General features: G+C 44.9%; 2 protein-coding genes across 2 annotated transcripts; one reads left to right on the forward strand and one right to left on the reverse strand.

The window, feature by feature from the left end:
• Positions 1–684: 684 nt before the first annotated feature.
• LOC308365146 (cohesin subunit SA-2) lies at positions 685–22251 on the forward strand (the record flags this gene model as incomplete). The annotated part of the gene is made up of 31 exons (XM_080838490.1): positions 685–728; positions 1028–1115; positions 1405–1569; positions 1934–2030; positions 2461–2534; positions 2623–2694; positions 3106–3310; positions 3540–3679; positions 4061–4134; positions 4600–4723; positions 5940–6038; positions 7006–7085; positions 7201–7308; positions 7481–7595; positions 7866–8007; positions 8534–8637; positions 9170–9262; positions 9612–9698; positions 10107–10307; positions 10511–10587; positions 10700–10787; positions 11155–11235; positions 13150–13242; positions 13943–14123; positions 15727–15872; positions 18699–18800; positions 20008–20165; positions 20379–20507; positions 20813–21015; positions 21760–21835; positions 21929–22251. 31 exons carry the CDS (start codon positions 685–687, stop codon positions 22065–22067), a joined length of 3585 nt encoding a protein of 1194 aa, XP_080694616.1. The 3' UTR covers positions 22068–22251.
• A 1361-nt stretch (positions 22252–23612) lies between these two features.
• On the reverse strand, positions 23613–36918 carry ppp2r3b (protein phosphatase 2, regulatory subunit B'', beta). Its single transcript, XM_080838600.1, is given in 14 exon segments — positions 23613–24797; positions 25859–25965; positions 26229–26347; positions 26483–26658; positions 27000–27089; positions 27269–27317; positions 27974–28130; positions 28252–28338; positions 28567–28641; positions 30381–30483; positions 31026–31129; positions 32490–32675; positions 36280–36282; positions 36284–36918. Coding segments are annotated over 14 exon segments (1530 nt in total). The 5' UTR covers positions 36416–36918; the 3' UTR covers positions 23613–24655.
• Positions 36919–61772: the final 24854 nt, after the last annotated feature.

Here is a 61772-nt window from a genome sequence, read left to right on the forward strand (position 1 = left end):
AAAACGATGCAAGTCCGTCGTAGTAGGGCACGTATGTTATTTAGGCCATAGATTCATCCCAGCTAAAAAAAAATACAGCTTGAACAATACCAATGCCGGCATAAACAGTCAAATTCAGAATGTCTTGTACATTTATTGACATAAGTAGACTGGTCCGTATGAACACTCATAGCTTGGTCTTCACCAAACCTACTGCTAAGTAGACCTAACCAAGAGCAGAAAAACAAACCTTGCATGTTAATGTACTTTTAAACCAAATTGCCGTAGTTTTGTTGTTTAGGTGCACCCTAAAATGTGTTTTGAGCTGCGAACTAAATGATACGACTGAACTGTGATGAAACACATTAATTCTGCTGTTAATATTGACAAAATTCTAATGTTTATAAAAATGCCATTTTATGGGTTGAAAATGGCTCAACATCCACCAACTATTTAAAATCATCCAAAACCTATAAAGCTTCTTGCAAGGCTGATGGTGATGTATCTACGACCATTTCGAACATATCCAAGACCTGAAATTAGCAGGCCCACCATCACATGCCCCAGCCTCAGCCTGTAGGTGTGAGTCTCACTTTCATTTGGTGATCGATAGTCATCATTCACAAGGGTCTACTTTTACTTTTCCCCCAGATAATTTCTTACATTATCCACTCAACAGCCATATGGAAAATGATCTGAAAAGACATGATAGCGGAGCCAAGGTTAATTAACCAGCCATCAGTTCAAAAGTAAGCATGATACAGATGTACAGATGTTACAGATGTACAGATTTATGACTTATGTTAGATTTGAATAGGCTAACAGTGATGAAAGTAGTGTTGAATAGGCTGTTCAAACACTGTTCCAAACCAAAGTCTAAAGTTATTTGTTTTATAGTTTATACTTTGACATGATGTCTTATACGTACATAAGCATGTTGTTATAATGATATTGCCATAATGTTACTGTATTGTTATGTATTGTTACTATGTTGTTGTATGTGTATTGTTATTGTAACTATGCTATAATGCATTTTTAAAACTCTCAGCGAGAACGAAATTGTGGATATTAATTCTCCTGGGTCTGTCAATCGTGCCAGTGGCGGAGGGAGAAATGAAAACAGACACAAGACCGTGGTGGGTGGAGCAAGCACAAAATACATTGTTTCTTAAAAAAAACACCTGTTTGTCACCTGAGTTTATCTGGTGTACAAATGTCACAGTACTACAGATCACCTCCCTCTATAGTATTTATACTGTATATTTGCAAATGTTGCACCAGGCATTTGAGTGTTACACATTTCTTCCATTTCCAAGAAATTATGTTCTTGTGCTTAGAGTGCCAAATCTTAAGCCACATTCATCACTTTGCACATCTTACTCTATCTGAAGCACTCTTCAAGGCAGTGTGTTGATTTCTACACAGAGTGGGAAGAGGAAAGCACGAGAGGGGGTGGAGAATGCCAAACGCAAGCACCCCAGAACCAGCAATGGAGGCTTGGGCCGGGCGGAGAATGGGCGTCCCAAGAAGAGGGACACTGAATCGGTCACTCTGTTTGAGGTGGTCACCATGGGACGGGCTGCCATCCAGGTACGCAAGAGCAGCATCTAGCTGTTAAACAGCATCTTATTGGGGTTTAGTAGTGGTATTGGGACAGCAATGACGAGACTGTTGCAGGTCCAGTTCTTATGTGATAAATGTAAGCATTTGTTCTGTGTTCTCAGCATTGATTTCAAAATAAAATGTTTGTTGAATACATAACTAGAAACAATTCTGTTTTTAGTTCTCCAAGTCATCAAAGTTTTTTTTTTTTTTCTCAAGGGAGCCATGAATGGCATAAATGTTACTATTCACTGTTTTGCACTGACTGTCAGTGTGCTTATCATAGATGGTATCAACAGTTTGCCATTAGAACGATCCCTCACCTTTCAGCCCTTGTGTGTTCTTTGCAAAGGCCGTGGTGGATGACTGGATCGAGGCCTATGTGATGGACAGAGACACCGCCCTCCTGGACCTCATCAGCTTCTTCATCCAGTGCTCAGGCTGCAAGGGTAAGCCATATTCCTTATTTTCCTCCTTCATTCATTCATTGCATTGTTTGTTTGTTTGTTTGTTAATAGGGACACTACAATAAACTTATAGCATGGCATATATAACATATTATAGCATGGTTATGTGGCTAATGCGTGGCATATGGAGATGATAGCTCAGAGCTCTCCCCACAGCTCTGCCACCTCCTTTTGAATATTAACAGGGGACTTCCTCTAGAGTGGCAGTGCAATGGTGTCATACGTTTGGGGATTTGAATGTCCTTGTGGGTTCTCATGTGTAAGTGAAGAATCAGTCTCATGGGTGGGTCATTTTGATATCATCCCACATGTTGTTTGAACTATGAGTTATCATGAAAATCTTGTGGTCAATACTCATTCTACTATAACCAGTAATGACAATAGTAATAACTTGGCGTATTCTCTTCTGTAGGGTTGGTCACAGCAGAGATGTTTCAGAGCAAAGACATTGATGTCATGAGTAAAATGGTGGAGGATCTTGATGAAGTAAGAGTCCCCCCCCCCCCGCTTTTAATTTCAGTGCTCATTCTAAATGGTCGACTGAAACTGTGTCCTGGTTTGTGTGTTTGTTTAGGGCTCTGGGTTGCAGTACAAGAGGTTCATGGCCTTCCCGTGGATCCTCACTGTCACTTGGCCCATGGACGTGGTGAGTGCTGATTTGTGTCATTTTCTGGCAGTCGGTCCTCTGGCTGATGTCCCTGCATGTCATAGTTCAGTGGCTCAGACATGCTGGGGGACAGGCCGTTTAGCAAGTCCCTACTAGTCATGGCCAGCTTGGTACTCGTCAACAGCTGACACTGTCACTCTGGTTTATCCACTCGATGAACTGTTTACCACTCAGACAAGTGGAAATCCATAAACTATACACCTGAACATCGAGATGAGCAGAGACACAATAGATGTTTGTTTTTCTTTATTGCTATCCTTTCTTTCTTTCTTTATTTCGATCTGTCTCTCTCTGTTCCTTCTTACTTTTTCCTCCTTCCTCTCTTCTCTTTTTTGTCTCTCTTTCTCTTCTCTTTCTCTATCTTTCTCTCTCTCTCTCTCTCTTTCCCAGGACTCTGGAGAGTACCCTCTCATCATCACCACACAATACTGGAAGCGCTTCCGCTCGCAGTTCTGTGAGTTTGTGTCGGTGCTGGTGGCGCGGTGTCAGAACTGCATCATCTTCGACGGCTACCTGATGAGCACCCTCATCTCTCTGCTGACCGAGCTCTCCGACTCGCGGCTGCGCGCCTTCAGGCACACCTGCACGCTGGCAGGTAACGTCTGCCCATATGTCCAGTCCTTCTCTTCCAAAGCACCGTGTTCAACCCTTAAAATCTGACAGGTTTGTCAGGCAAGTGGTTCACTTTTAGACAGCGGCAGACAGGAAGTGATAATATGCCAGCCATGTCTCCTGGTTCCTTGTTTGTTGAGGAGTTTTGTTTGTTTGTTTGTTTGTTTGTTCATTCTCCTCCACTCCTCTATGGTGGTCTGTTTCCCCTGCAGCGGTGAACCTGCTCAGTGCTCTGGTGAGTCTGAGTGTGAACGTGGACAACAGCCAGAAGCTGCTGGAGGTGGAGAGGCGCAAGTACCCCGGCAGACACGCATCGCCTCGGCTGGAGAGGATCCAGAGGAAGGTACTGGAGGTGAGCTCACATGACTCCTCCTCGTGGAGCGTTTCTGTCCAACTTGTCTGAATGGCAAATCACATGTACAGTTATGTTGATGTTTAAGTTCTACTGAAAGAGTAGAGAGTGAGAGTGTGAAAATGTGTTCTCTACACAAGCTGGGTAAAAGAGTTCTGACCTAACTGCTGGTCTCTCCTAGGAAACCTTTGCTTGTGAATTAGCACACTTTACATGGGGTTGGTTTAGTTTTGTTTATTACCACATATACATCAGGTTTGCACCATCTGAACTTGATGGATAAGGGATCTCTCCCAGGGATCTGTCTCTGCAGTCCGTCACATCAGGCTGCAGAACAGAAAGGGCTGAGTTTAATGTTTAATCTCCTCGTCACACTCGCAGCTGCAGGAGAGGAGGCTGGAGCTGGAGAACATGATGGATGCCATCTTCAAGGGCGTCTTCCTGAAGCGCTACAGGTGAGCTGCCTCCCCTCACTCTGCTAGTAACTAATAGAGCCTCGCTTCTGGTTGCCATAGGCACATCCTACCCTAATGGAAAGATGTAGAATTCACCTCATATGACCTCATATGAAAAGAGTTACACAAAAGACATACAGTTTTTCTATTCCCTTAATGAGAGAATTATTTGACAGAGTGTGGTATGACCAGTACCATATTCACATTGATTAAGAAGGTAGCCTGAATGGTGATTTTTAAGTACCTTAAACTCTTACAAAGGCACAGACACCATTTTTTATGCACACATTCTTTACACAAGGTGTGAACAAAAAAATGGCATCCAAAATTCATCAGTGTGGTTCTTTCCTAGTGCATGGCTGCATTATAAATGTCCCTTGAAACTGATACAGCCCATTCGCTTTTTCAATTTTGAATGTGCTGCCTCGGAGTTGCCTCCCTGACATGCTGTCAACCTTTTCACAGGGATGTGGTGGCGGAGATCCGAGCCATCTGTATGGAGGAGCTGACGGTGTGGATGCGCCTGTACAGCAGCGTGTTCCTGAATGACAGCTACCTGAAATACGTCGGGTGGATGCTGCACGACAAGGTGTGTGGGGGACGACTTTATCTACAGACACGACTTTCACTCTGCTGTTTTACTTCGAGCCTTTCCTTGCTCTCTATTGTTTGTAAGAAGTTCTTTATTTATTTAGAGGGGTTGGGGGAGTTATTTAGCCTCTGGGCCCCATTAAACTATATGTGTGTGTGTGTGTGTGTGTGTGTGTGTGTGTGTCTCTCTCTGTGTGTGTTTGTGTGTGTGTGTGTGTCTCTGTGTGTGTGTGTGTGTGTGTGTGTGTGTGTGTGTGTGTGTGTGTGTGTGTGTCTCTGTGTGTGTTTGTGTGTGTGTGTGTGTCTCTGTGTGTGTGTGTCTCTGTGTGTGTGTGTGTGTGTGTGGGTGTGTGGGTGTGTGTGTGTGTTTCTGTGTGTGTGTGTGTGTGTGTGTATATGTGTGTGTGTTTAAGTATGTGCATAGTGTTTGTGTGTGTGCAAAATGTTTTGTATGTGTTAGGGTGTGTGTGTGTGTGTGTGTGTAGGTGTATGGTGTGTGTGTGTGTGTGTGTGTGTGTGTGTGTGTGTGTGTGTGTGTGTGTGTGTGTGTGTGTGTGTGTGTGTGTGTGTGTGTGTGTTGTCCAGGTCATGTCCAACTCTGTCTGACTGACAGTATGCCCTGCAGCAGTAGAGTTTAGTGTGCCGTGTGGGCTCTCACCTCAGGGCACTGTTCACAATGGACAGCTGCTCTTAAGCCGGAACATCATTATAAGATGTCAGTGAATAGGAATATTACACACACACACACACACACACACACACACACACACACACACACACACACACACACACACACACACACACACACACACACACACACACACACAGTTACAGATACACACTTTGTGGCCCTGATGTGTGTCAGATTGTTTTCCAGTAATGGTCGTAGTGGCCCTAATATATGCCAAAGACTTGCTTAAAATTACTAGGCTATACCTGCATGTTTCTAGAAGATGTTTGCTTAGTCAATATGTAAATATTCGCTGCGTAATGCATGTAAAGATGTTTGTCAGGACTCACTGTTATAGGTAAATCTCTGCTTAAAAGTATTTCTACACTTTGCTTAACAAAAGTTAACTTTTTGTAACCAGATTGATTGTGCAAAAACAGAGATCATCAGCACCATGTTTGAAGTGGGCTTTGTCTTTTCAACTCACAAACAACACAACAGTTGTCCCTCCTCCGCATTCATGAGTAAAGTGTGTGTGTTACAGCAACCTGACGTGCGGCTGAAGTGTGTAGTGGGTCTACAGGGACTGTACCTGGAAGAAAACCTCAGCCTTAAAATGGACCTCTTCACCATTCGCTTCAAGGTACACACTGAAGACTCCCCTCTGCCATGGCATATGAAGACTTTTGAGTCTGTGTGTGTGTTTATGGCATCAAACAATTGACTACTTATAAATTAAAGTCAGATATGTACCGATGATAGCCCAACCTAGATTAGCACACATGCACAGTGTGAAAGGAAGCTGATTCCTCTGATTTACAGTGTGTGTTTAAAGTACATCCAGTTTGGCCGTTTCAGCCATGCTCTTGGAGACTGTGTGAGCTGAAGCACTGAAACCAAAGGCTCTGCTGTAGTGATACTGATATAATTGCTAATCCATATCTCAGCAGTGTAGATGGCAGCCAGCCGCGCACCATTGGCTGTGCCGTGTGGAGTGCAGCAGGTCAGTGAACCATGACCTATTAGTGCGGCCTCGGTGAGGGCCCCTGGGCTGCCCCAGGCTGTGGGGGGCCCCTCTTGGGCCCCTCGGCCCGCCCAGGCTCTCATTACGAGCAGCGCGTGACTCCCTTCAGGTAGTGGGCTAGCGTCCACGGGCTAGGCTCCGGTTAATGAGAGTATGGCGCCTGTGCGAGAGCGGGGAACGGATGAGCCAAACGTCAGGAGGAGTGAGATAGATGGCAGGTGATGAATGGGCTCAGCAGGAGACTCACTGAGGAGGAGACGCACTGAGCAGGAGACTCACTGAGGGGGAGACTCACTGAGCAGGAGACGCACTGAGGAGGAGACGCACTGAGCAGGAGACTCACTGAGGGGGAGACTCACTGAGCAGGAGACGCACTGAGGAGGAGACTCACTGAGCAGGAGACGCACTGAGGAGGAGACTCACTGAGCAGGAGACTCACTGAGCAGGAGATTCACTGAGCAGCTGGCGTGTTTGGATGTAGTTTGCTCAGTAGATTGTGTGGAGATGTTGGTTAAGGAGCGTGTTGACTGTGTTAGAGTGATAAGTTGATGTTTGTGTGTTAATCCTGTTTTTGTTTGTGCTGTAGGAGAGAATGCTCTCCATGGTGCTGGACAAGGACCACGAGGTGGCCGTGCAGGCTATGAAGCTACTGATGTCTGTCTCTAAGTGAGTCTCTCTTTGTTTGTCTGACAGTCAGTCGGTGTCTCTCTCTCTGTCTCTCTCTCTCTCACTTTAATACATTGTGAACACTATCTGATCCAGACTATGTTATGTGGGTCAGGTACTGTGACGAGGTGTTCTCTCAGGATGACTTCAAGCACATGTTCCAGTTTGTCTACTCCTCCAACCGGCCTCTGGCGGCAGCTGCGGGAGAAATCCTCTACACCAGGTCAGTGTGAGTGCCTCTACTGCGAGTCTATTAGGAAGACCACAGCTATGGAGCCCAGCACTGGCTCTGCTGAAGCAGGAAACAGCAGATTATACTTACCTGACCGTGTCTCAGTCCTGTCCCTTGTCTGTTCCTCCTCTCTCCTTCCCTCTATGCCCCCCTGTGTTCTCAGGCTGCTGGGCGAACCCGATGTCCCAGGTAGGAAAGGGGCCACTGAGGCGGAGAGGCACAAGGACCTGATGAGGGCCAGAGTCCGAGCCCTGATGCACTTCTCAGAGGAGAGCGAGGTGAGGAAGGGCCGTCAGGAGATAACAGTGTTCAAGAGCAAATACAAAGGACACAGTAAAGGCCGCCATGTGTTGGCCAAAGTAGTAGACCAAATGATGAAAAAGATAGATGAATATGACTTGTTTGTTACTAGTGAACATCACATCAAGCACTTTACGAAAGACCCCCTTCTAACACAGTCCATGTTGGTGTGTGTGTGTGTGTGTGTGTGTGTGTGTGTGTGTGTGTGTGTGTTTGTCGTGTCCTGATTGCTGTGTGCTCCTCTTCAGCTCCATGAACACGTGGTGTACCTGGTGGACAGTCTGTGGGAGTGTGGAGGAGTCCTGCTGAGGGACTGGGCCTCCCTCACCTCACTGCTCCTGCAGCCCTCCTCCTCTTCCTCGTCCTCCTCACCGTCAGCCCAGGAGCAAGGCCAGTGAACATCCTACACAGATACACACACACACACACACACACAGACACACACACACACACACACACACTCACACGTACACACACACACAGGCTCGTAATCATACAGACTCACATCGACAAACACATATCCGGATAGACACACACACACAGATACACACATTCCCAGACTCATACTCAACCCAGATACATATGCTTACATACAGCCACACTCTCTTTTCCATCTTGCTCTCTCCGTCTCTCTCTTTCTCCCCCCCCCCTTCTCTCTGTCTCCATCTTTGTCTCTCTGTTTGTCTCTATCTCAGCTCTTTACCTCATCTCTCAACACTTACTCTCATCAAATATGTAAAATATGTTTCAGTGTGAATTACTTTGTAATTAAACCAAAAGCTCCATATTGAATTCTATGCATGTTTCTTTATGTGGGTGTGTGTGTGTGTGTGTGTGTGTGTGTGTGTGTGTGGGTGTGTGTGTGTGTGTGTGTGGGTGTGTGTGGGTGTGGGTGTGTGTGTGTGTGTGTGTGCAGTTGTGAACACTGCTGAGCTGCGCTTCGTGCTGGAGATCCTGTTGGCATCCGTCAGACAGGCTGCAGAGGGACCTCCGCAGGCAGGGAGAGCCGCGGGCAAAAAGGTGCCACCTTTACAGCTCGCATGAACACCCACAGCTATGTAGCTCTGCCTGTGTCACCGTGCCAAGAGTAGGGAGGAGGGCCAAGGAGTGGAAATGAACCATAGTGGTGATGCTAGCACTATGACTATGTGATTTAGGAGTTCATGCAATATTGGGGTAAATCATTTCAGCACTTAGGATTGCATATTGTAAAGTAGAACATAGAAGGCAGATGGCACTACACATCAAACACTATGTATATGCTTATGCTAGAGTTAAGTTCTGACATGACAGGAATCGCATGGGAGAAGGATGGAGGACAGCACATAGGGTAAAAGCAGTATAGTGCATGCAGTGAAGGAGAAGTAGTAGAGGTTCCTAATCAGTTTGTTCTGTATCTGTGTGTGTGTGTGTGTGTGTGTGTGTGTGTGTGTGTGTGTGTGTGTGTGTGTGTGTGTGTGTGTGTGTGTGTGTGTGTGTGTGTGTGTGTGTGTGTGTGTGTGTGTGTGTGTGTGTGTGTGTGTGTGTGTGTGTGTGTGTGTTCTGTCCACAGGTGGTCGGTTCTAAAGACAAGAGAACCCAGCAGGATGTGTGTGTTGGCTTCACGTCTCACCTGCTGGTACTGCTGCCTCAGCTGCTGTGTAAAGTAGGTCACTGGGAGAGCACTTTGATAAATCACCTTACAGCAAACCTCTGTTACCTTTCAATGGACCACAGAAACTACTTGTTTACTTACTGCAAATTAGGGATATGTTGTTGCCCTGATAAAGGCTCAGCCTTACTGTGAAATATATTTTGTTTTCTGGCATGTCAGGTGGGGCTGGCAGGTGTGTGTGTGTGTGTGTGTGTGTGTGTGTGTGTGTGTGTGTGTGTGTGTGTGTGTGTGTGTGTGTGTGTGTGTGTGTGTGTGTGTGTGTGTGTGTGTGTGCGCCAGTTGGATGTTTGATAATGAAGTGAATACTCTGATACTTAAAGTTCTGCTGCTATCTTCTCAGTACTCAGAGGATGTGGAGATGATGACGTCGCTGCTCAAAATACCTCAGCACTTTCAGATGGACACCTGCAGTGAGGAACACACTGAGGCAAGTCAGCAGCTCCATGTTTTCTTCTCCCAGCTGGAACTCTGAAGGGTTTTTAGCTGTTTCCACAGAGGAACCCTTTACTGATGTCTGCGTAGAACCTCTGATGTGTCTTTTGTGGCTGTTTTTTTTGTGGCATTTTTGCCCAAAATAGTTTTTTTCGGTAAAATAAGTTGTATGTAGACTCCTAAGTTTTCAGCAGCATCAATGAAGAGGCTTTTTGTCGTTTGTTGAATTCCATTTTTATACACAGACAAAAGCAGCACACTGCTCTGCGCAATGCTTAATGTTCACATACAGCCCCTCAAATTGCACTGAATGAATTTAATTTTACCTGAGTGTAGCGTCTCCTCTATATCTCCCCCTGGTGGCGGGAGTCTGACAGTGCACACACCCCTGTCCCCACTGTAGGCGCTGCAGGCGCTGCTGGTTCAGATGGAGGCTGCTGTGAACGGGCACACAGACCAGGCCCTGCTGGAGGCCGCTGCCCGCTCCTACCTGGCACTCGGCTCCGATGAGTCTGCCTGGCACGGCCAGGTCACCCCCGCCATGGACCAACTCATCCAGCAGTGGACCAGTCACCTAGGAATGCTTTTAGAGGAGGTTCTAAAGGTGAGGGCTGTTACCTGAGCTGTCCTCAGCTTGGAATATGATCAGTTTGAAAATGAGAGAGTGTTGTTTCTCTTTCTTTGTTGGTTGTACTGTCTTTGTTCTGTTGGAACCAGCTTCATGCTGAAGTGTGTCTGGGGATAGGGGCTATTGGACTCCAATTGTGAGGAGAATGTTTGGACATAACCCTTCTGTCTCTGTTTCAGGAGGGCACCTTCACTGAAGATGAAGAAAAAGCTAAAGAAATTCTGTCCACACTGAAAAAACTTACTGCTTTCCACAAGTATGTATAGCTTCCTATGTTAATGATTTTAGTGCTTACTCTTGGTTCATTGTGTGTGAAGCATGTGTGAAGCGTGTGTGAAGTGAAGTTACCGTGTGATCTCTCTCCTTAGTGGTCAAGACATGTCCAAGTGGGGACTGTATGACCAGGTGTCTAAACTGCTCATAGCAGAGACGACGCATGGAAGACTGTCTGCTGAGGTACAGTCTCTATGTATTGTACTATAAAAACACCATAGCTATTAGTTGTACTGTTATCATTGTAAGTTCATAGAGTAACTTTTGAACTTTAAACTCATACTGTCTCATACTGTGGATTCAAATATTACCAAATATATATTGTTTGCAGAACGTAGACTTAATGTGTCCTGAATGCTGGGAAAAACTGATGGGTTTGCCTAATGCTTAACAAGGACAACTTTTGTCCAAGAAGGCATTTGCAAGTGACCTCCTTCCGTTACTAGACTAGACTTCCATACACTATATTAATCTCTAATCCCCTCGTCTCCCTGTGTCTGTCCCTGTGTCTGTGTCTGTGTCTGTCCACATGTCCCTCTCCGTGTCTCAGGTGGTGGTGGAGGCCCTGCGATGTGTGTGTCTGTCTATCTTCTGGAGGCTCCACAGCTTCGGCGAGGTGGCCGCCTCAAGGGTAAGTCACTGGCAGAGAGTCAGGATGTTGAGAGAGGACTAGCAAACCAGTCCGCATGTACAAATACCAGAGATTTTTTGAGTGTAAACACTGAACAAATAGCTAGAGGACCACGAGGTGCAATAAGCTGAATTTGACAAAAAGTTCTAGTGCTCTAGTGAGCGGCGATAAAAGCAGAGAACGCGATTCTAATCCAATACACTTTTTGTCAAATTCATCTTATTGCACCTCGTGGTCCTCTAGCTATTTGTTCAGTGTGTACACTCAAAAAATCTCTGGTGTTTGTACATAGTCCTGCCGCTGTAAATGGGAGTGGTGTAAAAATATATTAGCTCGGACCGAGCCATGAACAATTCCAGTAGAAGTAGCTTCAGGAGAACGGAAGGGAGTGGTGTAATTTGATTGGCAGTTGAGCTCAAATAACAACAATCTTTGCCAGAGTCGCAGACTCTACCTTTAAGTTTCTATGCACACGTACCCCATGTCCATACCAGCTTCAAAGTGATGAATTAGGGGTCAGATTTCCAGCGACGATTTAGCCGTCTGACAGCGGTGGAATATGATCAATCAAAAACAAAAGGGAGCCCCCAGAGGTAGCCTTTGATGTCTGGAGAAGCGGTGGCACACTCACGGAGTCCGAGCTGGAGCGATGCAGGAGCCCCCGGAGGTTACGTCCGGCTCATTCTTTAATAAGATGCACAAATGCCAGCAATGTGATGAGCAGTCATTAGGGGTAGTGGGCCCAGGTGATGGATTAGAGTGGTTGTGTGTAAATGGCTACCTGCCTGTGTGGTGTTGGGCTGTGTGACGTGATGTGATCTCTAATGTCCGCCTGGTTATTAAGACCCCCCCCCCCCACCACCACCACCACCAGCACCTCCCAGTGTTTCTGTACAGCGCTCGGCGTAATCATATTTCCTGCCTCCGCATTGACCTCCGACCCACGAGGCAGTGAAATATTGATGGACTTTAGGACTGCTGGAGGTAAGATGAGGGGTGGCGGTGGTGTGGTGTATCAGGGCGAGGCGCAAGGATTGGCCACTCTCTCCTGGAAATCCTCTCCATCAATAACTGACAGGGCCCGGCTGGTATTCCACTACTTTGGACCCCATCTGCAATTCTAATGTCAGTGCCACTGCGACTCTAAAAGGGGGGTGGAGGGGGGCCGGGTCGGGTGTGGGTGAACCACATTTACAGGGGGAAAGGGAGGATTATTATTATCATTGGATGAAAACAATCTCTCCTGGGTCCTCAGAATGAGATTGTGTCGTCTTAGCGACGTGGCTGCGCCACACTAACTGAAATGGGACAGGCACTTTCTAAGCCCCCTCCTCCCCTCCCCTCCCTCTCTCCTCCTCTCCTCCTCTCCTCCTCTCCTCCTCTCCTCCTCCGCCTTGTCTTGGCTCCCTGGAGCAGCGCGGCGCTGTAATTATGAAAGAGGAGTTTTTACACGAGGGAGTGGCGCCGCTGCGGCTGCCGCTGAGCTTTCATCCCAAAGCCCTCCTGTGCTCCGCCATCACATCGCATTATTTAGCCTAATTACGCCAGCGCAGTCTCTGTCTGACGCCGCCTCTGAAGCTAGGGCCTGCTACCCCACTTACACACTTCCCACACATACAGATCTTTGTGTGTGTGTGTGTTTGTGTGTGTGTCTCTCTGTTTGTGTGCTTTTTAGATGACAGAGGGTTGATAATATTTTTTCCCTACCTTCCATGGTATTGATCTGTTTTTGCACTGGATTGTGGTGCGTCGTTTTATTGAAGTTAAAAATAAAATGTCTCTTCACGTCATGCTGTTAATGTTCTGCCTGATTTTTTCTCTGTGTACATTTTTTTTGTGTACATGTGTGTATGTGCCGTTAAAAGACCCTGTTCCTGTTTGTGTGTGTGTGTGTGTGTGTGTGTGTGGTTTCAGGAGGCAGTCATCTGCCAAAGGACCCAGCTGCGAGCCTACTGTGAGAAATGCCATCGCTGTCTCACCCACATGGAGCAGCAGGTCCGGGAACAGGTACTGTCAGCCACATCTGCTCATCTGCATCTTATGATAATAATAAATATTATATATTCATGTATGAAATATGTAGTCTACTTTATCAATCAACATAAAGGCAATCCAAATTCCTGGGATTTTCAGAAATCCAGAATCCTCACCCCTGCCAGGAGTTCTTTGGAGATCTTTGCCTATTTGCCTGTGACTCCATTGATGCTGAAATAACTCCAGTCCCCCCATCAGGACTGTGTAGTTTGCAGAAAGTGGTTGTCTGGCAACCAAACCATTTTCCTGTTGAAGTCCAACGTCAACTGAGGCCTTGGGTTCAGAGAGGCTGTTTAGAACTGGAATGCCTCAAATAGCCTGTCCAAGTTGTTGTGCTCTCAGTATCTCCCCATCAAGCCCTTTTCATAATTGCTTGTAGTTTGGGGGGAAATGCAGACATGGAAACCACATTGAGAATGGCCAAACTCCTCAGGGATATTTCATCTGTGTTCCCCTCTTTCCAAGATCCTGCTGTTTAGAGTAATGGAGATGACTCTTAAACTGTCCTGGCCAGAGACACAAAAGATTCACATTGTGGTTTTATTGGAGTGGAGCTCCATCACATTTGTCTCTGATAAAAACATCCTTAGCCCTCAAGGAAACAGCGTCCTTCCAGCTGACTATATTCTATAAATATTTGAGTTATTGATGGTGTCCTCTCTGTCCCCTCCAGGCGTTTGTCTCCCTGTGCGACGTGCTGGTGGCCCACAACTACCAGCTGCAGGTGTGGGAGCCCACGGCGGGGACCCCTCTGCTCCTGTACGCCCCGGACCCCAAACTGCTCAAGGCTTTGGTCACCTTCATCCTGGACCACGTCTTCACCGGCGCTGAGACGGATGGACACAGCACCAGGGGTGAGAGGAAATATATATATATACACAAACGCACACTCACACACACACACACACACACACACACACACACACACACACACACATATGTACATTATTTTCTTCTCCTTCTCTCTGCATGTGCAGAAAAGGACAGGCATAGTAACTTCGCTTTTTACTCACTGTATCTAAAAGTGTTTTATGAAAAGAGTCATCATGGCATTTTCACTGGCATGGCATTTTTTCCAAAGAACAAATCAGGTTTTTCTCCACATATGTGCCAAGCAGCTGGCGTTACCAATTTTTTGAATTCAGTGACCCGCCTGATTCCACAAGGTGGCAGTCTTTCTCTTTGTTAGACATGATGACCTGCAAGATTAGACCAGCTCTGACAGAGAAATACTCATGCTTCACCCTGTTTCCTTATTAATGATAAAATATTCTCATATGAAATGCGTGGTCGCTGTTTGATATATTGACTCTCTACTTTGCAGCGCACATTGGGTCCAAAAGGATTGAATAGCTTTCATATCCATCCATTGAAACCTGACCCTTTCGTTTAACCTTAGAATCTGCGAGGAAATCAAGAAATGCAAATTCATTTTTATACATCTCTATTAGACGGCAAGTCCAAGAGGTCATTAGTATTTTTTATCCAGACGTTTTCCCGGCAATCATTAACTGGGTAATTTCACGGAGCGCCGTTAGTGCGCATAAACACAGGCCGTGAGAGATGCAGGTCACTGGTTATTTCCAACAGATCAGCCGATCGGAAAAGAAATTGCTCTGTTAAAGAGGAACATTATTTACAAAAGTACTTAGAGTTCTGAGGCACAAAAAACCAGCAGGCATGGAAATGGATTACACAATAACATCTCCGATCAATACAGATAACGGCAGGCTTTTATTTGGAATACAATATTTTCCACACGCAATAACCGCACTTTGTTGTATCAGGTTAAATAATGAATTTAATGATCAATGGATTGCCACAGATCTAATAGATATTCAATCGTCAGCAGGAAATTGAGCACATTTAATCGTATTGTCTCTTGAAAGACGCACACCAGGGAGGCCTTCCTTTGACTCTCCCGTACAGCATTTTTCATCTTTTTGAGGCAAATGTAATATGGGTGTATTGGCTTGTAACAAGTAATAAAAAGAAGCCTTATGATTAGATTTAGCTCATGTCTCCGATGGCGTAATCCAGACTTGTTCTATTAGGTGGTTGCTCCAGGAGTCAGTCATTGGACAGAGACTGACATTGAGTTATGGAGTGATGGTGTGGACTGCTCACTTCAGGAGGATATTTTATTTGTTGGAAACACACTTGGCTCCGTATTCCTTAAGTGTATTATCATTTTTTTACCTGACGTTTGCCAAAACATCTGCACATCTCACTCTCTTCATAGCTCTCTCTCTATAGCTGTCTCCCTCTCTATCTCTCTCTGTTTGACAGGGTCCTATTTGGTCACAGCTAATACACACAATAATGCATACCTAATCTGTCAAATACATGGCATTACACTAAAATCATAGGGAGGTTATTTAGTGGCACAAAAGTAATTTCTCTCCGTCTCTCTCCATCTGTCTGTCTGTCTGTCTGTCTGTCTGTCTGTCTGTGTAGTCAGTGGTCTGGACGCTGAGTGTGGGGGGACTCGGCTTGAAGACCTGCACAGACGCAGGAACCTGCTGGCCGCCTACTGTAAGCTGATCGTCACCAGCGTCCTGGAGATGAGCATGGCTGCGGAGATCTTCAAGCAGTACATGAAGGTGCGCTTCACTCCCTTGCAGCACGGATGAATTCCAATACAGCCGTAACTGTGAAATGATTTTGAAATCATTTAAGTTTTATTTAAAAATACAACCTAAAAGTAGATGCATCACTGACAGAACCTACCAACTGTGGAGCAAATTCGAATATCTATTAATATCGACGTTGCGGGGGCAGACGCCTGCCTATCAACAGTGAAGAGCACAACGTTCTGTTTATCTGCATGTGTGCATCTGCAGCCTTCCTGCCACAGAGCAGAGAAAAACAGGATGTTGTGTTGTGCTGATCGATCCGAAATCAATAGCGTACGCTCACATGCTCCGAGAGGAAGCCCTCACATGTCGGCACCCAGGGAATCTGCCCTCCATTCCAGCCTGTCCAATCAGGGCAGAGTGGGGTGTCTGGTTAGACTAGAGGTCAGGCGCACACTACACACTATGGACTGATTAGGACTCTGACATCTGTTTATCACGTTTCTCCTCGTGGCTTTCTCTTGTAGTAACTGTGTTGGTTCACATGAAACCTCAGACAGCACATTTTTGAGAATGTACAACCACAGCTAGTTTAAAAAGACAAAAAAAGACCAGGCAAATGTACAGCACAGTTGTGTGATCTTGTATACGTGTGTGAGTGTGTGTTTTTGTATTTTTTTATATCTCTATGTGAGTGAGAGTGTGTGTGTGTGTGTGTGTATGTGTGTGTGTGTGTGTGAGTGTGTGTGTTTGTATTTGTTTTTATCTCTATGTGAGTGTATGTGTATGTGTGTGTGTGAGTGTGTGTGTTTGTATTTGTTTTTATCTCTATGAGAGTGTACGTGTGTATGTGTTTGTGTTTGTGTGTGTGTGTGTGTGTGTGTGTGTGTGTGTGTGTGAGAGTGTGAGTGTGTGTGTATTTGTGTGTGTGTGTGTGTGTGTGTGTGTGTGTAAGTGTGTGTGTTTGTATTTGTTTTTATATCTATGTGAGTGTATGTGTGTGTGTGTGTGTGTGTGTGTGTGTGTGTGTGTGTTTATATTTGTTTTTATCTTTTATATGTGTGTGAGTGTGAGTGTTTGCACATACATGTGTTTGTGATGGTCTGACATGCCTGGTATGCTGGTCCAGCTCTGGTGTTGGGCATGAGCAGCTATGCCTTCACCAACATTCCTCCTGATCAGGCAGGCTGCAGCACAACACGTCGGCCTCCTAACCCCCCCCCCCCCCCCCCCCCCCCCCCAGTCATCATCATGAACGATGCCTTTCAAAGTAGAAGGAAGGATGACAGAAATTTGGCGTCCGTCAGAAAATCCCCAGCGCGAGTGTTTGCCCCGACTTCCTGCATGCACCAACCGCTGCGACCAACACAAGCTGCTGCTTGTTTCAGGACCGCCCCACACTGCCAATGTGGCAACCAATTAAGCCGTCTTGTATGCATATTTATTAAGGGTAAACAGGGTGGGAAATGTGAGAAGATAAGTCATGTGTCAGGTGAGGTCTGAGACAGGAGGATGTAGGGCTGCTCCATTAGACTCCTGTTTGAAGGGGAGCATAAATATGACCCATATAGTCACAGTTTGGCTTGAACGAAGTGTGTTAGCCTGCCCATCTCCACATCGAGTCGGTTTCTGTTTCTTCCCTTTTCTCTGTTATCCTCTCTCTCACTCTCTCTCTCTCTCTCTTTCTCTCTACTTTGTGTCTTGCTCACTGTCTTTCCATATCCATTTCTCTCCTTTCTCTCTGAACCTTTAGACATTTCCTTCTGTCTCTCTCGCTCCCCTCCCCTCCCCTCCCCCAGCGGGTATGCCACCAGGTCACAGGGTCCATGTTGGAGAGGATTTGTCTGATCCGGCTCGGTCTCCAATCTCTGCTGGGGGGGCTGGGAGGGCAGAAGGGGGTGTCCAGGGACGATTATCTCCCTGCTGGAGAGGGTCGGCACGTAGGGCCGGGCCACTCACAAACACCGATAGGCTAGTTTCCAGAACAACCCCATACCACCCCCAACCCAACCCCCTCCCCCACCCCTGCACACCGCTGAGCCCAGGGCCGGGTCTCGGTGAGGGGCTGTCCGGGCTGGGTGCAGAGCCAGTGTGACACCACGGGGACACCATATGGTTCTCCATTCGGGGGCGGACGCACCACTGGTCCCAGTTCAGTTGGAGTGGGGTGGTGAAGTGTGGAGCACATGGCATGTTCCTGTACGCCAGCAGCAGCAGGGGGTTGGATCTCCGCGTTAACCTTCTCATTCAGCAGCGGATTAGGGGCTTGGAAAAGGAAACGAGGGGGCCAATTAATTGGAGCAATTAATCTTGAGCTGGTTAGAGTGCGCAGTTAAACCAAGGAATTATGAGCTCAGGTGTGATAAACAGGAGCTCACACACACACACACACACACACACACACACACACACACACACACACACACACACACACACACATATGCACGCATGCATACACACATACGGACACATTCACACACTCCAGCCCTTCTGGAGCAGATTTGCTCTTTCGTGCAATCAGGCACGACAAAGAGTCTTTCTCGTTAACGTGCACTCTTTGGCCGGCCACAAACGCAGAGGCCAGAAAGGCTCCTTAAGAAGGAAGAGAGACTCACGGCCAGAAAAGCGATTTCTCAGCAGGCGACCAATGGCCCCCTGCTTCTCCCACGGCAACAGCATGTGCTCTGGGACCCTGTGGGGGCAGTGTGTGAGTGATGCTAAATTCTTTAAAAAGCTGAATGTTCTGTGGGTTCTCTAAGTGTGTGTGTGTGTGTTTGTGTGTGTCTTTGTGTGTGTGTGTGTGTGTGTGTGTGTGTGTGTGTGTGTGTGTGTGTGTGTTCTTTTGTGTTGCAGTACTACTATGACTTTGGGGACATCATCAAGGAGACGCTGAACCGGACGCGGCAGATGGACAAGATCGAGAGCGCACGCACGCTGGTGCTGTGTCTGCAGCAGGTATGTGGAGCACAGCGTCTTTTCAAAAACATAATTTCTTCTCTTTCTTTCTCTCTTCATCCATCTTTTTTCCATCCTCCTGTCAAAGATGGCAGTGGGGTGTCAGATAGAGAGTCAGAAAATGTTTCTTCTGTCTGATGCTCCCTCTTTCCATCCATCTATCTCTCACATTCTTTCCGTCTCTGTCTTGTTTTCTGTCTTCTTCCATGTCTCTGTCTCTCTCTCTGTCTCTCTCCTTCTCACTCCTAATCGGACACCTCTACGCAGGACACATCTGCTTGGCCTCATGACAACCCCCCCCTCCCCTCTCCCCCCATGTTGGTCCTGGATAGGCCCCTGCAGCTGTCAGCACCTCCCTGACCCACACACAAAAATCTCCCCCAGCCAAACCACCAACTGTGAACCCATCGGAATGTTCTAGAAGATCACCTCGATTCTTTGTTTGGCTCCTGCTAGATCCCCAGCGAGGGCAGGGGATTGGCAACAGGGAGGGGGACTGATGGCCCACTGTCACTGGTTCTTGTTTTATGTTTTGACTCCTTTGACTGGTGTAACCTAGAAGAGGACAATCTCAGGTTGATTAAAGACCTTGTTAAGACTTTACCCATGTTCTCAGTGAACAAGATCTGTGTGCAGGTGTGAAGGTGTGTCCTTGTAGGTCTCTTGTGACTCTTGTATGTCTCTGACTCTGATTGTGCTGTGAAGCCCATAGAGTGTCTGCTGATTAATCAGCGCTCTCATCAGCATTCATCACAGGCCTGAAGTTAACTGTACTTCTGTAACCTTGTCACTCCACAAGATTAGTCTTTGATGTAGCTCTGTATGTCCTCGCATGGGTTATGTCTAATCCATTTATCACCATAGAGAAAGCCCAAAGTCACTGGACCTTATCAAGAAGTATCCATCTTTGCTGATTGGGGGAAAGTGTGTGGATGACTGAATGTAAGCTGTGGTTGACCTGCCTGTCTGTGTAGATGTGTCTGCTGTCTGTCAGTTGTCAGACAGGTAGAGTAGCTGTTGCTGAATAAATGACCTATGATGACCTGTATCTCATGTTTGTTAATTCTCCCTCTCTTGCTTTAATCACTCCTGTCCTCTCTCCCCCCTCTCTTCCCGATCTCATTCTTTCCTCTCCTCTTCTCTGTCGTCCTTCCCCACCTCCTTTCCGTTCTCTTTCCCTCCCTGTCTTCTCACCTCTCTGTCTCAGCTGTATCTGCGTCTGAAACAGGAGCAGGAGGGCGGGGGCGTTGGGCGGCGCTCGGACGTGCAGACCTACAGCAGCATTAAGGAGCTGGCCCGCCGCTTCTCCCTCACCTTCGGCTGGGACCAGATCAAGTCCCGCGAGTCTCTGGCCATGATCCACAGGTACACGCCACAGCCAGGAGCACCCATCTTTCATTTTGAAAAAGAGCAAATACCCTACTGCTCACGCACCAGTGTTGCTCCACCAGAATATCTATCATCTTTGTATGATCATTCTGGATGAAAGTGTAAGATAACTGCCTTGATATTTGTATTGAAATGTTTTTTTTTTTTTTTTTAAGTTACTTATGTGTTTTATGTTCATGTATTCTGTAGGGACGGCATCGATTTTGTCTTCCAGGGATTTGTTCAGCAGGCAGAGAAGCACGCCCCTCCCAACATCACATACCTCACCATCCTCAGCGAGTTCTCCAGCAAACTCCTCAAACCGGACAAAAAGACAGTGTAAGTGTCTACACAGTGGTCACACGGTCATGCCAGACCGACCGAAACACTAGCTGAAGAAGCACAAAGTCAGTAATGTAAAGATCGCTTGGATAAATCCTGAAAAATGAAACCCAAAGATGTATAAATAACTAAGGAGCTCTGTCCGTGTGATCCGTGTGTGTTTGTGATACCATAACACAACGACCTTGATCTACCAGACAAAGAAACGCAGGAGTCAAGAGTTTTGATCATCCAGTCAGCATGCTTTTACATCAGCCTCCAGATGACCAAGGTAACAGATTATCGTTCTCTTTCGTGTGTAGGTACAGCTACCTGCAGAGGTACGCTGGCGAGCACACGGTCAACAACAGGGAAGAGTGCTGGAAGCCTCTCATCTATTACCGCGCCTCCCTGCAGGCCACGGCCGAGGGCGACGACGTGGTCTCCTTCATCAGCTCCGACAGCAACCGGCCCTCGCTCTCCAGCCACTCACGCTGCCCCTCCGTCAGGCAGCCCGGGTCAGAGGGTACCTCACATTTATGCTCATTCAAAATGGCTGTATTCATTCAGATAGATAGATAGATAGATGGATATTTTATAAATCCCGAGGGAAATGAAGCTCACCCAGTAGCTTATACACTTACAAACATACATACATAAATCAAATACATTCAGTCATACACTGTATTCAACATTTACATACATTCAAACATTTACATTTGATCATCAAAAGCCATTTATATGATATACAATTTCATTGGTGTGAGTGCTCCCTAGATAACAAACCGACCGGCCTTGGTTTTGTAGGCTCTGTCTTTAAGCAGTACAAGGTACATTCCAGAAAGAGTTTTGTGGGAGCCAGGGTGCTAGGATTGCTGTCTCTTGTGTGTGTGGAGAGATTAGGGAGAGATTAGGGAGACAGAGGGACAGATCTCGCACACACCCACGCACCCCTCTGTTAGGAAGTTGATCTGACTATGGCAGTCAGTAGACTTAAGTGCTGTTGGAACAGAGAAGGATTCAAAAGTTTAATTGTAGTCTTATGGGATGCCATTTTAAACACTTTTTAATGCACGTTTTTATTCCGGCATATGATTAACAAATGCACTGATATTATTACGGAATGACAAACATTACATTCAAATTCTCTGAGCTCAATTTTTGGTATTTAACTTTTTGACTTCAAATGAAGAGTTCATTGACCGCATATTGTGCCTAAATTCAATAACTGTGATATATTGAGGGTCTAGCTGTTCTTTCTGTGTGACAGGTGAACTGAAGACCTCAACCCCACTCCCCTGCATAGAGACCAAAGGCAGCAGGCTGATTCCGAAGCCCCTCAGCAGGTGAGACAATGTTGAACAAATGAACCAATAAGAAACCGAATTTCAGTGATTGACAGAAATTTTGACCTGATATGAGCGTCCCTTATTCCACAGCCCAATCGAGAGGAAGGAGGCAGAACAGCGCCCTGTAATCAGTGAAGAGCCAGTTGACAGCTTTTCACAAGCTTCGGAGGAACCAACAGTGTCCAGATACAACAACGAAGAGGTGGACGTGGACATAGGGGTAGAATGACCTTTGACCCTGATACGTTCACTGGGTTTAGTGCGGCTGCACATCATAGGTTTAATGAGGCTTTGGTGCAATTTTTAGGGTTAGGATATCTAAAAACTCTATTATAAATTATATTCTGAATACAGGGACCTTTATACCATCCTGTCACAAAGACAGCAGTTGGTTTCTCTAAGCTGATTACTGTCTTCAGTGATTTGTGTCAAAGAGTTCCTCCACAGAGGGACGCCTACATATTCTATCTAAAATGGTTCATTCTAGAACTCTGAGCTATTGACTTTAATGAATAGAATACAATAGAATAGATATAAACTCTTTGCCAGGAAACGGTTCCCAGTAGAACTTAAAAATGTTCAGTGGTCATTTTTGAACCCCTTGCTGCCAAGGTTGGGGTTGTAAGGAGAAACTACTTTTTCTTCTGTGAGGACTTTTTTATAAGTCTAGTGTGCCACACTTTTGTCTTTTTTATTTTGGGAATATAGCATGTCAAATTCTAATTTTGTATCTCTCTCTCTATATATCTTTGATATGGCATTTGCTGTAAAACAAAATGGTTCAACTTCAGACCACGTCATAGGTCTACATGGGTTTACATTATCTCTTCCATATGGTTCTTCTGTAAGACTGTAGGCTGAAGATTGATATTGACCGCAAATTCATTTGTTGCCCTGTCACGCAGTAAATGTCCCCAGAAATAGCTGGCTTTATTTCATACTATTTTAAGCTTTAAGTAGCTGCTGTTGATTCCCCCAGCCACGATTAGGCAATTGTGCAATGTAATGTAAATAATTTTCACATCTTCTGCATAACGCACTTAACTTTGTTATTATTTTAAGTCCTGCTGTGTACATGTCAGGGTAATTCACGTGGTGCACAAACACACCACATCATCTTCGGGTAAACGAAGAACTGAATGCACTCTTTAGGAGAGAAGGAGAATTGTTTTTTTTATGTAGCAGACAAGAGAACCGTGGACTTTGAGACTGTCCGTTTTTCTCAACGCTACAGCCTTATGGGGATATTAATTAGTGTTCTTGCTCACATGCAGTAGGCTGAAGTCTGACCTTCTAGAAAAACAATATGCAAACCAAACGGTTCCACCAGCCCTAGTGTAAGGGAACGTGAAAAAAGAATAAGCTCTTGAATCGAGTCAATTTGCATTAAAAGCAGTAAGGGAGAGTGCAGAACCCCTCGGTTCCATTCCGGGCTCGGCCTCTGGTTGGTCAGGTAAATGTCCAAGTAGGAGTAGTTTGGAGTAGGAGAGATGTTTTCGCCTCGTGCTCACCACTGTTCCTCTGGATTTGGCAGCTCTTTTCGTACATCTGTGACCAATGGATTCATGTCATCTCTGTTCAACTTCACTTGTTTTTTTAAAAAGCTGTCCACTCTGTTTGTCTGTAAGAAAATAACTTACAAAGAATCTTTCCAATGCTCCAGTCCTGAAGTACTGGACTAAAATAAAGCTATGAAGCTATACAAATGTTGCACATTCAATGTTTTACTGAAAGATCACCACATGTATTTTATCATCTTCTTTTTTTATTTTTTGGAACAGACAGACATTTAAAAAAAGTTCATTTTTCCCTCATTGAAAGTACATATTTTTAGAGTACTTATACAGGTAGAAAAAACATGAACATTATTGTTTTAAAAACATTCAGCTAAATCATTTTTGCAACACCGCAAACACAAATGAAATATGTACAGCTATTTATAAATACCTCTAATAATTTATACCTAGCCTGCACACACAGGGCTATGATACAGTAATGGCTGATCACCTTGGCTGATAAATACATAATTTTATTTTACACATTTTCTCTATAAAAAGGACCTTTGACGAACAGAATCATTTTAGGCACCCTAGTGTCACGGCTCCATCTGAAAGAGGCCGACTGAGTAAAACTTGCATGTTTGGTTCTAAATTATTTTGGTTAATATATCTGGAATGTTACATTAGCCAATTCGTAGAAATGGAGAGAGACTGATAGAGGAGAGGAGAGGAGACCGAACCGGAGGACAGAACATGTGTCCATTTCCTTGCTTTAGTGCACATTCGGTAACTCAAGTGTCTAGCTCTCTGTGGCTGGGAGCTGGGCTCCAGTGTCGGGACTCCAGACCTGTGTGCTGGGGGCTCTACAGGCTCCGTGACTGCAGATGCCCAGCCTTGGTGTGCCGGCTGCTGGGGGGAGCAGCACACCCTCTGAGACAGCTCTGGTTTGGGGAACCTCCTGTGTTTGGGAGCTATTTGTTGAAGGGGGCAGGGGGGCAGAGAGAGGAGTCTGTTGATTTACGTGTTCTACCTGATGGTTTGCATTGCGGCACAAAGTGTGTGTGTGTGTGTGTGTGTGTGTGTGTGTTGAAGATGCTGTGACGTTCACCCATATGCGTTTCAGGCTCCTCTTTGTCCCCCTTGGTCTGTCAACTTCCTGCTTCCATAGTTTCAGAACGTGTGGTTGACTCATTGTTGCTCTGCTGCATGGGTGTTTCTTTACTTGTTTGTTTGTTTGTTTGTTTGTTTCCCTTTGGCTTGGACTGGTTGCCCCTGCTTGGATGGAGGATGCCTCCACTGTTGTGGCGTGGGCCGGTGCTCACTCAAAGTCGTCCTCGTACTCGTACTCCTCCAGGTCCAGGTTGCAGGGGTTGGGGATGTCGAAGAAGTGGCGCTTCTCCCCCTGTAGACCCAGACCAGTTGGACCATGCTGCTCCATGGGCTCCAGAATATCCTCGTAACTATGACAACAGGGAAGAATGCATGTTCGTTAGTCTACATGCATTTAACTTGTAGAGTTACATCTTAACATTAGTTGAATAACTGATGTTTTTTTTGTTAACGCGTGGAACACTCCACTGGGTAAGGTAGTAAAAGGGAATGAACAGAAAGTGAGAACAGGGAAACTGGTTTGAGACCAACCGGTGATGGTGCAAGGTGCAAGATGGATACAACAGCAGCAGCAGGTTACAGAAGGAGGAAGAAAAGTGCTTGATTGTCTTTAAAGCAACTTTAAAAAGACACAGCGATGCAAGCTCAAGACACGGGCCACATCGATGCAAGCTCAAGACACGGGCCACATCGATGCAAGCTCAAGCGAGGGCCACATTGATGCAAGCTCAAGCGAGGGCCACATCGATGCAAGCTCTCAAGACACGGGCCACATCTCAACACAGAGAGAACAGCGAGCATCGGAACCAGAGCCAGAGGAAAGAGAACCGGAGGAACATGAACACAGGCAGTAGCCATGGAGTGGTGGGGAGGAGGGGGCCGGAGAGAAATACAACGTGTGAACTCTGCAGATCCTTCCAGGTGTCTTACCTGAGAGCTTCTCCTGACTCTACCTCAGCCTGCCTCCTTTCACAAGTCAGGAGAGTTCCTGGAAATCGCCACACAACAAGCCTGTCAAGATGCCTGACCCTCAGCACCTCCCCACCCTAAGCACCTCCCCACCCTCAGCACCTCCCCACCCCCACCACCTCCCCATCCACCTGCACGCCCTCTCCCACCACTATGGGATCTAGTCAGCATGCTATGAAGAATGGGGAATCATCTTCACCTCCCCCAGTGTGGATTAACAGCGCATTGAAGAATATTACAGTTTCTTGCGATTGGGTATTAATAGTCGTTGTGCTTTTGGAAAAATTAGTAACCACAAAACAAAAACACCAGCGCTGTGCTGATGGAGCCAGTGGAATAAGTCAACAACCACTCAGCCAGTAAAGTTGTCATGTGTATCCATCATTAGGTGCCCTAAATATGAGCAAGCATGTCATGGTTGCCATGGTGAAGGTGGCCCTACCGATCGTGGTACTGATCGTTGGCAGTCTCCTCCGCCACCAGGAGGTCGTACTCCTCCGCTGCGTACCTCTCCCAGTCGGGAATATCTTGGCCCTCAGTCTCTCCGTCCTGACACACACACACACACACACACACACACACACACACACACACACACACACACACACACACACACACACACACACACACACACACACACACACACACACACACACACACACACACACACACACACACACACACACACACACACACACACACACACACACACACACACACACACACACACAAGGGAGAAAACACACAGGCAATTATTCCCTGAACCCCAACCAACAATAACAATCCACAGGTGACTCAGTTCAGGACCTCACCCTCACGACGGAGAAAGGGTCCCTCTGCTCGTGGTCCAGGTACTTGTCTATGTTGAAGAAGGTGTCGAAGAATATGTGGGTCAGCTTGCACCTCTTCAGGTCCCGGAGGGTTATTTTCCCTGCACATGGAAAAGGGAAAGCAAAAGCATACAAACATGAGTCCTCTGACCTTTCACCTCTCAAAGCTTTACCAACTTTGAAACTGGAAGCCCTGACGAAGACGGCCATTTTCATTAGGAATGTTTCCACGTTACCTTCGACTTCAGGCCTGACCAGGTCCAGCATTTGGCAGAGGCAGTCCTGGAAGGGCAGGGGCTCGATGGCCATGGTCTCCAGCTTCTGGCACTGCTCTTCGTAGAAGTGCTGCAGCTCGTACATGGACAGCACCCCGTCCCCATCCACATCCATGCAGCGGAACCAGTACTCTATGCTACACAGGCAGGAGGGAGAGGAGAGGAGAGGAGAGGGGACTCCGCTATATCAGGTTAGAGCCAATTCAGGCCGTGGCCTTCTAAGCATGCAACCGTTACGAGGATATCCTACCACAGTCCGTCATAAAGGCCAGTGTGTGTGTGTATATATATATATATCTATATATCTCATTTTGTTGGCAACCCCTGTATTAAACATGCTGCTCTTCATTAAACCGTCCAAAGTGTTGGTATTGTTAACACCATCTTGATAACTTATGTTATCTTATGACAAGGGGCCTTGAATATCTCCATCATATCAGACAAGGCTGATAGTCAGGCTGTCAGCATCTCTGCCCACCTGGTCTCTGTCCTCTTGTCCTCCTCCGAGATGAGGAACCACACAAAGTCAGCGTAGCTCAGACGTGTCTCCTTCTGGCCTTTCCGACCCCTGTGAAGCACACACACACACACACACACACACACACACACACAATTAAACATTAACCTTCTGAGGTCTGAGCTACAGGTAGAGAAACATGAGCTCTATTCAGCCATTCGAGCGACAATGCAGGAGCGTTTAATAAAGAACACAGAGGTATGAAACAGCATGTCGTATCGCTATATTACCTCGTCACTGCTCCAGAGAATATCCTCTCAATCATGCGGTTGGAAACGGCTGGTGGGGAGACAGAAAAGAAAAGGAGAGAAATAGCGGGATGAAAAACCCACAGCCATAAAAGTTTCACCCCTCATGGCTTACATCTGACTTTGAGACTGGCTGTGCTGCACTGCTTCAGGTTATAAATCCCCCAGAAGGCAATATAGAGGGGTGTGCTCCACAACACTCCTTTATTCTCTTATTATTCTCTGCCCGTCTCCTTTATCGTTTCCATACCAGGAATACACTGGCCAGGCTCTCAGGGGCTCATAGAGGGGACGCAGGCAGACACCGCATCATTCTTCCCTCAGGAAAGAATGACACACACACACGTTTCTGTCCCTATTGATCTTAATGCCCTCTTCTGCCCCACACAGCCCATGGGGCAGGAACATGAGCTTTGATGTAAGGGCAGGAGGCAGACAGGAGACTTTACCATCAGCCACACTGAGGGGAAGTGAACGGCCATCAGCAAAACCACTTCTCTGTTGTGGAACAGCATGCCACGATGTTAATGTTTGGAAGGTAAAAAGTTTGGCCATAAAACACACGATGTAACAAAAAACAATAGGAAAAGAGGGACGACTGGGAGTAGAACGAAAATGTGGAGAAGAGGGGGAAAAGAAAAAAAAGGTGAATAAGTGCGTGTTTGAGACAGTCTGTGAGTTTATTACCGTTGTCATTGTGCCGTGCCAGGTCTTTCTGGTCGATGTAGAGGTCGTGGTCGGAGTCCAGCTCCCAGAACTTGCAGTAGATTACGTAGAAATGCTCGTAGGAGAAGTACTCCGTCAGCTGGTTCACATCCTCTTCCTCCTCTAGCAAAGCCACGTTCTGTCACCCAGGTAACAAACAAACAAACAAAAACACAAAACACAGATTCCTGTAAACATCCAAAAGGAGGATAGGTACATTTGGGCTGACAGAAGTGGTTAGATGAGGCTTCCTGCCTTACCTGAAGAAAGCTGCTCTTTCGGAGCTCTGAACGGGTGATCTTGCCTGTCCATGACCTGTTGACGTCGTAAAATATTCTCTGGACTACCTGAGGACGGAGGAAACAAGGCACATTCAAAAAAACTAGTCAAATGGTTCGACAGAGCTATATTACTCAGCAAACAAGTATGGCTGTCCATGAAGAGGCTGTTTTCATTGACCAAAAGCAAAGTAGGAAAAGCAAAGAAGGTAAAAAGACAAAATGAAAAATTAAAGCGTGAAACCCAAAAGAGAGGGAAGTTGGATAGCGTGTCATGATTGTGCAGTTCACACTTACGGTGGTGATGTAGCGGGAGTGAAAGTCCGCCGCCTCCTTCAGAAAGGCCAGGCCAGCGTGTGAGTTCACCACATCCTGTGTGTGTGTGTGTGTGAGGGGAGAAAAAGACATTTCACAATATTTAACTTTGTCTGTCTCACTCGGCCTCTCTCCAAGACAGACACACATCAAAACTGAACTTCAAACTAAGCTTGAACAAAGCTAAATGTTCAAAATGTTAGATCAGTGTGTGCATGTTTTTAACGGTCTTTGGAGACATACAGACGACCTCCCTTTCTCAAGACCAACCCCCCCCCCCCCCTTCTCTCACTCACACACACACACACACACACACACACACACACAGGCTCTTAATGAGGCAGCTGTGGCCTACATGTATGTTTAGATGTGCGCCATGCTAAAGACATCGAGGGCCCTCGGAACAAAGGGAGGTTTTGAGAGAGGGCAGGGAGACTCGGAGGGCTCATTTCCCATAGCGGCCAGGCTTTTCATGTGGTCCGCTGAATAGTAAATCTACTACAGTTCCCCCCCAGAAACGGAGAAGCGAAACCTTTCTATTATTACTCCAGATCATGTTTTTCTTCCCTTTCCCCATATTCCCTCCTCCTCCTGCGCTGGCCATGAAAGTCAGATTCTGACATGTGCAAGCATGCAGAGAGGTGGCAATAAAATTAATACGGCTTATTTTTTATTTTAGAGAGAGGGCGTGTGTTTGTGTGTGTGTGTGTGTGTGTGTGTGTGTGTGTGCGTGCATGAAGGTCTCAGTGACCCTATTCCCCCCCTCGTGTGACGAAATTAAATCATAGCAAAACACATAAATCAGAGGCGGAGCGGGCCGGCTGGGGATAGTCCCGTCCACTCCGCCGCAATACTTCCTTCATTCATCACAGCAGTCAGGACTGCTTTGGCTGGGGCCGTGTGCTGCTAATGAAAAGGGAGGAGGCCGGCGCGGGCTGCCCACCGAGGGCTCACCACGACCAGGCCGCCCAGGACGCCCACGCCAGCCTGAATATGGATGACGCGTCCATCACCGCCACGCCGCCAGGCATGATGGGAGAGAGGGGCCAGCGCAGCAAATAAGGGTTGCCCTCTTCCTTCCTTCCTTCCTTTCTTTCTTTCGCTCTCTCTACCTCCCCATCTCATAAGCAAGACGTGTGAAATGTAAAAAAGCCTCTTAAAAGACCAAGCAATAGATCACTGGTGAAACACACCCTGAATGGCATAGTTTGCTTTTCTTTGCTTTTGCCACCCTCATTTCAATAATATTGTTTCATTATTTCAACACTAGCAAAAAAAAAAAGGGCAAAAAAACCTAAACAAATACAAACAAAAAAACAAAAGCAACTGATGGGCTTAGACTCGATATCATGAATAAATGAGTACCAAAGGTATGCATTTTCAGTGGTCAGCCCCGTGATGAAGACTCTTGTACCCTGCTGTTGTTTTCGTATGCATTTACATCAGAGCGTGTGAGCTGCATCCGGACCTCTACTAAAAATATATCTGCCCTCCTGCAGCATCCGGTGCATGGGACTGCATGGGGTTTGTGTTTTCCAGATCTGCCAAATTCCACTGCAGTATTCAGTGTTTCTGCGTGTGTGCGTGCATGGACAAATGCATATGGAAGCAAGTCTCTTGGTGTGTTTTGTATGCATGTATGAATGTGTTAGAGAGGAGGAGAGAGAGTGAGAGAGAGAGAGTATATGTGTGTGTGTGTATGTGTGTGTGTGTGTGTGTGTGTGTGTGTGTGTGTGTGTGTTGGGGGCCAGACTGTGAGCTCAGCAGTAGGCCTATGTGACCTGGCGGCCCCTTACCTGCAGGAATGGAATAAAGTCCTCTTGTTCCAAGTAATTACAGCCTGGCTTGGCCAAAAGGTGCAGAAATTTGGATGCGTCATCGTGACAGGTCTGCAGTGTTCTGCAGAGGAGAAAACAGATGGCAGGGTTAGGGCTTTGGAGGGAGGGAGGTAGAGAGAGAAAGAGAGGATAGGAAGAGAGGGAAAAGAGAAGAGAGCAAGAGAAGATAGAAAAAGAAAGAAAGAAAGAAAGAAAGAGGATCATAAGGGAAAAAAAAGAACAACAAGGAAAGCCTTCCCAATGCTATGTCTGGTGGAAATTAGCTTTCAAAATTAATTCCCAGTCATGTTTTTGGGACCTACACCAACGCTGAGATTAAGACATAATGAACCGTTACAAACAAGTCCGTAAGCTGCCCCTCTAATGTCTGTCTTGAGTTTGTGGGGGAGTTTGGTCATGAATGAAACAAACATGCTTGCTTCACAACAATCAATCAATCAATCAGCAACATGGTCAGTCAGCCCAGCCCTCCCACTGCTCTGCATATCCGGGTCAGCCTCACACATTCATAACTGGACATGCAAGCATTCCCACATGGGGCCCATTGTTGTGGGTGGCTAGAGCCTTGAAAGACGTGGGCACAAAAGCCCCCCATTGTCTTACTTTCTCCACATGGCGACGAACTTGTGAACGGACACGAATCCCGTCCTGTCCCCTCCAGCCGCACAGAACAATGGGGCCTTCCAGTAGAAAGGGCACTCACAGGCCTGCAGAGAGAGAGAAAGAAAGAGAGAGAGAGACAGAGAGAGACAGAGAGAGAGAGAGAGAGAGAGAGAGAGAGAGAGAGAGAGAGACAGGGAGACAGGGCGGTGGGGGGGACAATGTCATAAATAAAAGAATTGGTGCAAAACCCTCCAGGGAGCTGTTATAATAAATGACAATAAAACACCCATATACCAGGCCACTTTATTGGGTCATGGCACAATTACAGCACAGTACACACTGGCTAAGGGACTGGGTTAATAAACACACACAACAACATGCTCAGACTTCTCAAACACCCAAAAATGAGCATAACTCAGCAGGAAATGTTGTGGAGAGAGAGTGGAAGGAGAAAGAGAGAGGAAGACAGCAAGGAAGAGAGAGACTGATATAGCATAAACTAAAAGAAACGGTGAGTAATCCCTTTCCAAGTCCATTTGCAGAGATGAGAGGGCACCTGCAGGAGAGCAAAGCAGGCTCAGAATACAGGGGTTGGAGGGTTGTGTGTGTGTGTGTGTGTGTGTGTGCGTTTGGTGGTTCACTTGTGTGTTTTTGCAGCTGTCAGCCTGTCCTCGGTGATCAGAGCTGGAGTGTTAGCATGGCAGGCAGGGAAGGTTCCTGTGCCGAGTCGCGGGCCTCTACCAGTAGGCTGCCGCTCTGACATGCACAAACAATGGGCCGAGGAGGGGAGCTCCCGACTGTGTTTGTTCATCTCTGTTTGCACTGATAATGGGCTTTTTCCAACACACACACAAAGTCCCTCAGGACAACCAATCAGCCAGTTAAAGGTCTCTTCAGGTCACAGGTGACATACTGTGGGAGCTGACATAATATTGTTCTATTGGTTAGAAGTGAGAAGGTGCATGAATGTTAGACGGAGTGTGTGAGGATGAGTGTATATAAGTTTAAGTGTGTGAGTGAGTATGTATGGGAGAAACTGTGAACTGTGAGAAGGATGGAGAGTGAGAAAAAGAAAGAAAGAGAGAGCTAGTACAAGAGAGAGTCAGAAAGACAGAGAAAGAGAGTATGTGAAAGCGAGAGAAAGATGGAGAGAGAAAGAAAGAGAGACAGAGAGAGCTAGTGTGACAGTGAGATCGACAGTGTGAGATAGAGGGGGACAGATATTTTTTTGTATTACATTTTGTTGTATTGCATGTCCATATCATTGCTTTGGCAATACTGTTACAGTCATGCCAATAAAGCTTATTCGAATTTGAGAGAGAGAGGGAAAGAGAGAGAGAGACTGAATGAAACGGCCTCCAACTTGTAAACAGTTATGAGCTTGAGCTAATTACGCTAATGAAAACAGTTCACTGGGTGGCAGGGGAAAGCGAGAGGCTACCACGTTACAAATCAGCCCCTTACCTTGGCAACGTTCCCCATGTCCTCAATGGTGGCCCTTTCATTGGGGAATTGGGAAAATATTTTCTCGATCTTGGAAATGAGATGGTCGATGTTGAGGTTGGCTTTGGGCCGTCCCCGAGGGAAGTAGAACTTTGGAACGCTTTCACTTAGCGCCGGCGTAATGGGCTCCTCTTTCTTGACCTGGGCCTGCCAAAACAGACAGAAATAAACACCGTTAGCCACGGGGCTCACCCCTCCCACTCACATTACCAACCTCACCCTCAACCCCCCCCACCACACCCACTCGCAAGAGTTATGGTTGCTCAGCAAATTGCACCTCTACGAACCCTTTTCCTTCCCCTCCTCCCTTCCCTCCCAACTCCAGCTCTGACGGAGCTCAATTAAGACGTGTCAAGTGACATTGGCATGTGTAAAATAGGCCATTAGGAGCCATTTTGCCAGGCGCCAGAGCCCGAGATGGACGCTGGGCAGGTTGGACAGCAGTGTTTGGCCTCCCAAACCCAAATAACCCACCAGAAGGGATGGCTCCAGAGGTGGTGATGGCTCAGACACTTCACAAATACTAAACTGTGAGCATGACGCTCAGGAGGTATGGAGGATTTTTATTATAGGCCACATATATATTCTTTAAACAAACTTGCATAAGTTGGAGACTAAAGTGGAAGTTAAAGTTGGTTTCTGTGATGATGGAGAATCAAACTGGTGGTATATTATTAGTGCTACATGAGACCAGCGAGGCATTTAAAATTACGATGGCCCAAACCTTACAACTTCCTAACCAACGTAAGCGCACAGTAGAACACAGGTTTCTCAGTGAAAATGATTGGTAAAACCCAACATCCTGAATGACCCAACGCTGTTGCGTCCGCCACTAACCTGAAGACAGAAACCCTCATCCGAGCACACAAATACACAGGTTTAATGGTGATCCTACCTGAAGATACGCATGCAAGTGGCCATTCAGCAGAGGGATGTCATCCATGTCGTCTTTATGTTTAAAAAAATGTGCCAGAGACCACAAGGGTAAAAAATAACAAGCCATCCTAGTCCCCACCCCACCCCCCACTAAAACACCCCGGACTTGTTTTTTAGGTAAGCATTCTGAAAGGAAGCCGCCACCAGATACGCAGCAGTAGAGCAGCAGGATGGGGTAAGAGTATCAGAGCAAATAGGGCTGTGTGTGTGTGTGTATGTGTGTGTATGTGTGTGTGTGTGTGTGCGTGTGTGTGCGTGTGTCTAAGAGAGCTTCTGTTTGGGATGGGAGGGGCCGAGGGAGCTCGGAGAGGAACGAGATAACCAGTGACACTGTGTCTCTTTGAGCACACCACAAACACAGCTCACACACACACACACCCACAGACACAGACAGTATCTCTTTGACCATGAAGCAACAGGCACGACTTCTCACTCACACACGGGCAGTTCTTCTGTGCCAACTAAATGAACTTTAATAACTTGCTGAGAATGTGCTCTTTGAATGTGCGCTTCAAAATACCCCATGACACCAATTACGCCACTTACCGAGGACACCCTCGGCTGGCCTAAACTTTTAGCACCGCTCTTAGTGGCAAAGCGCTGCTGAGCGCATGTAACACAAAGATTTGGAAAGCAGATATGGTTCACTAAAAGCGCTAGTAACGCTTTTAACATTTACATACCGACACAGCTTTCAAAGCCCACCTGCCCCATCCCCTCTGCCCCGCCCAGGTGAATGTGGGCAATTGAGTTTGAGCGTACCCTTAATGTTTAAAAAAGCTTGCGCTGGTGTGCTTTAGTCATTTGATAAGGCCAAAATGGCTGAATGTGAAACTGCACACTGGCGCATCTGCTCCGGCCATGGGGTCTTTGAGGCGTCCGGTGCTTAAATCTGTGGAATCTAATTCAGAGGCTCAGCTCGCGGCCGTAACACAACACCAGAAGTATGCGGCGTGGCCCGGAGAGCGGCGGCAGCTGCGAGGTGCGTGGAGGCCAACGTGCAGGAGAGGCCCCGCGCCGTTTTCCACACGCAGGGGGGGGGGGCATGGCAGCGGAAGAAGAAGAATGGGACCTCCGGGACGCACGCAGGAGTGACAGATTCTGCGTGGATGGCACACAATCTTGGGGTACGGTGTGGCCTCCGTAGGATTAAGAAAAGTCTCTTCAGAGTCCTTTGGGGGGCAAGTCCCACACTTGGCCAAAGAGCCAAAGTACTTTAACACATTGGAAGATTCTGAAAAATGTAGGAATGCTTCACTAGCAACTATACTGTGATGGCGTAGCTAGATATAGACAGCCATGGTGGCGGTAGTGGTGGTGGTGGTATGGACTAAATGCGGGTGGGAACAATAACAGCATAAATGGCTAATCTTATCCAAAACGCCTCGACAGGTGGGCTCAAAGGAATATTGAAAATCTTTGGCTTGAAGTGCAGAGATTTGCAGAAATTAGATACAAGTCTTGGAGTAAAAGCCTGTGTGTGTAGGCTTGTTTGCATTTGTTTTTTTTAAAAGGCTTCTTATCCACAATTTCAATAAGTTGGCTTCAGATAATAAACTCTTATAAACTCTGGCCCCATGAGACTAATGCCTACTTCTATAAAGAAAGGAAACCAGGGTACTACAAACAACTGCAGACAGCCCCACTGCCAAACTCGCAGTGTAATTGGCAAGAAGGTAGCATCTCTGTTCTCCTGGCTATTATGATGGAATGAGAAATCCATCTGTAGTCTCACAAGCATCCAGCCTGTGTATGCACTAAAAACAGCGCTGTGTGATGAAACATGGCCGCCCTGCATGCCAGGTAGTCAGCCACTGTTTACACAACTAGGGAATCTCACAACTCAATCTGTCTGGCTGATATTTAGTAATCAGCCACCATGCTGTTCTCAGTTACATCACATCCTCGCATACATAAACACACAAGCGCCTTCCCTGTGGAGAAGCTGCGACTGCTGATAAAGATGGCATGTGTGAGTGAGTGGTCGCTATGCTACGATGCGAGAGCCAGTCATCAACTTGTCCCCCTTAATCGCAACTTTGTTAACTGTCCGTAAACCAGTCAGATAGGAGCCTGATTCACATAGGTGAACGAAAAACTAAAAAGGCAGGAATGCGCACAAAGTAAAGGACCCGGCCATGGTGTTTTCTGAAAAACACAGACTCGGGGTCCTTATAAGGCTTCTGGGCCTCTCAACTGGTGTTTGGGCAGTTCTTTGATGTGCCTCTGTGTAGCGTTAGCGCTCGCGGGGAGCTTGGATGCTGTTAATCTCTGCCCGGGACTTTCGGCATCAGTCATGTCTATAAAAGGGAATGCGCACCTCCTGCCTGGGAGAGAGCATGGGGATCCGAAGTTCCCCTCCTCTCTCCTCTAGCTCGCTCACTCGCTCCCGGTCGCCCTCTCCCTCTCTTTCTCGCATGCTCCTTCTCTTCATGCTAAACATTAGTAGGCTCCTGAGCCTCGCCGCTAATCCCTATGACATCCCAGAACACTCACAAGAATGCCACAGTGACGGTCAGAGTGGCAAGGGCAGCCTGCCCTACCCTTCTTACAACTCCACAAGGCCAACACTGCCAAGCCCCACCAGTAGCACAAATAGGTAAACAAACAAATAAATAAATAAATAAATATATATATACACAGAGCAACCCCAAAACAGAGGATTAATCCATCCCATCAGATCACTGGTCAGACTTGCTTTGTAGAGAGTAGAAGGGGTGGTTAAGTGAACGTTAGCTGCGAAACCCCCCAAAACACTCCCCCAAACACAAACAAACAAACAGGCACATAATGGCTAGCCAAGTTAGAAGACCACCTGCCTGTCCCTGCTGGAAGGCACGGAGCCTCTTCTTGAAGCGTGAGGGCAGCACAAAGTCACAGCCGCGGGCCAGCAGGGCCAGCTCCTTCCTCAGGTCCGGATCCTGCCGTAAGGACAACTCCTTCATCCTCATCTTTCTCCTCCTCTTCAGCAGCTACTGCTCCGGGGCGACAATGGCGGATGAAGAGTGTCCGGACCACACACACACGCACGCACAGGAGGAATGGACGTGTCTACTCAACTGACCAAGTGACTATCCGGGTGCACAGCTAACTAAAAGCCCTAACAGACGGCGAGGGTGCAGGAGGAGGAGGAGGAGGAGGGGGCTGCGAGAAGAGCTTACTGTAAACAGTCCCTCCGTCCGGCCCGGGATAATCTTCCTCTGCAAACTGTGGTACTGTCCCAACACATGCAGCATAAACACATATGCGCGCGCACACACACTGAGCTACTCAACGTACTGCTTTCCTTTATCGGGAGTGCAGCAGGCAAGAGGCTTCTTAGCGGGGTAAGGGAGCGGCTGAAAGGGACGAGCAGCTGCTGTCCTGAGCCCCCTGCAATGCTCCGACAGACTGCTCTGCCTGTCCTTCCATGCATCCCACCCTGCCTGCCGAAGGTCACACACACACACACACACACACACACCCTGAAAAGTCACAGAGGAGATAGGGTGAGGGTGTGTAACTTGGAAAGAGAGGGTGGGAGTGGATCTGCCTTTTCCAGTTGGGATTCCATTGCACTGACAGAAAGTTAAGTAAAGAGACAAACCTGTTGTTTAGGAACCCTCATATTTGACGGCTGGGTGGTTCTGATTGCGTCCACCATATCATCATAATCATCATACCCCCCTTTCTCTACTCATTTTCCAGAATCAACTCCTGCCTAAAGTATACAGCACTTCTTTGTGCTGTTACAATGCGATTTTAAAGAGTCTGTCGAGTCCAACCAACTTGAAACCCGTTCATATTTGTGTCCCAAATAATGTCTGTTGTGGAGAGCTCTCATCACTCTTTACTGTTCTTCGTGAAGGCATTGATTTCAGCCTTTTCTATAAACAGATAATTTTTTTGGTCAGACACACTGTAACTAAATGATACGCCTGAATAGAGCTTTCTGGAAACAGCAGTGCCTTTCTTACTGTATTAAAAAAAGGCAAAAATAATAGCGATTAAGAAACAACTGAGTGGCCGCCTGTGGACTTTGTTTATTTTGCCTCCCAAGGCTGCGGCTTCCAGCCATTCCATATCTTATTATAGTTGACAAGACTTAGTCGGTAAGTGTTGGTGGAGGTGGGGGAGGTGTTGAATTCAAAGAATGATGGCTGAACCAGTCTCGGACTATTAAAAGCCCCAACGTGCACTGTTTGGGCATCACTACGTAACAGGAGCTGCAGAAAAGAGAGGTATCTTTAGTGTTGGCAAACATCCGCTCCCCAACTGACAGCAATTACATCAATTCCCCCGTAAACATGCTGATCCAAAGAAACAAAAGCAACCACTGCTTTGTTTTCCTCCCCACATATCCCTGCAAACAACCGTTATTGTTTGCAAAACAAGCTTAATTAGCAGAAATGGATTTGGACAGCCGCCAAACTGGTGCTCACGTTTAAAAACATATATAATATATATATTGCAGCACGAGCCACAGCTCTAAAAACAATAAAGAATACATTGAGTTTTGAATTTTCTGTATCTTTTACAGCGCATCACAAGATCCATGTTATTCTTTTGAACTCAGCAGTATCCACTCCTCACCTCTGGTGGCAGGAAGGAATGTGCTTTCCATACGCTGTCCTGTGTTTGATTTCTGGGCAGCTTATGGGCCTTTATCATCCAACATACTGGTCAACATGCAGAGTATAAATGGAACGTGCGTATGAGCACAAATGACAGCGAGGGCCAAAATAAACGTACTGCTGCAAGTTTGATGGTTCTGTTTTTCGGTTGCTGCTGAGCTTTGTGGGAGCTTTTTGTTTCCATAAACAACAGAGGGGGTGTGGGGGGGCACATGACGACAATCTCCGTAGTGTTGCTCACACAGACAGGAGCCTCCCTACCATGACTGTTGGCCTAGTGTACATCTTGCGTGGTGATGACAGTGGGCTGGTACTGACTGCACGGGTAGGCCATGGGTTTTTCTGTGTGGGAAGATGGAGGTCTGCCAGTGAGCCAGCTGTCTGTGCCAACGCTGCCACTCCGCACAGAGCAGCTGTGCGTCCCGTCACCGAAGCCCACCGCACACACAGACAATGACCAGCAAGGGCCAAAATGGGGCAAGCCAACAGACATGCTTTAGTTTCCCCTCCATGCAATTGGAAAATGGGGACAACGCTGATAATGTGTTGGTGGTTTGTGTGACCTGGACTCTGCAAAGCATGGGCTGAGCTCTATCTGGCACTGGGCAGACCTGGGCCCCGTTCGGCATAGGGCTGAAGCCAAGTTAATCAATAGTCCCTTTAGCGCGTTAAGTTTGGCAAGCTGATCGAGAACAGGATATATCGGTATGAATGCGATACGAAGTGTGATCTTGGACAGAGGTTAACGTTGCTCGTTAGAAACTGGAAGATTGCTAGTTTGATTCCCCGCACTCCCTACATCGGTGAAGTTTTACATTTCCTTGCAAGTCGCTTTGAATAAAAGCATCTGCTAAATGACTAAATGTAAATGTATAACAAATGCAATAAATTGAAGCAGTGAAAATAAAGTGTGTGTATTTCTCTCTATTCTCATCATGAGTCCGCCTTAATCATTTTCTACAATAATGATATGCTATGGTGTACTTATATGACTGCCATATTATTATGAGTGCTTTGTTCTCTACATCGCCGACACTACAAAAATGTACCACTCGCAAAAAAGCGCAAGACAGTCAGTGTTCGACTGTGGTTGTTGCAATAAATGACTTGAGAAGGTCTTGTAAATTAATTATTCCTTGTTGGCTGAATCGGTAGCGCTCATACAAGAACTCATCATGATGTAGGCTAATAACGGATCTTGGCGAACGCAAAGAAACTTTCTCCCTACGCTAATCTAACTATCTAATATTGGTCAATGGGATTCCTGTGGCAAGCTTATCCAGCTACACTTGGTTAGCCTGCGCCGGAGCAGGTAAGTGCTAATGATATGTTACTATGGTGATTTATCGAAAGTTGCTTCCACGAACCAAAAAGAGGGACGTTTTTTATTTTGGCCTAATTTGCTTCCCAAACCGCTTAGCAAGCTACGCCAAATAGGGCCATGTGGCCTTTTTCTAAAGTCTGGGCAATAGCACTGGAACAGGCATCCCCCTGCTTAGTTTCCCTTATGTATGCATTTTTGCTAAAACAAACGTTCTAACTAAAAATATTTGGAGCGCTTCTTCATCAGACCTGTGACTACGTATGTGAGGAGAAATGAGGATCAGCAAACACAATCTCTGTTACCATATCAGGATCTTAAAGATCAAATTCACACACCCAGTGACCGTGCACTATGGATTACTGCCTAATAGTCTTATTATTGCCATTTGATGACAATTGCTCATATACTGTAAGCCTAAATAAGTGTGTTTTTCATTTTGAACAAAGGTTAAATGTTATTTCACAAGTTTCTAAAAGTGCCCCCAATTTTTTTTGTTAAATGCCCCTGGATTTCAGCAAGTGGGGGCAAAAATGTCCCCCCCAAAAATATGTAAATGTCCTACCCTGACAGGTAATATGTTCGATTAGGGGAAAACCATACAACAATACATCATGAGAAAACAGTATGTTAGGAATGTAACCTAGCCTTATCAGCTAGGTAACAGTTTAGCCGCATAACAACTGATCCCCAGTAAGGACAATAAGTCAATTTGCCTTACATGTATAGTCAAGATTGCCTGTGTTTTAGTCAGCGGTCTTTTTGGGGGAAACCCAAAGTTCAAATCTTGTGACTCGTGATCATGTTGATGGGAATATATTTTGAAGTATGTAACTGCTGCAGTTTACAGAAATGAAACAGAAATTATAGAAACATGGTGAAGTTATGAAATAACATTGAGAAAGTTGTGAATTTCGCATGAAACCAGCACCCTGTGTGACGCAAGTATTGGTCTACACACAGTCACAGGAAGAGGGTAGGCCTTTACTGTAGTCTCACTACCAGCCACAAATAGCCGAATATCCTTTTGTTGGATATTTAAATATAAAAAATGGTTAATATGCACACTTATAGAAAGACAGCAAGTGTCAAATCAGGTCAAAGGTCTAAACTCTGAGCTTGTAATGCACTAAACAGACCTGTGCGAGTCAGATATGTGGTTGAAATAACCTGCCAGGCTGAGAGATAAGAGCCAGGGAGGAACTAAATGCCACATTCCGTGAAATGCTCGGTCATGAGCCCATTGCATAATGCTGACGGGGGGTAGAGTGACCCAAATGACCAGTGGCTGGTGCTGTGACATTGGCAACAGAGTCTCTCTCTCTCACACACTCACACACACACACACACACACACACACACACACACACACACACACACACACACACACACACAGACAGAGACATTTGATCCAGGCTTGAACTTTAGGGAGAAAAACAGAGAGGAATGTTGTTTGTCTGTGAGCCGCTTTCCTCCCTTGAGCCCATCAATGGCTTCATGAGCATCCAGATCCATTCTTACCTCTGATCTGTTTGTTTAAAGAGTGATCCACTAACCCCTCTCAACCGCTCCCACCGACCCCTCTCAACCGCTCCCACCGACCCCTCTCAACCCTCCTAGCCTGAGAGAGATCTAACTTGGATTTAAAGGACATTTTTCTTAGCAAAGCAACAGTCTGCCTTGAGTCAAATTAAACTTTATGGAGGGGATTTAACAGCGAAAGACATGAGCAGAACATGTTTTCCTCTTAAAAAGGGGAACTTCGGGTGACAGCCTGAAACGAGAAGGAAACCATCATCTGAGGTTTTGGAGACAAAGCGCTGAAGGGAAGTTAATCATTTGTAAGTGTTTTATTCTTCAGAATCCACGGATGTTGCACAAATGGCCAAAAGGGCAGACAACAGTTGGTCTGCATTTGAAAAACACCAAAACATGGCCTGGATGTAGATTTTAAGCAGTCAGTATTAATTTCTCCTTCAAAAGTAACAACCTTACAAACATAACATTTGAAAAATAGAGAAAAGAAGTAGAAACAGAAGTAGACAGAGGACATTCAGGGTGAAACACATTTTCCGCACTACTCATGGGCTCTGCCTCTGAATGTAGGTTACTTTTGAGAAGTAATATTAGTAATGTTGTTGTCTAATATGTCAACAGGCATCGATCATTGGGCCCCAAGAGGCTTGTGTTGTGGGATTATACGCAACGTACATTACTTAGTATCCTCGTTTAAACTAAAATGCTAAGTCGAAATACAACCAAATCCTTCTTTGGCGTAACTTAACGGGAAAAAGAAAGAATTATCAAAATGATAAAAGAACAACAAGCTACCACTCCCTCCCCAGTCCATTGTGACACTCTTCACAGTGTAAGTAAAGTATTGTGGAGACTAACATTCAAAATAACTGGGGCCAGAGTGGGCCAGAGTTCTCGCAGGCAGCCTGTCTCCAAATGAGCCCCACCCTCCCATCCAACCATCCATCACAAATAGAATCAAAGGTACCGAGACAATGACCAGTGACCACTTATTGTGACAATTAGCAGCGTATGACCGCGCCACATTCCCTTGCACTGTATTACACGGCAGACGCATCCGTGCACACAGCACCTAGTATGAAGCACCGGGGCAGAGATTCTGAGTATCTAATTCCCACACAAGGGAGGCGAGGCTATCTTTGTCGGTGTCTTGTGTCAATGTTAGGTGCAGCTGTCTCGGGCTGCATTCGGCATGACATTAATTGAATTTTTAACTAATCCTTTGAAGAATGCATTTGTATTCTGGAATTCCTTTGGCCCCTCTTAAAATAGAGCATGACTTGATGCTAGAGCCGAATCCCCTTAATGCTCTCTGACAAGCTGCGGGCAAACGCTTGCTTGCGTCACATGCCAGGAAATCTGAAATGTACAACAGTTGGCCCCGTCTGCCGAACAGTGCCGAACAGATCTCCAGAGCGAGTGCAAAAAGAACTGGACACGGGAAATCAAAGCCTCTTCACATCTGTCAAAGCTCCCTCCCCCTCTCCCAATGAGAAATCGCATTAAGTAGACGTACAGAAAATGGCAATACTTATGACAGAGATTCATCGCTAGCAGATGTCTTTCAAAGGACGGGGTGGGGAATGGGACCATTATCTAAAAAATCTTCAGAAACAATAGCTAAAATTATACCAGGCTGTCCGCTTACTCAATTTTCCACTTTTTTTATGGCTGTAGAGACCCATTACGCCAATCTATCTCCACCAATCTTCTGAACAAAACTGGTCTCTGCCTTCTCCACTAGACCACATATTACACAAGGGAAACTTTTATCAGATCTGAGGGAGGGCAGTCAGAGAAGCACACATGAAAGCCGACATTCACACACAATGTGTGACTCGCGAGCCCAATAACACCTGTGCTCACAATGGCGGCGTTTCTAGACAGCTGTCGCACCCTAGGCTGACCTGACCTGACCCCACCCAAAATTACCCAGCTGTGATGCTGCCAAGCCCACGCTAACCTTCTAACCGGAGCCCCTTCACAGGCGGACCACCAAAACAGGTTATCCCTGAAGCAGTCTATTCCTCTAGGGGGGATGGGTGAGATATTGTATGGAGGTATGTAGGTAGGTATATGTATGTGTATTGGTTCTGGTTGGCAACCAGGCCATATACTAATGGAGAAATGTCACACCTCCCACCAGCCTATAAGAGATCAACCGCTAAGAGGTCGCCACACAGGCTTTTAGCTAGGCATGCGTCCGTGCGTCTTTTGGACGCACTGTTCTAAAATAATAAGAAATTGGACGCAGTACTTTTAGGCAGACGCCCTACAGACGCCTTAAGTTTTCGTCCCTTTTTTCACTCAGTCAAACTTTTTTTAAACGTGTTCACAATAACTCTCAACATTGTTCAAACGTTAATGAGCGTAATCACGTTGTAACACGTAAAACAACAGTTTACCGCTATTAGGGGTGGCGAGCCGCATGCAGCTCTTTGCCGGCTGACGTGGGGCTCGGCTCCAGCGCGAGTGCTCACTGACTTTTCTCTTGGTGTACAGAATTTTCATATTGTAAAATAAAATGCATATTTTGCACGAAATACAGACAAAAAGCTGTCCGATTTGAATGGGGTATCTATTCATGTATATTGTGTCATCACGCGATCTTGAGAGATGTCTTCAAGTAACGTTAATGTTCCAAACATGAAACATTCTAATGTGTGCACCCAGTCGCAGAGAGTTACTACTAGCCAAACTAGCAGTAGCTACTGAAAGAATGCCATGGATCCAGCAAAGCGTAAAGCTAAACGAAAATATGAAGATAATTGAAGGAATTATTTGCGGAGCGAAATGGAAAACCCCTCTGCTTAATGTGCCAGACGTCACTGTCGCATTTTAAAGCCTCAAACTTGGAGCGCCTGACAGCGCCTTCTCTCCACACACAATGCTAACATATAGCCCAGGAGTTCCTAAAGGCAAAGAGCTGTGCAAGCACAAGGTACATACTTTGAATTGAAACGTCAGTCAGAGAAACAGACTCTGCTTTTTTTTTTTATGAACAAAGTACTCTGAAACGGTCACGTTGGCATCGTATCATTTGTCATGGAATATTGCTCGAGCAAAAAGTCATATAGTGAGGGAGTTTGAAAATTGAACAGAGGATATCTGACATTAAATATAATTAGCACCTATCTCAGCGGATGTCTCCAATATTTTTATTTTTGTGCCATATTTTAAATCTACATTTGTTAATTTCTCTTCCTAAAACCCACTAGAGGACACTATTTAAAAGGTTATTTTCAAAAAAAAAGGGAGGCAACTGCTTTGATTAGGCTCTTCTCCAGGCACAGTCTGTTTCAATGCATTGTTTTGATCACAGTCATTGCAGAGAAGGAGTTCTCACATAAATATGTGGAGGCAAAGGGTATAGCTGCTCCTAAGCTTTCTCTCCCAGGTCAGGGTGCTCCTGCTTCACACATATCCAAAACAAAATCTCAGCGGATGTCTTCAATATGTTTATGCCATATAATACATCTAAATTTGTTAATTTATCTTCCTTAAACCCACTAGATGACACTATTTAAAAGGTTATTTTCAAAAAAAAATCTTATGGGGGAGCATGCCCCCAGACCCCCCCTAGTTTTGCTGGATCACCGGGGCTTCGCCGCGTTAGGTTCAATTACAAAATGGACCCCCCCTCAAAAAATCCTAGCTAAAAGCCTGTCGCCACATACTGAAATATTTGAGCTGAGTGTGTCTACAACAAAGCTAAATGTAACTTAAAACATTTGACAACAAGAACCTATGCAAATGAAACGACGATGGCATCTGGGATTACTAAGGGAGAGGGTAAGGTTTGACCGCTTCCTCACGAGGGCAGCCTGTTTGGGTCCGACTGGATGCTTGTCACGTTGACATGCGGGCCGATGTAGGGAGCGTCAGCTGTCTGGAAGTCTCACTGTCATCGAGCCACAGGCACCAAGATCTATGGACGGTTTCTTACCTCTTTTGTTGCCAAGTATGACTTATATGACCGTCTCCTCCAATTCCATATGTGAAATATTATACATGCACACTAGTCTCTACAGTTACACAAGCAAGTTTATAACTCAAACCATTTAAACAAGGTGATGAGGATAAATCGTCCCCAGACTGTGCATCAATATGGCACCAGGTTGCAACAGTGACTGATTTCTCTGATTTCCATTTTCATTTGTGTCACTTTGTCCCTGCTCATGGGGGCCTATATTTGAAACTATGCCCGATGTGGTAAAAACACATGGAGGCTCCTATCCCCTCAGAGGCCCACCCCACACGAATGACCACCAGCACTAGGAGTGGCCCATTATCATTCCACTGCCTGACAGGATCATAGAGCCTCTGCCGCTCATTCCGTGCCCCGTGTTGGGTGGGGCTGGGTGGAACACATGGAAAGTATTTCGCCCAAGCAACACAACAGGCAATCGCACACACACGGACGGACAGACAGACAGACATGCCGGCTCCATTCTCCTCTGTCTGAGATGGACACTGGTTCCAGGCCTCTGGCTGGTAAGGCCACTCAGCATCCTCTTGTGGTAAGACAGGGGAAAGGAGATGAGCTAACTCTGGCCCTTTAACTTGATGGCAAAACAAAGAGCTCAGCTTTTTGAAACCTGATTATTTTGATATGGTTATTTTGAAACTACTGCCATATTTACGGTTTGAGTCAAATGTTAAAATATATAGACCTACACATCTCATACCGGCTTCAAATAGGCACAGTGGACATGCTGAAATAAATACGGCACTTATTCCGCACACATGGCTTTTCAGATATACTGCACCCCATCAAATAGGGAAAGTCCCACAATTGAAACATTCCCAAATCCCACTGATCGAAACATTTGTCCACTGCCTGATCCCTTTAGGGTGTGCTGCTCTTTTAATGGCTCTTGTACTGAATGTTTAACCAATCCTGGCTGGGAGGGCATGGGCACGGGGGGCGCGCACACACACACACACACACACACACACACGAATCAGAAAAGGTCTAAAGAAAAGGATGTATGAAAAATTCTCATCCCTATCTCTAATTCCAGTCACAATACACTTGCCTTTTCTAGTGAATTGGATTTGCACAGATGTATTAGGGTCACACAGCAGAACAAAGCTGCCAAGGGCAAACTCCCATGATATCATGAGCAAAAGCCAAAATACACAGCCACAGTCACAAAATGCTGAGACTCCCTCACAAGACCACAGAAGACCTGAGGATGTTGATGTTGACTAGACATGGAATAGCTTAAATTTATACAAGTATGACAAGTTTTTCAAAATAATGGGAAAATTGTGTGTGATTTAGGAAGCACATTTAAGTATAATGTCTTTGAATAAAAGTGTTTATTTACTGACTAAATACAAATGCGCTCAGCTACCTTCATCAAGCGGAGCACTATTAAGCAAAAAACAGATTTTCATCCAATGCACTTGCAGAGAGCTAACAAACGCATCCTTGTGCTCCTGAGTCAAAGACAAACACCATGCCATCATGCACCACAGAGTAACACAACCATCTTACCATTACTGGCAGACACCCCAATAAGACTGAGGGACTCATGAGGATACGTGTACATAAATACAAAATTTGAAATATAAAAATATGAACTAAACAATTAATGCTTAATTGGGGCATAGGCATATATTTGGGATAAACGCATCTGCTTACTCACTACATGCAGTGGGCCTTTGCCTACTGACTAAAAGCACAGCTCTCTCCAAATATGATCATCAACAGCAGTGCCTCTAAGGAACTGAACCCATGTTTGCTGCTGATTTAAGCTTCATGCACTCACTCATAAAGAGACAGGCAGCCTTACCTTCTTAGTGCTAACAGAGCGTCGCAGAGCCCTTCCATTGGATCCCACTCGGGCAGGACCACCACTCCCAGAAGGCAAGGTCGTAGATGGAGAGGTGGATGCAGTGCCAGTTGCCGAGGTCCTCTCAGACACGCTTTTGTTACATGGTGAGTGGCCATTCTCACTGAGCAGGGAGGTATTGTTGTCTTTGCCATCTCCTGAGCCCAGTTCGATCTTTTCTCCATTCTTGATCTTCCAGAGGTATTCCAACAAGACAACCTCAGTGTTGGGCTCACCCAGCCAATTAAAGAAGAGTTCGTCCACTTTCATTTTGAGGACGGGCTGGAGGACTTGTGGTGATGGCATTTCGTTACTTTTTCTACAAGGCACTCGGCAAAGCAGTCTGATGGAAACGATATAAATGTGGCATTGAATAAGCAAGTGTAAACAGCCATTCAGCTTTAGTTCACTGTTAACATAGTATAGTGATATTTCATAGTCGAATGACCGCCATTCAAGTCTACAAAGTTTAATACTTAAAGTCCTAATGACGCAGATATGTGGATGGAAGTGTCTCTCGTGAATCACCTGCTTATCACTGCAGTTTATCTATTTAAACGTTCTTTACAGTCAAGGCAGCTAAATACGACAACAGTTAAAGGTATTTAGCTATTACGTTAGTAAATCCCTTTCAACCAGTTTACTTAACTGGCTTGGTGCGACAATGTTGACTTGTCGCATGTATTATGGATTCTCTATGCACTCATTGTGTTGATCAGTTAGAAAGACAGACGTATGCTATCTACATCATTTGCTAATAAAAACGACTTCTATAAACATACAAATGTTTTGATTTTCTCGTTTGGCCATGCTAAATGTGTGGTTGAGCTACCTTTTTTTTTTTTTTTTTTTTACAGAAACGTAACACATAAACAATGCAAAAGTGGTTTAAACTAGCCAGTATAACTTGGTTGTAAAAACGTTGACTCAATAACTTTTATTCAGCAGCCAACTCCAAGTCAACTAAATACGTATACAATACTTAATCCTGTAAAAATGTGGTTAGCTACAGCTGCTGCAACCAAACATATACCTTTCAAAATACCACACATGGCAGAGTAAGATAGCTGCCTATCTGGATGATGAGGAGCTATGCTAGTTCATCCCTTAGCTAGCTAAATTAGCAAGCTAATGCAAAATTATGAAACGCCAAAGGTAAGCATGCATTTCAATGAATAACATGGGTAAAACAGATCTGTTATATCGTCAGCATAACTTACATTTCACCTCTTCCACGACGTTTCGCAATTCGCTATACTAACTCATATCATTTGTACTCATTTTCTTCACCGGGTTCGCTTTCAATTCAAATTCTCGTTTCCCCAGGTTACCGGGAAACACACTTATCGCGAGATAAGGTATGACGAGACTTCAGTTCCCCTAAAGTTATTAGGGTAAATCAATAGCCTACTGCCTATCTAAAATATTGGCCACCGATAGCATAATTAGTTTGCATTCGGTCAACAGTATAGTGTAGATAAAAACAGAGTTACTCAACACGAAACTTTTTTTTTTTCAATCAATTGAATCATCAATTAGTTTTGAAAATCAGTTCAAGGGAAACATGTGATGTGTCGGCCTAAACTGCTATCACAGATTGCCAGCTTTCCAATACTGATTGTGGAGCCTTTTTACGCTGCACCTACCAAACCATAGACATAGATTATATACTATGTCTACCAAACCAGTTGACTGGTTGCGGGACAGAAGTACAGATACAGCAGTACGACTGGACCAATTTAAATGGGAACCCAGGCTGTTTCTGCAATCTGATTCTTCTAACGAACCCATCACCCATCATCGGTTTCCATCACTGCACTAGTCGGCTATTGAAGTGCATTTGATGTAACACGTGTATTTAAATTGAGTTGGCTGGAATGCTGGAATGTTAGTCACAGCCTTGGTTTACTAGAAATTCCTGCAGAATGTGTCGAATATTGTTTTTACCTCTGAACTATTTCATCATATTTATCATTTACACTGCTTATTTTTAGGCTACCTGTAATTTAATGAGGAGTTTAGCCTGTCTGTTGACTACAAAATGTAACAGGCCTCGAGTAGTAGCCTAATGATATTCTGGAAAGACATTCTTACATATCTGCAGAGGCATATTTGAATATTTTTGTTAAAAATTGTTCTTCCCACCATGAATAAATGCATTTATGCACTAACACACAGTTTCTCCTTTGTAGACACATACTGAGTCAAGGGTCACCGATGGTAAGCGGGGGAAAAAAATGTGATAATCAAAATCTTAAATCATATTTATTCCTCCACCTCAGATTAAAACAATAAGACCCACCCAGAGGAAATGGGAAAAGGTCAGCGAGCGAAGGATGGAAAAACAGAGAGAATTGCTTTTTTGCTGAATAATACATCAAAGCAAAGACGACACCATTAAGTACAAATAATGGGAGGAAGAATAATCTTGGTCATAAACTATGATAAAGACTTTTGTAGAAAGGAAAATCATGTAAAACCAATGTATATATAGTTACTGTTATAGCGTTGCCTGTAGAAATTATATGAATAGCATTCATTTATTTTAAAAGCCATATCATGAACCCAAAAACTGATTGTGTAAATCAGCTACACCCCGTGAGAAAGAAACTCTATGCTTTCAATTGCACTAACTAATCTATGTGAAAACCCATCCCTAAAGATGAGGATGTGGTTGAATTCAAAATACAAAAGGTACAGCATGATACATATAATTACTAAATAGCAAACGAAAAAAATATCAGTCTAATTATCAAATTGCATTTCAGTGATACACCGCTTTTAGGAAACATGCATGTCTTCTTTGCACAAACTGTCCTTCTAAACCAAACCCTCATTTTCTTTGCTTGAATAACAATGATTCATCTGTGTCTGATTCAGACTTTCTCTGGTTTCTCCTCTTGCGTTTTTTATTCTGCACATGTTGTGCTGCTTGGAGACAGTGCACAAGTTTATTGATTGTTTCGGGGGAGTCATCTCAGACAACAAGGCACCCCCGCAGCTTCCAGTGGAAAAAAAAAGAGATGAGCACAACAGTACAAAGGAGGACAGATCTGGAAAAAAGGCAGGCTATGGCAAATTCCCTTTAGTTGAGCATATGCAAGCTGGAGAGGGATCTGATACTGTTTATCATTGTGCTCCCCAAAAACCATACCAACAGACTGATTTAATTGAAAGATATCATAAAGAAAATAGCCATGGCTAAAGTACAATAGAACCAGTCTAAGAATTGTGTGATCTGCAATGGACGTGTCTAAATAACTTAGAAATGCCTTTTTCAGATCATATGCTTCATAAGACTAATTTACAGCGTGGGCGAGAGGCAGGAACCGAACGGTGATTATAGCAAAAAACTCAGCTTTAGAGGTCACTTAGTTAATGAAGATTGGCCACTATGAAGCTCCGAGAACAGATGGCTTGTCACTTTAGCTATTTTAGACAAGACTTAGTGGGCCTGGACAGTCCTGTACAGATTTGCACATGTACGTGTCACTGGCACGACACGTTGGCATGTTTCTCATGTCATGCGAGCCACTTGGTCGTCCATTAGGTTTGTTTGAGATGATATAGACATGAGATGGTACATTGTTGAATTTACTGATTGATTTGCTGTATGATTCAGAGAGGGAGGGGAAAAAAGCCCTCTGCTCTCACTGTGAAGGCCATAAATATAAGAGACGCTCAGAGCAGTCACCACAAGGTTAGAGAGCACCGTGCACTCTTTCACAACAGCCTCAGGCTCACTCACAGCAGAGATGCTGGCCGCGAGGACGGAGGAGACTGTGGATATGAGGGCGTCTGTGTTGGTGTGGTTCGCCGTGGTGAACGATATCGATGCGATTCTCTTGATTGCCTCCCTTGATAGCAACAGTAACTCCAGTCTGAGGAGGGGAGTGGGAGGGTGGTGGAGGTGGGGTGTGGAGGCGGGATGGGGGTGGGGGCGGGGGGTTGTTGTAATCAGAAAGTTCTTTGTTCTCAGTAACACAGACATTAAATTAAGCTTTAATCAATAACAGAAATGAATGGGGTGGGGAGGGGGTTCAGGTCCAGAAAATTCCTGACTTTGAAACTTTTTGGAAATGTAATTAGGACAAACATTTTCCCCCCACTAAGCTTGCTCAGTGTTTATTGTTTTGTCTTGGCGTGGGGGACATTTCAAAGCAAATCCAAAACCCATTTGAATAAACCTTTGGAAAATTCGTTTTTTTTAAAGCATCCATTTGTTCACTGCAACCTACTAAAGCTTTACCCTGGTGATCACATGGCTGAAATTGGTCAGATGAAGGAAAAATGTGTATACTCAAACCTCCATGCTTTATCTCTAGTTCCACATAGTGACTCAAAAAATGTAATATAATCTTTTCTAGCGGCCTACATTTACAAATATTAAACTTTGTTGTGTACTTGTAAATGTAATTTCTGTATATTGTCCAACATCTACAATGTTTGTAGATCCTAAATTGTGGGTATTCCTAAATTACATTACATTTAAGGATAAATAGTATTTCACACTAAAATATTAGTATTTTGTCTGAGAGTTTCTTTTGTTAACTCGGAAATCATCAATATATATGGGGGTTCTAAGTTATACAAGAATATAATACGTATTTAAAAGAAGAAAATTCTATTATAAAATACACAGCTGCCTTTACATATTATGAAGTTTCTCTGAAGTGTGCCACAACATCCATGTTTAAAACTGTGACTACAATGTAAAGTTTGGGTGGTATCTTTTTTCCACTCTCTTATACCATATTATGCATGAAATGTAGCTGCAAGCTGGTGCTCGGTGGAAAATGTTCATCTTTGCCCATAAAAATCGAAATTGGCTTTAACAATGTCAAGTTTATTTTCTGCAAATTAAAACCATGTGTGTTTCGATGTGAGGTGAGTGGTCTGTTGGCTTAAAAAAAGAAAAAAAGTAAGAAAGAAAGAAAGAAAAGAAGGAAAGAAAGAAAACTCCACATGGACTGGTGCTTAAAGGGCCTCACTCTGAATCACCACTAAAGCTCAAAGGCTGCAAATGGAGGTGGGTAGGCCTATGTGTAGTTTGGCAGCACGCAGGGGTCATGTGTTACATTTTAAAACATTAGCTCATGCTTAAGAAGTGACGCTGGGGTCACTCCCTCTCCACTGAATCGGAAATTCTACATCACTAACCGTGGATTGATACGGGGCCGAAGGCTGGATGCCGAGTTTCATTGTTTCACACTCGTCATGTAAGAGGCAACAGTGTCCCATGGCGACTGTAAGAGGCTCAACCATTTGCTGTGATGTCCTCAAGGTGACTTTAAATAAAACAGACTTAACTATGCATTATCTCTCACAATGCATTCAGCGATAGATGAGGCTCCCTTTATATTTGGAGCCATGCTCAAAAACATTATCGCACCCTCTGATTCCAGCTGAGCAAAATTACAGACAGGAATCAAACCGTGCTCAGACAGCATTTAGATTCATAATACACACAGCTAACACCAGCCACAGAGGAGAAACCCTCTTTTATTAGACACTTCAATTGCTCTCAGATGTTTGCACTTTCCATTTGAGATTACATGAAGAAAAAAAAAACATTGTTTCAGCCTGCCGAAGTCTTTAGAGAATGCCTCATAATATATTTATGGGCAAGGTACAGTATATAGCTTTTAAAATCCCCCAATGAAACTGTGTTAAAATACTAAAGCCTTTGTCATGTCTTTCTCTGTGACAGGCCTTTGTGATGGCATTTCATGTATCAGCACTTCATTTCTTTGTATGCTAAGGTAGACTAAATTTAAATACATAAAGTGATAGTTTGACCCCTTCAACTGGACTGTACAAATGCCGTGGTAACATGAATGAATTCTTGCAACCATGTTTCCACGCACAGGTCTGGTTTTGACTGCCATGGCTGAGTTGTGTTGTATAATAGGAAAGGCTCTGCAGGGGATACACTTAACGCTCAGACACATGCACACGCACACACACACACACACACACACACACACACACACACACACACACACACACACACACACACACACACACACACACTTGTAGTAGTCTTTACAGCTTTTTAGCCTCACAACTAAGCAAGTTAGCAAGTCATTCCCTTTTCCACTAACACAGACAAGGTATGCTAACTACTTTTAGCATTTTACTGCTGAAAAAGGCTTTACAAATACGCAAGTTAGCAAGTTAGCTAACTGTTCTTTCCACAGACATAGCTATACATCAGGTCTATTACCCGCAGCTGGATAGGCTGCTGTTTTGCTGTCAAGAGAGAAGCATCTGAGCAGTAATCTCTAACTGTGTCTGTCATGGGGGAAAAAAGCCTGAAAGCCTTTCTATTAACACAGAGAACCAAACACCTCTGGTGAATAAAGACAGATATTCTGGAGAAGTTTATCATTAGAATGCTGCTCCGGCTCTGCTCTGTTTTGGATGAGAGATTAGTGTAACAAAACACTTCCACGGGTTATCCCTCAGCCAATTAATTTTCCTCTGACAGAGTAAGGCAGAAAGAGTATGATCATTAGTGCTTGTAATGCCTTTTATTGTTTTATTTAATCACACTCAATTATTGATAATGGGAGAGGAATACTCATTTCAAACGATTTATTTGATGGAGCATTATTAACGGTGCTTATAGGAAGATAAGTTGGTTCGCTTTCAAGATAAAAAGAAATGGACATGACATCATTGGGTAAATTATTTTTTGAATTAACTAAATGGCTCCAAAATCGATTGCCTTGAAAACAGCGAGACCTATTTTGGAAAAATGTGTTTCATCTGTTAATTGACTTGAGATTCTAATCTTGGCAGTAATGACTGGAACATGGGAACTAAACTCTGAGTTCCAGTCTGGTTCCTTTGTAGTGAATGTCTGGCGAGACACAGAACAGGTTCTTCTTGGTGCGTTTCATAAGGATGTGGCTTCGAGTGCAAGGCAACATGGGGATCATTAATTATACTTACTCACCCTCTCCGTCACTCCTCACCATCTCCACTTCAGAAAGCTAAGGGGGTTGGCTGTTTGTCGTCACCTAGGGGCCTCACCTTTGAAAACATATGCAAACACACACACACACACACACACACACACACACACACACACACACACACACACTTGAAATCAACCTTCTTACACTTTGGTGCCCTAAATTTCATCATTCATTTTACATTACATTATCTAAGGGGCCCTCACTGGGGTCTCTGTCTACTGTTCAGACGTCCTTGTTGCTTCACAAATGGGTTGAGTGCTCTACACATAAAGTGAACACAGAGTGAGATTGCAAGGCACCAAGGTCGAGCTGCACCTCCTCTGCGGTCTAAAGAGTCTTACAGAAACAGCATTTACCGGCCAGCAGTGGCAAACGGTGCCCGAAAAATGTGTCAATCCTTACTTTAAATCTGACATCTCCTCTGCCTGATGCACCACTTAAGGCTGAAACTGACAGGGCAAATCTTAGTCGTACAGCAGTTTAACACACAACATGTCATCATTTCAGATCCACATACATTTCAATGTAGATCAGAATGTTGCAGAACAATCAGGCACGCTTGCAAATGCAGAGCTGACTGAGGATAGTTTTATTGTTGTATTTAAATCATGTAATTTAAATAAAGTGAGCAGATGATTGAATTCAGGTATTTGCAGCATTTTACTGCAAAATAGCACTAGGAGAGGTCGGTCGTTAGTTTATAAAATAGAAATAGTTAGTTAACAACCTGCTTCATGTCTGAGCATGTCTGCTGCCCTCAAAAACCAGCAATGCATCTATTTTTGATGAATAGCGAGCGGATACAGTCCGCACAACAGACAGGATTGCAGCAAATTGCCAGTCATTAAGATTCCATAAATACAATACAAATTTCGAGAGAGGGGGCCCTGTAATTCTACTGATTTGCGGGAACAATAATTGTGTTGTCAGAGTGGAGTAGTGATCAGCGATACAAGCCGATAAAAAAATACTGTTTTACAGATCAACTTCCATGGCCTGCCAGAGCTCACAAATGTAGACTGATCTTAAAATGGAAACTGAAGATTGTTGGCTCAAAGCTAGTCACATGTGATTTGAAAGGACTGTAATTTTCTAGACATGGAGGACAAATTCCAAAGTTGTTCCTAAAAGACTGAGAATTACAATATAAATTAGCATATTGGTTAACTATACAGTGAAATTATTTAGTGCTGGTAATTATGTTATTATTTTCTCTGGAACTAGTTTGTGCCCTTGAACAGGCAGTTTAACTTCATATTTTTAATGAGTGCCATGAGAGTGTTGTGTCTTACTTTATGGCTACATTAAATACAGCTTTGCTCTGATCCTTGGAAAAAGGGAGAGAGATTTTCTTCATTGCTGCCAAAGAATGTCTCCAAAGGCTGCTGGACCAGCCTGATCTGATTTGAAACCATCTCCATTGATCTGATACTACCCTCCAAAAATTGGCTGGCACATTAAATTCACTCTAGTGTATGTCCCTCTGCAGTGTGTAGTGTGTGTGTTTGTGTGTGTGTGGGCCACATATTGAAGCATGGTCGCAGCTCTGTCCAGAGTTACATGTATATTTATGTGTTTTATTTCTATACATAAAGCTGCTGAAAATATATTCCTAGAGGCATGCCAACATATTCAAACAGACAAGAAGTCTCTTAAAGCGGTTCCAGCTTCGGCCTGGTGACGCTAATGCTGCCAAACCCCACTGGCGCTCACTTCACACGGTGACAGCACATGATCTCTGGGCGGTGGCCCACGTGTGAAGCATCAGAACCTGTGCCGGACTTCACCTTCTTCCTCTGCTCGGCTGTCTCCAGACGCACGCGGCTCCGCTGGTTTCTGTCTTAAATGCTAATGAAGCCGTTTGTGTTGTCAGTCCGTCCAGTGGATTAAGTGCTTCCATGCTTAAGCAAAGAGACCCCCCCCACCCGGGCCCCCCGTGCAACAAACAAACATGCCCCACAGCACTAACGGCCACAGCTCGACCTGACAATTAGGAAAAAAGACAAGAGAGAGTGAGAGAAGGAGATAGAGATGGAGGGAGAGAGAGACAGAGCGGGAGAAATGTCTGATACAACTCCAAGGGGATCGTTCTCTGTCAATACCCTTCAGAGAAAGTTTCGGCGTAGGCTTTTCAAAAGGGGAGCTCGGTGGTGGGATGCGGTGTGGGGCCGGGTGGTGGTGGGGGTAGCCTCTGTCTGTGTGCCATCTCGTCATATGAAAAAGCTGCCGCGTTATACATGCTGAAAAGGACACACACTTTTCACATCACGACCAGGCAGAGGCGTCCTGGCAGAGCCTGCTGGAAAAAGGATGAAAAGCAGTCACCTAGCAGGACAGAATCAATGAAAAGCAATTACATTAGCAACTGTGGGAGCGGGCGGGCAGACGGGCGGACGATGCTGGGCGAGCACACAGGGGCAGGCCGGCTGAATACTGATCCCCCCTTCTCTAGGTCGCCTGATGGAGACCTCACTGAGGACGTCAGGTGGTGGGAGAGGGAGAGAGAGAGAGTGTGTGTGTGTGTGTGTGAGAGAGATAGTGTATGTGTGTGTGTGTGAGAGAGAGAGAGAGAGACAGACAGAGGGAGAGAGACAGACAGAGAGAGTGAAAGAAAGGCACATTAATGAAAGCCTGTCCAGTGCTGAGGTGGAGATTAATATGGCTGCTTTCAGGCCCACATTGCCTAGATTATACTGAAACACTTTACCCTCGTGTCTGAAAAGCATCGATGGATAGGAGGTGGTGTGTTTAGCTGTCTGTGTGTGTGTGTGTGTGTGTGTGTATGTGTTTGAATATGAGTGTGTGTGTGGGTGTGCGTTTGAGTTTGAGTGTGTGTGTGTGTGCGTGGGTATGGAAAGTATGTGGTTACATGTAAAATCATTAGCTCAGTGTGGTGTTCAGAGCAGAGGCTTGGACTATAAAGTGTGGAGTACGACTGATTACCCAAACTTTTATGATCTATACCCTGTTCGTATATCTGATGTATGGCTCGTTTTCTTTAGATTAACCTGCTTTAGTTCCATTATCTTTAAACAAAACCCGATTTTAAAGTAATCACATACATTTGCATTACACAGAGATTAGATTTCCAGTGTTCTGTAAAACAATATTTTGAAAACGTTTTTTTTTTTTTCTGCTGGTGCTGCAAAATGAAATCAGTGATCTACACTGGCACATTTCAAGCTAACACAGAAATATGGTATTTAAACCAAGTACAAAACTCTGAATTGTATTGCACAGGAATATGAGCGTATTGGAATATTAGATATAAGAAGAGTAATGCTTGGGCTCCAGGGAGCAGTGTCAGGTGGGTTGAGAGTTTGGGCAAACAACCTCACCGGAGATGGCAGATAGAGAGAATTCGTTTTTCACTTCAGAGTATGAACACTAGATGGCAGTGCATCCTGCGTGTACACTGAGGATGATCAGAGCTTTTCTTTGACTTATTGGCAGACAGTTGTAAGGCAAGACAGAGCAGAACGATTTTAGCTAATAATTCTTTGAGACACCAAGGTTATGAAAACAAACCAACAAAGAGATTGCACCTGACAAAATATTTTGATGTTTGAATTAGCCAGCAATGCTATAAAGATTTCTTTGAACAATGGATTAAACCAAGTATTGTCAAAAGAGCCACAAACGCGCACATTAAGGTGAAAGTGCATCCAAATATGCTTAAAAATAAACTAATATAAAAGGATGATCACAATTCATAGAATTCAAAATTCCCCAAAATTTTGGTGGGTCAAATAACCAGACTGACAACATTTTTTCAGACGACTGGATTTACTGTAAATCCATCTCAAACAATAAAGGAATGTGCGCTCTTGTGTTCATGATCAACAAGACAAGGTTACTGGCTGTCTGGAGGGTTCTTAAGTACGAATCCATGTTTGTTTGTGGTGCCTTACCTCACAGTACAGAAAACAAAGAAGGACAAAAAAGACAGAGTGTCTTTTAATTGCACAGAAAAAAAAAGTAAGACACTGCAAGAAATCTGGAAATAGTGGATATTGTTAGCAGATATGTCATAGTACTCTCTCGAAGAAACATTACACAGGCCTACCGTATTTTGGAAAGGCAAAATGTATTTAAAATGTGTGCATGGAAATGTCATTCGACAATAATGAAAGTAATATCTTCACAAACAACTTCAGAAAGTACAGTTTGGCACAAAGAACGATTAATATACATAATAATATTACAATAAATATAATCAAAAGTGAAGACATATACTGTTCTATATAATGTGTATTCTATCTAATATAACTTCTTAAGAACGTCTGAAGATGGTTTATGCTATGAGTCCAGTCATTGCAAAAAAAATGGTGCCTACATTTCACTGTGTCTGAGTGGTGGTCTCTGAGTGCATTTTTGGATTCATGTGTGTTTATATATCTGTGTTAATGTGTGCTGAACTATGGGGTGTGTGCTCTGTGTGCAAGCATATGTGTGTGAATGTCTGTCTATGTGTGTGTGTGAATGTCTGTCTATGTGTGTGTGTGTGTGTGTGTGTGTGAGTGCATGCGTGCATGAGTGTGTGTATGTCTGTGACCAGCTGGGACTAACCGCATGGCTAGAGTCAGTGAATCAGTGTCTTTTATTATGATGTTAGCACTTGCCTTAAGTAGCATTCAGTACCTCAATGCCAGCATTTAGAGGCACATCAATAAAAAACTACACAACACGGTTGAATGGGCACACGTCTTTACAGGGCAGTTCATCTACCCATTGATTTATGGATCCCTCTCTGGCTAATAGGATTACACAGCTGCAGAGACACAGGTTGTGTACGTGTTCTTGTGTCGTCCTGAAAGAGGCTATCCACCATGCCACCGGGGCATTCAACACTTCAGCTACACACACAGCCACACACAACCAACACTTCATCTGCACTGTGATTATGATCTGCGTATGTGTGTCTGTGTGTGAGTGTCTGACGTGTGGAAGCGCATGTTCATGCAGGCCAGACCAAATCATTACCGTAATGAATGTTACATCAATTACAGAGCATGTCTGTCAGGGCAGGAGAAAATCATGTTGTTTTACTATATGAGGTATATAATGAGAGGGGTCACATAATGCTACATATTTCGAGCCAAAATGACTGTAAAGTAAAAAAAAAAAAAAAAAAGTAGTGCATCACACCACTTAAGCTATACTTCAAAGCAAACGAAAGAGATTACCCTACATTATCATTAGCCCTAATCAGAGGGAGAAAAGCCTACTACCACAGCTGGGAAGCTCACTAACAGTAGGATATAGTGGAGGAAATCAGTTAATTCAGTAATTCCCTAACCTGGTATTGGCCTAATTGAACCCTGACATCACAGGATATGAGGCCTGGAGTCCTGTGGCGTTGGAGATGCTAGGCAGGGAGAGCATGGAAAGCCTGCAAACAAATGAGAAACACAACAAGAAAGAGAACGAGGAGGCCATTAACCCGAGAAAATAGGGGCCATTTAAAAATATGTGCTACTGATCATGAAAACAAACAAACCCTTCACAGGCGTTCTCACAAACACAATCACCACCGCATTGGTTGTGATCAAGGCACTTCAAGAGCCCGCACCATTAGGTGGTAATGCTGCTGAGCATGAAGTTTGGGCGCTATTAGCTGGCTTAATGACCAATGACAGTCGCAAACAGTGGCCTTTTTAAAATCCCTGCAATCCAATTTAACTCACCCAGCCAAAACTCATTTGGTTTCCGGCACGAGAGAAAAAAAACGTGGAAACAAACAGAGGGACAAAAAGTGAAATCGTTCTCCACGTCCTTTGCCGGGTCTTTGGGGGGTACCGCGGTTCTCCGTCGCTGTGGTGTCAGTGTGCAGGGAGAGGGAAGATTTAAGGGAGATTTAAGAGGGAGGTAATGGAATACTATGTGGGTTTCGCACTACGCAAAGGCCTCCTTGGCTTTCACAGGCGTTCCCCCTCCTTGCTTTTTAAATCATGCAAAATGGAACCTTCTTCGTAGATATGCAGATTCTTATGCAAAGCAGCAATACCTATGGTGCACGGACCACGGCGTGTGTCTTTGATCTGTGTTTCTGACATTCTCCAACTATAAAGAAGAAAAGAACTTAAAAACTGTAAAGGCCCTTAATTGAAGTTAACATAAAAGAAGATACATGGTGTTAATTGGTGCACACTAAGAATAATTCAGACCTTGGAGATTACTGTCCCTTACCGACTCCCCTGCCAAAGTGTCAAGATTTACATCTTTAATTCAAGATTTCCCCGTATTAATTACCTCCCCTCTAGATGCGAAGCTCTTCATTTTAAAGTATAATAAATACCAAATATTTCTCTCTCTCTCTCTCTCTCTCTCTCTCTCTCTCTCTCTCTCTCTCTCAAGTCCATGAATATCAATTTCCCAGAGTGGATTAAAACGGGAATGTGCTCGCTTGTTCTTGTTAACGTTCTCAACAGAACCTGGAACTCCGGATAACAAGCGCGGTCTTTTGTGAAATAGACTGTGGTACCGTATTCCAATACAATTGCAGACAAAAATTGGATAGATCAGTCACATAAATCCAGTACTTTAATTGGATGGTACTGGGAATTCGGTTGATATTTATCAGTGATAATAAACTCTGACAACCTCAGCCGATATTAAGACGGAATAAGCACTTTTTAATAAGCCACTCTTCTCCACATTACTGAATTAAACGAACATGCAAGAAAATCACTGGAATCCAAGTTGTCCAAGAATAGCTTGAGATGAGAGTTCATTCTCTTGAAGCGCTTGAAAACACAGTCATTTCCTTTAAATTATTCCAACAGTAATAAGGCAAGAGCTTTTATCAATGGACAAAGTACCATAAATCCATCCACCACTACTCTCCTCCATGGGTCATGAAGGAAAAGCCAAGGAATACACGGAATGTTACATTTTAAAAATGGATCATTGACAGAATAATAAGATGACTGAATGCATTTTGAAAAACTGAATATTATTGTGCCCATTTCAACTGTGTGTTGTGGGTGTTCACATAATTTATATACATGCATATGTTTATGAGAAATAAGACTTCAATGAGTTTGTATGTGTGTGTGCATGTGTTTTTTATAAGTGTGCATAGTGGGAGGGTTGGCGAACCATTGTGTGTGTGTGTGTGTGTGTGTGTGTGTGTGTGTGATTGTGAGTGTGAGTGTGAGTGTGTGTGTGTCTAAAGACAGTTGAAATTCTAGCCTGGCGCCGGGGACTGTTCCATTGCTCTGGTCGGGCACCGGTCGGGCTGAATGTGTTTCAGCACGTGCTGCAAAGCAATTTCAACACCCCACCCCTGAGCTGACCCCTCATTATGGGTGTGGGATACACCACCACGGCTATCCCATAGTCCTCTCCTCCCCTTGCAACATGATGAATGGGACAGTAAGCGCTGCAAGACAACACAAGCATTTGTAGAGGCAGGACATTAAACACACACACAGGCTTGAGTGTGTATGTGCGCTCGCACAAACACACACACACACACACACACACACACACACACACACACACACACATTCACACTCTCACACAGAGCTGTTCACACCCATTGCTGAGAGAAAGGGGGCACCCAAACCTTTCCTTCAGCCCCCTTGAAATAACTGCACACAGAGATCCACTCTGGTGTGGGATGTCTGGATTTAGCAGCTGAGATTGAAACATCAGACGGAATTTAAACGCATTGTAGATAAATTCCGCCACAATAGGGATTAATATATGCTATTGCATTTAGCAACAATAGGCTGTTTATGTAAACACGGTTCAAATGCACATTGTTCCTTTATACCTAAAAATGTTGTTGTTTTGAAGTGATTTTATTTTGGAGGCTTTACAGTAATTTATTGGCTCAAAGTGCACGATCCAGTGTTAAAAATGATTTGATATGGAAACCTGCAGGGACATATTAATTAAAAAAAGAGAATCTAATTAACATGCCGTAGTGACTTAAAAGTTGAATATTATTAGAGCAGCGAGCGTCAGCCTGATGAAAAGCGCTACATGACAGTGAAATTTAAATTCAA

This window comes from Sprattus sprattus (assembly GCF_963457725.1).
Source record: "Sprattus sprattus genome assembly, chromosome: 5".
Taxonomy (NCBI): Eukaryota; Metazoa; Chordata; class Actinopteri; order Clupeiformes; family Clupeidae; genus Sprattus; species Sprattus sprattus.